Here is a 58,344-nt window from a genome sequence, read left to right on the forward strand (position 1 = left end):
TGCACATATACTCCCAGATGGAAGGGATCTGAAATACCACAGGATTCTGAAATACCGAGTTTTCTACCTGCAAAAAAATGTGCTTGAATAACCTGAGAGACAGACAAGAGAGGGATCCCTCTTCTGAGCACACACCCAGGCATGCACTTTGCTCACCCCACTCTCCCGCCACACCCACTACCCTCCTGCAGTCGAACCTTGCCCACTGCTGCCTGCGGGTGCCCTCTGGTGGCGCTTCAGGGTAATAACAGCAGCGCACTGGAGATCTGGGGTAGGCTTTTTATTGGGTGGTTCTCACTGCTCTACAGAGGTCAGCTGAGGTCTGCAGAGCAAGCAGTGTCGGCCTGAGAGATGTGGATCTTCTCTCTCTGTTGGTCACGGTGGGCAGGTTTTCTTCAGAAAAGCCCCCAGGGCTCAGAACTGGAACTGGAAAGCCTCAGTCACATGTTGCTTCCACGCATCCAGGCTGGGCAGCAGAGAGGAGAGGCCCATGACGTGCCAGGTCTCCCCATTTGACACCATCGAGGTCTGGTAAGACAGCAGCTGCACTCCTGCCTCTGCCAGAAGGCCTGGGAAATAGACAGACAAACTCCTGGTTGGCACGGGGCATGGGGGAAGAAGCAAGAGGCAGGGAGCAGGATTGGAAGTCCTGGATTCCTGTGATCAAAGTTGCAATGGGGGGTGATAGTCTCAGAATCAAAGAGCTAAGGGACAGTTCACCAGGGCACCTGCCCAGCTTCCCTCGCTATCCAGAGACTCTTTAGGAACACCCTGACCATCAGGCAAGGCAGAGAAGGGAAGATCCAGGCACAGATTTCGAACCTTCTCCTGACTTGCTTGTTGTCGGTTTTATCTGGACCAACAGCAAAGGAGAAAAGCAGGGGAAAGTGCCTCTGGTCAGCTGGCAAGGACGGTGAAATTAGGCCCTTTGAGGTCTGTGGATGCACTCAGCCAAACCTGGAAGGGCTCCAAAACTCCCAGTGTCCTGGTGCCAGAGGCCTGGGGCAGGTCCAAGACACTCACGACTGCCGGAGCGGATGTCTACACAGGCTTGGTTGCCGTCCGGCCCACAGGCAGGAGAGCCACACTCAAAGGCTCAGAGTTCCTGGGCCCAGAGGCCTGGGACCCAGCTCTCCAGGCATGTCCACGCTGTGTGCTTAATATGGTGAGCAGGCTAGTCAGTAGGGGCTCTGGGGTCCTACTGCCGGCCCACGGCTCTGTGACCTGAGATAAGGCACTTTCTCTCTGAACTCTGTATCCACTTCCCAAATGTTCTGGGAACTGGCAGGACAGACCCCCCACCCCCACCCCCACTGTGTGCTGCAGATCCAGAAATGCCCTGAGGGGCAGAGAGGGGCTACAGGAGGCAAAGGTCCATGGAGCCCAATGACAGGGGAGACCACCGCCCCCCACCCCAGTCCCGTGCCACACACACACTCGCCCCTGCTTCAAGGGCACAGGCCAGCCCTACGAACCCCTCCTCACCAATCATGGTGGGCAGCATCGCAGGATTAGCCGGCTGAGCCCGGAAGATGAGCAGGGGCAGACCCCTGCGGAGAGGCACCTCTGGCCTGAAGACAGCTCCGTTGAGCGCCTGCAGCACTGGCGTGGTGCCCTGGACTAAGCCCACAGTCTGGTAGGGGGCACCTGCCAGGGCCACGGTCAACAGGCTTTCCCCACAGCACTGCTCCCCTGGCCCAGCAGGGTTGTGGGAGGTGGTCACCTGCGGGGAGAAGGCAAGGGGGCTCTGTTATGCCTGCCGGCTGCATTGCAACCCCACTCTGTGTCCACCTCACTGCTGATCTGTAGCGCTCCAGGCCGGTCAACACGCTCAGCGATTCAGGGCCGGAGGAGAGGGCCAATGGGCCCAGTCAGGTGTCCCTGAGCATTAGCTTCCTGGGACAGTCAACGGCCTCCGTCAAGGGAGGGCAAGGAGAGATCTGCCAGGTACAGGCAAAGGCTGGGAGCTGGGAAGGAGGAGAATGGGGGCGGCCTGCCCTGCCCACCACTTCCTGCACAGAGTCCCTGGCCTAGTGGAGGAGGAGCAGAAGAGGGGACACATGGGAGGTCCCGCTGGCTGGGAAATGCAGACTGTGCTCTAAAAAGGGAAGCAGAGGGGAAGACACCAAAGGGGAGGCATGAGGGCCGTGTAGGAAGCTTCCAGAATTTGCAAGCTAATCAAGAAGCTGGGTGCTATGGGGACGCCTGGGTGGCTCAGTCAGTTAAGCGTCCGACTTCGGCCCATGTCATGATCTCACAGTTGGTGGGTTTGAGCCCCGCATCAGGCTCTGTGCTGACAGCTTGCAGCCTGGAGCCTGCTTGGAATTCTGTCTCCCTCTCTCTCTGCCCCTCCCCCACTCACACTCTGTCTCTTGAAAATAAACAAGTGTTAAAAAAAAAAAAAGAAAAAAGAAAGAAAGAAAGAAACTGGGTGCTATGGTAAGAGGAGTCTGAGACTGCTGGTCTACCTCCCAGCCTCCGGCCAGATGCAGCCTGGCCCCTCATCTTCCTCAGCTGTAAAATAGGGGTGCTGCTCCGGCCTCCCATTCTCATGGGGCACTTATACACAAAGCACTATCAGGAGTGCTGGGTTCACTCAGCAACACTCCAGAGGCAGGCGGACAGAGAAACGATGGCTGCCTATCACAGACGGTCAGTGTCAACTACGGGGCCTATACTCGGGGCTCCCACTCAATGAGCGGGGCTGTAAGCATATTCTGGAAAGGTAGGGAGAGAAGGGCAGGGCCCAGAGGGAAAGGAAAGGGGGGGCGAGGGGCACACACATTGAGGCCAGCCTCTTTCACCAGCAGCTTGGCGTTCACCAAGTTCACATCCGCCTGATTGGAAGTGTCTTTGAGGAGGCCAACAATGACCGCGGGGCTCAGGCAGTTCCCAGCATTCTTCAGGGAGGTTCCTGGGGACGGAGAAGTTATCATAAGATCACCGTTTGGTGAACAACACAGGAGCCGCGGGCCGGAGACCACTGGCGCCTAGCTTTGGGTCGCGGCCTCCTCGCTGCCCTGTCCCCCCCACCCCCCAACCCTGCCCCGGGCAGTTCTGTTTCCCTCTGGAGGGCAGAGAGCCAGTAACTGCCACCCAGTTCCCTGCATTGTTTCCTCCGGGGATCCCCTGGCTCTGACCTTGCCTATTACTGGCAATGCTCAGGGTCTAACCACCCCCGAGCTCTCCCCAAGTGAGCAGATGCATAGCAGGCCATAGTGGGGGGCAAGCCTCGGCTGGGTTTGGAGAGCTAGACTCCTCCCCCATCTCTCACCACATCTGCACAGGCTGGACCCACTGCAAAAGTGGGTGGAGCCTGAGGGCAGACCTCAAGTACTGTCCTCATTCCCACTCCCCAGCTGATCAACTGCTCCCCAGGACCATCGGCTTGCCCAAGGACCCACCTTACTATGTCACAGAGCCCGAACTGTCCCACCGCCTCGTCTAGCACGCCCACCCCAACTCTCACTTTTCAAGAACCCAAGGCTCAGAGAAAGGAAAGTCACACAGCAGGTAAGCGACATGGCCAAACCCAGAATCAAAGGTCCTGTCGCTTAATCTGGGACTCCCTCCACCAATCCTGTGGCCTCTCATGTGAAACTCTGTCTCTTGTGGAGGTTTCTCTGGCACCCAGAACACCCACATCTTAAAAATACTATATAAACGTGACTTGTGAAAATCACATGTATTTCCCAGTGATTTTTCTGTGCCCCTCCCCTCTGTCCCCACTGGGTAGCAAGTGAGCCATATGCGGACATAACATGGGACATGGGGTCACAAGACCAGGTCAAGTTGCTTCCCAGTCCCTCACTGTCGCTGAACTGCTGCACACACAACCCTCTTCCCCTGCCTCTGCAGTGTCCCCAGCTCACCCTGTGTTACCACCTGGATGGTCCCTTTGGGGGATCCAGCCCAGGCTCGCATCAGTGCCCCCAGAGCTTCTGCCAGACCAATCCAAGGCTTGGTGTGTGGAGAGAAGGCACTGGTAAGGGCCTGGGCGTTCACCTGCACAGAAAGGGGAGCAGAGCTAAGGTCAGGAAAAGGAGGGGCAAACGTCTGCCCATCTCGGCTACCAACCACAGCTCCACGTAGACAGCAAAAGGCACAGACCCATCCTTGCTTCGTGTGCCTGAGGGGCTGGGAGGGAAGGCAACTTCCATCAGCCACCAACAAGACAATAACTTGCTGGGGATTGCTGTAAAGCCAGAAAAGCGCACAAAAGGCTAAGACCATTCCAAATCTCCAGAAGGGGGATAATGGAATGTCTCCCTCCCTGAACAGTGCCAGCCTCACCCCCCCGCCGTGGGAGACTGGTCTTTCCTGTGCTGGGGAAGGGTCCGGACAGCACAGTAGGAAGGTGGGTCTTTGATGTAAGCTGTATGGCAAGTCACAGATCACTTGGACCTAGAGTGGTAGGTCATTCCAGGATGCCTTCCTGTTTACTTTATACCTCAATTAAAAAACAGTGAGTGTGTGTGTACATGGTCATTAATCACTTTGATCAAATATCACAATTTGTGAAGTTGGATTCACATACTCTTGATGATCCTATCACCTTTCAAACGTTGGCCCACCACAAGGCAACCTGGGCAGCTAAAGGGGGCAAAAGCCACGTGTCCTTCTAAAGGTAGAAGTCTAGGGGCACCTGGGTGGCTCAGGCGGTTAAGCATCTGACTTCGGCTCAGGTCATGATCTCGTGGTTCATGAGTTCGAGCCCCATGCCTGGCTCTGTGCTGACAGCTCAGAGCCTGGAGCCTGCTTCAGATTCTCTGTCTCCCTCTCTCTCTGCCCCTCCCCTGCTGTGCACTCTCTCTCTCTCTCTCTCTCAAAAATAAATAAGTGTTAAAAAAAATTTTTTTTAAAGGTAGAAGTCTAGGGCAGGTCTGGTCTGGACCCCCAACCAGGAACTTGATAACAAAGCCAGCTTGTCCTGGGTCAGAATTTTGATTCCATTTTGTGGCTCAAGATGGTCTGGCTCTGTAAATAAACTCTACCCAGAAAAAAGGGTGAGGCACCTGGGTGGCTCAGTTGGATAAGCATTTGACTCTTAATTTCAGCTCAGGTCCTGATCTCATGGTTTGTGAGTTTGAGCCCTGTGTAGGGCTTTGTGCTGACAACACAGAGCCTACTTGGGATGCTCTCTCTCCCTCTCTCTCTGTCCTTTCCCTGCATGTGCACTCTCTCTCAAAATAAATAAATAAACTTAAAAGAAGAAAAGAAAAAAGAAAAAAGATGGTCTGGCTCTGAAATTAAGCATTGGCCACTTTGGTGACTCAACGTGTAAAAAGAACCAAAGAATTGAAGGATTTAATTTGAAACCTGGGGTTCAATCCAAATCAAACAGGCTGCTGATGTTGGAAATAGCCAGGGGGCAGAGCTTCCCACCAGACCCTTCTGCGCGGGTGGCATCCTGGCTCGAGGGCTCCTGTGGCAGGGTTCCCCTGCTCCTCTCCAAGGGGACACAGAAAAGAGCAGCAGTGAACCAGGAGGTGGGACGAGGCAGGCCCAGTGGCCAGGAGCAGAGTGGAAGTGCCACCCGCCAGCGGGCTGGGCTGAGCTTGCAGGACGTGGAAGAAAGTGTCCTCTGGGCAGCCCCTGTGGAACTCAACCTGGGGGTGCTCCTTGCAGGGTCACAGAACAAGCAGGAGGGGTCCAAGAGTCAGGCGCCTGACCCTACTGTTAGTCTGTGTCTAAGGTTAGGACAGAACGAAACTGAAGTGGACGCACGGGGAGAGATCTCCCATGTGACACAAATGTCTTTCTTCCCAAAAGCCTACCGCAGGACAACCAGCCGCTTTACGTGAGACTTAAATTTTCCCAAGTCTAGGGGCACCCGGGTGATTCATTTGGTTAAGCCTCAGACTTCGGCTCAGGTCACATCTCACAGTTCGTGGGTTTGAGCCCCACATCGGGCTCTGTGCTGACAGCTCAGAGCCTGGAACCTGCTTCGGACTCTGTGTCTTTTTCTCTTTCGGTCCCTTCCAGCCTTGCGCTCTGTCTCTCTCAAAAATAAATAAACATTGGGGCGCCTGGGTGGCGCAGTCGGTTAAGCGTCCGACTTCAGCCAGGTCACGATCTCGCGGTCCGTGAGTTCGAGCCCCGCGTCGGGCTCTGGGCTGATGGCTCGGAGCCTGGAGCCTGTTTCCGATTCTGTGTCTCCCTCTCTCTGTGCCCCTCCCCCGTTCATGCTCTGTCTCTCTCTGTCCCAAAAATAAATAAAAAACGTTGAAAAAAAAAAAAATTTAAAAAAAAAAAAAAATAAACATTAAAAATAATTAAAAAAATTTTTTTGCCCAAGTTTACTTTGACCAAGAGAGTTTACCTCTGATATAAGATGGGAATAGCTTGTGGTTCCATTTGATGGAGCTGGTGGTAAGGAGCCCCCAGCATGAAAAGGCCTGGAATGCCACCATAACCTAATGACACCATGGGAACTCCCAAGGGCTGTGACAGGTGGGCAGACGCATGCCTGGCAAAGGGCTACAAAGGGAAAAGCCCAGCCCCAGTTGGTGGATACTGGCCACTGCCCAGGCCTCAGCCCAGGTCCCAGCGCATCACCTGGGGGGACCTGCTCAGAAACTAGATGTGCAAAGGGAGAAAGTGCCCCCCACTCTGGGGAGCCAAGTGACGCAGAATACATAGGGGAGAGGCACACAGATGGGCTGGCCAAGTGTGGTCGCTGACCACCAGGCTGGCCCTGGGGGCGGGGGATGGAGTCGGTCCTTCAGGGGAGCAGCTGGCTCCCTTACTCCCTCAGGGTGTAGACGGCAGGGTGGCCCGGAAAGCTGGGCTATCAAACCAGGGCTGGCGGGCTGAACAAAGCATCCTGTGTCTTTCCTGCTATGGTTCCGTCCTCAGCTGTGAAAATCCCCAGGCTGAGGCTCAGCCAGGAAGGTCGGGGACCAGCCTTGGCTCCCTTCTGGAGTAGTGATTCAGAACTTAAAGATATAAACTCGTGAGATCTTAACAAGGGAGAATATGGTCCATTGCCAATGGGTTGAAACTGGACTGGAAAGGTCAAGCAAGTCTTTGTGAAGGGGTGGCAAGCCCCCCTGAAAGAGAGCTATGCCTTCCTTAGTCATCGGTGTCCCCAGAGGGTTAGGACAGATTCTGGTACCCACTGGAGCTTAAGGGACATCCAAAGACTGAATGATTGAGACGGGACCGGAAGTAAGTTAAGTAAGTTAAGCTTGGAGGCAAAATGTGCCAGGAAGGGCTGAGTACGAGCTAAGAGAGGAAGTAGGGATACCAGGCCATCATTTGGGGAAAGAGAGGGGGCTTGGGGAGGTTCATTCTGGGACTGGGGACTCGCCCCACCCAGGGTTCTAAGGTGGACATGGGACAAGGAACACTCAGGCCTCGGAGGTGAGAGAGGACTCTGACAAGCTTCTCCACCGGCTGGTCCCCCAGCTGCCACTCCCCACAGCATCCAGCATCATCCAGCATCACCCAGGCCACACTCCTTCATTCCCGAGGCTTGTGGAGAACAAAGGAGCGTTTCTCCGGAGCCCAGACCCTGGGAAGAGCAGCAATCTCAGCAGCAAGGCTACAATATAGCAGTGCCGAGCCGGCTCCCCACGGCCCGGCTGTAGCTACCAAGGCTGGGACAGGGCGGCTCCTGCCACCCCACCCACAGGCCTGGCTCAGGGGACTCCTTGTCTTCTGCTCCCAGAGCAGAATCAGATCGGCACACTACTGCTCACAGGAGCTATCACCACTCCCCAAAACCAGATGCCCTGCTCCTGCTCCTCCCCCTGAACCCTGGGTTCCAGCCCCACTTGGCCATACTTACCACCCCCGCCAGGGACTTCCCCTTAACCATGTCCACGAACTGGATGGCAATCTCCTCCCCGCAGCGGCTCTGGGCCTCCTTGGTGCTGGCACCCAGGTGGGGGCAGCTGATGACGCTCTCGTGGTCCACCAAGGCGCGGTCCCTCGGTGGCTCCTACCCAGAAAGAGACACCTCTTGGTTGGCTGCCCAGGAAAACCGGAGAGAAGGGCAGGGGTGACGATGCCTTCTACTTCAGTCTTGCCAGGTCACTGGTCTCCAGGCCCGGCTTCCTCATTAATGTCCCACCACGGCAGAGTAGACAGAAGGATGGATGGGATTTGCATCTCAGCTCCACCGTTTATGCGCCTTCGGGTAAATCTCCGCCTACTTCTCTGAGCCTTGGTTTCATCATCTATAAAATGGGCTAATACCAGCCATCCGGTAACACTGCTGTGCAGATTATGTGCCAGTAACTCAGGAGGCTGTCAGCCAGTGTTGCTGTTACTGGTTTTTCCCCTGAATCCGTGCAGCACGGACTGTCAGCTCTTCACACAGTAGGCTCTCTGCACAGGTGTCACATCCTGGCTGTCACCAAAACAGGTGGTCCACCCAAGCCCCTCTGCCCACCCTCCAGTGTCCCTCCCACCCTTCGGCTCACTGAGCACAACGCACTGCCTTTGGGAACATCACTCAGGTTTCTTGTCTGGCCGCTTGGGCCTGTGAGTGCTGTCCACATATTAGCAAGTGCCATGAGGAGGCCAAAGACAGCAAGAGGAAGGTGCTGGGCTGGGGGATGGCCAGGCGTGAGTCTGCCTTCGAGAAGCTTACCGTCTGGTTAAGATGACCGGGAGTACCAACCCAAGGCACTGTGTCCCTGGGCAGGGAAGACACAATGAGTGCTCCAGGGCTCAGAGAGGGCTGGGGACCCGCCGAGGCCCCACCGCAAGTAACCAGCAACCCCCAGCTGCCTAATCCCAAATCCCTGCTCTTTCTCCCGGATCTCTGATGCTGGTGGCAGGGCTTTTGAGAGAGGCCAACAGCATCCGAGTGGAAATGCCCTATCCATCATTCCAGCTGTCCCGTGGAGAGACAGAAAAAGCAACCCATGCTCAGGACCGGGGGGACACTTTCAGCCATTATTCTCGGGCTTCGTTTCCTTCCCTGAAGAGAGGATAAGCCAACGGACACTGGGTAGAACGTCTTCTTGGCAATGGGATTCATTTCATCAGAGACCTGCACCAATACATTACACCCTGCCCCAAGTGACCTCTCTCTGCCCCAGGTCCTCAACCTCAGAACTCATTTGTGGCACCGTCTCCCCAGAAATTATCCACATGGCAGCAGTGGAGGGCGCCTGCGACCAGGAATTGGGTCCTATTTAACATCTGAGTGTTGCAAAAAACAACATGGCTGTCTCTGTAGTAAGCTCTGCAAGGGCTCCTCAGATCACAAGGGCGTGATCTGTGGCAACACGATTTGTCCCGTTTACCACAGGTGCTAGAGACCCTAAGCCAAAGGCCTCTGTGCCTGCCGGGCTCTCTGCCCGGGGCCCCTCTGCTCACTGCTCCTGTCCTCTGCCAGGCACTCACCTCCGTAAACACGTCCAGTGCAGCGCCAGCACACTGACCCGACTGCAGGGCACGGAGCAGGGCGCCCTCGTCCACGATCCCTCCCCGAGCGCAGTTCACCACACGCACCCCCTTCTTGCACTGGGCAAAGGTGCTGTCATTCAGCAAACCTGCGAGGAGGGAGGAGATTTACTGCAGCGCCGGTGCTTGGCATCCGGGCACCAGTACCAGGCCCCCCCTTGCCCACACCAGCTCCTTCCCCGCTGGCCTCCTTCCAGCAGGGCGACAGCCTCTCTGGTCTCACCTCTCCCTTCTCGGACACTCTGGAACAAAAGTCTCTGTTCCAGACTTAGGCCTAACTCAGTTTAGAAACATCCTAGTACTATCGCTTCTCGGCCTTTTGGCTAAGATCAAGTGTAGAAACATCCTAGTACTGCCTGAGGTATTCGTGCACCGAGCAGGCCCCAGAACCAGAAAGGCCAGCAGTGGCCCCAGGAAAACACTGTGGGATCACTGGTCGGACATGTTGACCCAGTTCATACCGTGCATTTTCAGCCAGCTCACCCCTCCTCCGTGTGATGCAGGGCCGGCTAACAAAGCATCACCGTACGCCATGCCCGAGGGACCTGGTCACCAGCGTCTGCAGAAGGGCCAGACGGAGGGCCCACCCTGATCCGGTCTGTGGCTTCTGAGGCCAACCCATCAGCAGGGACACACGTACCCGTGGTGGAGGGCAGGAGAGGTGTGTGCACAGTGATAAAATCACAGAGAGGCCAGATCTCCTCCAGGGGCAGCTGCTGAACACCAAAGGAGGCCGAGACTTCTGGCGAAATGATGGGGTCGTACCCTATAGTCTGGTCAGAAGTGAGAGAGAGACAGAGAGAGGAGCTGATGTCACTATTAATTTTAGTTAGTATTGGTATTATTAATAACGGTGGCCGTTTAGTGAGCCACTACTGCTAAACCTTTCCAAACGCCGGTTTACCTCTCACACTAATACAGTAAAGGCTAGCACTATTCTATTTTAGAGCTGGAGAAAGTGGGGCTCACGCATTAGGAGGAGCGGGCCCCCGAGTGCAAAGGGAGGCCCAGGCCCTTAACCATCAACAGATGCAAAAGCAGCGTAGGGGGGTGCGGAGGGAAGGTGGAGCTCAGAAACTCATGGCAAGCAGGGAGCCCCGGAGAGGCAGGACGACCACTTGGGGAGCAGTGACGCACTCGTGGGGTACAACCAGGCAAGAGAGGACAGGCTGGCCGTGGCCCAGGACCCACGGGGTCAGAGCGCAGGCAGGGGCACTGACAACTTCAGCAGAGTGAGGAAGCAGGGGGTGGGGGCAGTGTGATCAAGGAGACCAAGAATGGACACTGGGGAGTGGTGTAGACACATCAGCGAGGAAAGTTTGGTTCCTTCTTGAAGTTTCTTAAAATGCATCTTGTCTTGGAAGGCACAACTTGGTGACTAATCACACAGAGGTCTAAAGGATGGGAGACGGATTCTTTCAACAAGACAGGTTTGATGGGGGTGCGGAACAAGGATGTCAAGAGGGGGGAAAGGGAGACATAAAGGAACCGTGGATGGGGAGGGATCCAGAAGAACGTTCTGGGCTGACAGGGGAGGAGGGGATTCCCCAGGCGGAGTGACCTCTCCGAGGCTGCTGAGAAGGAAGGGAGGCCGACTCCTGGCAGACAAGGGGCAGGCAGGAAACTCCGGGGGTACAGACTCCATCAGCCTCATGGTATTTACCAAAGGCCATCAGATACCGGTGAGGGAAGGACAGTTGGAGAAGACAAAGCTCAGAAGAAAGAAGAAAGGAGGAGTAGTCATCGCTCATAATGGCGAACACTCCTTTTGCATTTACTATGTCATATCCAATGGATTAAGCACGATGATTTCCCCCACTTTACAGATGAGGAAAGTAAGGCAGCGAGGTGAAATGATTTAGTCATGGTCACACAGGGGGCAAATGGTGGCGTGGGGACAAGAACCAGTGTTTGGATTTTGGGGCCTGTGCCCACAGTGCCCATCCTTCTACATCAGGTAGGGAGGCTCACAGCCCCTCCTGAGAAGAACAGGGGTGGAGGAAATAGACACTTCTTTCCTGCATCAGAACCAGTGTTGGGTGCCAGTCGCACATGTCTCAGCAAGGGCAACGCTCTGAAGGTTACCAAGCCAGCACAAGAAGCTGGGAAGAACCCGCAACCAGACATGAAGCATCACACCTCTTTCAACAGCAAAGACTTAATCCACTTTCTGTCGGGTCTACCCAGGAGGTCGACCCCGAACTCTCTCCTTCAGCTTGGTCCATGTCAGCAGCATTGACTGGGGGAAAGAGATGTAGCAGCCATAAAAATCTCAAAGGCATCAATGTCCTCAAGAAGGCAGGACAGCCAATTGACCTGGGCACACCGGCAGAAGCCAAGGGGTGGACACCGAACCAGGAGGCCTGGACCTGGGTCCCCAGTCCTAAGTAGAGGAATTAGGTGGATGATTTCAAAGTCCTCCCCTGCTCCAACATTCAATAATTCAATATTCCTTGAAAAGAAAAGTTCCCTTAACCCGGAAACGTTACAGGTGAACCCTACAATGTTTAGAGATGGCCCAGGATTAAACAAAAACAAACAAACAGAACAGAACGCATAATACTTGAACACTTTAGTGGTGGTCACCTCTATGTGGTGGAATTTTTTGCTCCTGTATGTTTTCCTGTGCTTTGCACTGTTTCCCCCACTGATCACCAATTCTTTGGGGGAAACATACAAGTTATCTTAGAAAATCACAGCAAAGAAGCTTTCTATATAAAATTCAGCCCTTCCAGAGAAGGAACTGAAAATGGTTGGTTATGAATAAGGTACAGATTTCAGATCACGTTTTTCATCATCAGCCTCGTGGAACCAGGAAAGCCAAGGTGGAGGTTTGCGGGGAGAGGCTGTAGGTCACAAGGTCATGACCACCCCAGCCCAAATGGTCATTCCCTTCAGATAGAACCTATTTGTTTCGTGGGGACAATGAGGTGTCCGGGGGAGGAGAGAGGATCTCTGCCCATGTCCTTACAAGTCCTCTTTGTCTGCCGGCTCAGAGGCTGTCCAGAACAATGGCCCTGTTCATGTCTAATCCAGATGTACTTTGTTCATGTGAGTGGGGACAGGTCGGGAACACCAGCAGAGGTCACAAAGCCAAGCCTCATGGAGGCAAGTTCACGCAACGCTAGGGCTTCTGGGCTCTCAGGAGCCAAGAAACAGCGGGGGGATGCTGGGAGGAAGGGTCCCGCGGGCCGAGCCTGGCTCAGCGTCCCCACAGGAGGGGCCTATAGCTAAAGGGGGAGATGGGGAAGGAGGAGATGGGCATCTTCCACAGTGGTCAACGGGCCCTGACTCAGCTTTCTTTCTCTTGTTCAGCTGTAGACAACTGCAGGGAAGAATTCGGCTGAGAAAACCCGTTTGCATTTTTCACTCGAGATCCTCAGGGCAGACAGGAGCTGAACTCAGCCAGGAGTTGGGGTTCTCACATCAGGAGACCATTAGGGGAAGAGTGGGGAGTAGGAAGAGTGACACTGGGCCCAGGAAACCAATGTCTGAGTAGGGTCCTGACGGGTCCTGGAAAGGGTCAGATGTCCTGATGGACAGAAGTTGGAACAATTCCAGGTACATACCATCCGATGACTATTCCTAGAGGAGCCTTAGGGACACCCGCAGAGGGGCTCCACGCCTGAACCCCGGCCTCACCAGCCTCCTGTTGCTGGGCAGCAGTGGAAGCCTAGCTTTTCATGCAGAGCCACCTCCCCGCTGGTGACACAGAAGGCAGGAGAGGCTGCCTACGCCTACTCTGGGCCCTCTGGCTTAGCAATGGATGCCAGAGAGCAAGGGGGCCTTCAAAGGAAAGGCGCCTCCCCGTCATACCCCCTTTCTACCCGACAGCCAATTCTTTTGCCTTAGAACTCTCTCCCCTTTGGACAATGAAATCTTACCAGAAACCCAATATAAAAACTGACCAAGGCTGCAGAGGTGAAGGCCCAGAGCCCCACCACCTACTGTCTCCCGAGGGTCCCCCTCCCTGTGTCCCTAAGGCACCTTTCTGGAACTTGAGGCTCTGGGAAGAACTTGAAAATCAGTACTCTAGGGCAGCAGGAACTGCAGTTACCAGACTGAGATAGGAGCTGCCTGCCTCGGGAGGCTTTGTCCTGAGAAAGGAGGAGCACAGAGACACGGCATGGATCATGCACCATGCAGCCGGTGCAGATCGGGACCGAAGACCGTGCTGGCGCACGACAAAGGGCACCAGACTGGAAGTCAGGAAACCTGGAGTTTCAGCTGGACTCCACCATTTACTAGTCCTATTATCTGGAACATTATCATACAGCCTTCCTGGGCCTCAGTTTCCTTATCTGTAAAACTGGGATGATAATATTGACCCCGAGGGGTCATCGTGAGCACAGTATCTGACCAGGCAGACCTCAGTAAACATTAGCTGGGTCTGAAAGAAATCAGTGAGAGCTGGCGCCTTGGGTTCAATGTCCACCCCTCTGGGCCAACTTCAGATTCATCACGACACTGGCTGCACAGTAACTGTCAAGAGATGCTTGTCTGCTCCTCAGGAAAAAACCTTGGTAAGAGAGTGCAAGGCTCAGCTCCTGGCGGGCTTGGGTCTGATCACACCATTCTAGGGGACACGCCAGCGTGAATGTCTCCGAAGCGTACAACCTGTGATCCGGCACGAGGTTGGAAAAAATCTTCAGGCAGAAAGAATGCCATGGAGCCTGACTCAGATGACCCAGACCACCAGCAGGCTACCGGCTGCCAGAATTATCCCGAAACACACATCTGTGCCATGAGGCCCAGAGCTAGTCAGCAGCTGCTCTCGGCGGGCCTGGGAAGGTTCCTTCCAGGCCTGTGCTCGTTGGGAACGACAGCATAGAAGGGCTCTCCCCCAACACACACACTCAACCAGATGCTGCTGGGAAGCCCCCTAGCAGAGCTAAGGTCCAGGATATCCCCCCTTCCCTGAGTGACCAGATAGCGACAAAGAAAGGACAGGAAAGAAAGGGGGGGCAGCCCCCACATCTGAGCACAAAAGGGTCTCTGCCAACCCTCCTGTGACATGAAGGGGTCAACTCTTAAATCATGATACTGTGGAAGGGTCTGGATGTTAGTCATCCATTAACAGCCTCATTAGTGATTAACAGCCTGGGTGACAGATTAAAGCCCGGGGTAAGACCCGAGGGGAGGGGGTGATAAAGATAATCTGCACATGCTCAGCCGCGTTGCCTGAGCCGCCCAACCAGGACTCCTCGGAGTCTCCTCCGCCTCCTGGTCCACTCTGTCTTCAACCACAGTGTTCGCCCAAGTTACTGTAACAAACCACAGCCCTTAATAGTTTTATTCTATTTCCAACAACCACACAGTGAACTCCCTGCTAAGGACCACTCCACAGATAAAGAAACCTGTAGCCCATGGGTAAGGGGTGCCTGGAGACACCAGAGTTTTAAAGGCCGTCTGCTTCTACATCTGCCAATGCATACACTTCGTCCACACATGCTGGCCAAGTACTCAACCAGTCTCACAGGTGTGTCTGCAGTAGTGGGAGACTTAGCTCTCTCCCTTCCATCTGGGGCCAGCTCTGGCTGTAGCTCTGTTCCCTCGGGCTTGTACCTCTTGGTCCTCCGTGGGTCCACTGCTTAGACAGCAATACTCTTCTACAGACTGCCCGTTAGCTATTGGGCAGCCTCCCAGGATGCCTCCCAAGTCACGATGGGGCTCAGTGACCCCAGTGCCTTCAACCCTTACTTAGGAAGTATAGACGGGAACCTCACACCATCACCTTCCATCTCCAGAACTTTCAGTCTCGCAGAGCTTGGGTTCACAATACTTTAGAGTCTGACTGGTACAGAGCAAGGAAGAAATCTTCCTTGTTCTGGAAGCCATGCTTCTTTTAATGCTGCCAAAAATCACATGACCTTCCTATCAGCCATGCCACTTTTAACTGTACACTGTATTTCTGTCAACCAAAGGTCTCCCCCCTTACAAAAGCTTTTTAACAGCACCTCTACATCTAATATATGTTTAGTTGCTTTGGGGGACCATGTGTAGGGCACTGATAGGTATTCTAGCTAGACTTCCTGTTAGGATGCCCAACTAGCATTCTAGCCTTCTTATGTTTTTTAGGATCTCATTCCACACCCTTGAGAATTAACCACCTCTCCCTGCTTCCTGTCATCCAGGCCATTGATGAAAAAGGTGGAGAAGGCAGAGAGCCCTTCACCATCCTGGACCATCTCCCTCCAGATGGAGACAGGGCTATGTTCAACCAGTTACTAAAGCCTTAGCACCAAGCTCACATTTTCCATCTTAATCCCAAGGGTATCATGAAAGACCTCACCAACGTCTTACTGACGTCCACATTTCCAAACCATCTAAATGTCCATCCTTGAGGAAGTGGCTAAATAAAAGGCTATTTGTCTACACAACAGAATTCCATGCAATAGTTTAAAAATATGGTAAATGTATTTATTACAAGACATACATTTTTATGTTGGCAGCATGTATAACAGTCTATTCTCAAAGGGCACAGAATCCCTCTGTAGGCAAAGAACTGTATGCATTCCGTGTAAACGCACAGAAAAGAGTCCAAGGTGACACACGCTAAAGTGATGTTACCTGTGAGACCAGGATTGGGGTGGTACCCAAGGAGATAAGGATCTAGATGTCAGTTTTTGTGAGAAGGCATTCACCTATTATATAACTAAAATAAAATCTTAAATCCCCCAGGTACAAGACACCTGGGGATTCCCACCACCCATCAGTTTACTGCTGGTTTCCAAAGGCAGAACAAGGCCAATGGAAAACAGCTTGCATCTAGTAAACACTAATCATTGTTTCCTGCCTGGATGCCAGTAAACCCATCCCTTTCACAATTTGTTCAACGATCCTCCCTCCTCGCCCTTTGGAAAATCTTGCCCTTTGCAGCCGCTCACATCAACCTAGCAGATCTGGACCAAGCGGGTCATTAATCTGTCTGCCCTGCGGCAAAACTCACCTGGGCTCGGGAATATGTTGGGAAGCTCCTTCAAAGTGAGCAAAGAGTATAAACAAAGGCCACCTGGGCCACTCCGAAATGACCAGGGCTGCTGGCAAGGGTGGAGGGGTGGGGGGAATGACCATTCCAAGGGATGTTTCAGGGGTTTCCAAAGATCATGTCCCAAAGCAAGACAGCCGACAGTGACCCTCCAGAGACATCCGGACAGAAGAACCCCCAAGTGAAGCACCTACGTGAAGCCCTGACCCCTGCTTTTAGAGCAGAGCCCTTATGTTAATCCCTCACAAAAGAGAGGAGGAGAAAGTACACCTTTCAGCGCATGGCACCTCGCTGCCCCTGCACCAAAGGGATGGCTTTGGTTTGTTCTCATGACCAGTGGATCCTGCTGGGCCAGGGATCTCGAAAAACGTGTCGCGGCTTAGGGAAGATGTCTGGCTGGCATAAATAAATGTGGTGGGGAAGAGAGGCAGGAGGGAGAGGAAGATGTTCAATGCGGTATGATGGGGCACCCACCTGGGTTCTTGTCTACCTTCCGTTTGCGGGAGGTCTTAGCAAATACATACAAACTCCAGACATCAGTATAAAAGTAAGGGTTAATCTATAAGGTTCCTTCTAACTCTGTGAAGTGGGGAGGCGGGGGGAAGGACACAAGAAAGGGAGGAAGAAGAGGAGAAAGGGAGAATGCCATAGCAGGTCTATGAAAATTTTTCTAGAAATGATCTGCTTGTCAAAACTGTTTTCCTTTATGTTTAACGAAAGCCTTCCTGGCTGCAGTTCGAACACACGATCCCCCCTGACAGCCCCGGTGAATAATGAGATGTCAGCTAGCACTCCGAGCTGCCTAGTCCCTGGCCCCTGCAGGTGCTCTCCTATGTGTGGCTCAGCGGCCTCCCCCTTTGCGAGGCCTCCGGACCGGCCTCAGGGGGTGGCACTGCTCTTAATGACAGCCCCTCGCTCAGCCAGAACCACTGAGTTCCCAGAGTGCGATAAAGCAGGTCCTGGAGGGAGACGGGGGTCAGGGAAGAGTTCTGAGAAATATGTCGTGCCTCAGCCACCACAGGCTTTAACATCGTATCACGGCGTACACGGAAGCACGTTGCTGTCTCTTCTGCACTACGGAGTGGAGCCAGCCAGTGGATGGACAGCTGCTTTGCTAGAAGGCTCCAAATTTGCTCCTGTTTTTCTAAATTATCACAGGGAACAGACATGGCAAAACAACGAGCCCTCGTGGCAGGGGAGGAAAAGGGCAGGACACTAGACCCCTCTGCTCCACGGGACTCAGGGCAATTACTCCCCCTAGAGCTGAGTGGCCTGCACCAAGTTATTCCCAGATTTTGAGGCCAGGTATCCAGAATGGCAGGCCAACGTTCCTCCCCTCCCCGGCTACACTGCCTACTTAGTCAGGGGCTCTACCAGAGGGTCAGAGCCTCCTAGGAAAAAACCTTTACCTTCTCTCGAGCAAGGCTGCCTTTCCCAAAACTGCTACAGAGAGCCCCACGTCCAAGGGGTTTGCCAGCCTCTTACCTTCATCCCAAAGGACTGCATTCGGGTGGCCACCTCTCTTCCAATCCTGCCCAGGCCAAGAATTCCCAGGATCTTTCCATTTAGCTCTGTTCCCATGAACTGCAAACAAACAAGCAAAAGGCAAGGAAGCCAAAGTGAGCAGCAGAGTGGACCCCAGGCACCGAGCCAGGCGGGGCGGGGCAAGACCGGCTACTCACCTTCTTCCGTTCCCATTTGCCGTCCTTCATGGAAGCCGTGGCCTGGGGAATCTGCCTGCAAGGACAGACACAGGCTCAGCTGGGGCCCACGCAGGAGGCAGGGCTTGAGGTCTGACCGGCCGCCTCTGACAGTCATTCCCCTGGGGGCCAGGCTCAGTCTGGGTCTGGAGCTCAGGTACAGAGACACCGAGGGGGGTCAAGGGAGTGGAGCAGAGGGAAACCGCCCAGCGAGGCCTGACAGGGGAGCCCTGGGATTTCTGTCTCCAGCCAGGACTCCGGGTCAAGGTTCTGATTCCACCTCAACCACCAAGTGACTCTAGGCATGTAAGAAGTCAGAGCCAATCCTCCAGGGTTCCCAGGGATAACGAATGGGGTATTGAGCGACTCTGAAGACATCAGGTTCATTAAGGAAGTTCAAGGATTTTCATTTTGTTTTTCCATCAAAGGCTGCCACCTGCATTTTCTACTGTATCAACAGACAGCTGGTTATTTAATTCTTCCTTACAGTTTCTTAAGCCGCAGCAGTCTCAGGCTACCCTAGGACGGGTGGGTGCCACGGTGCATACCAACTCCTACCCCAACACCCAGCCTATTTCCTCCTATTGGTTAAAACAAAGGTCTGAGTCTCCACCTGTTTTCTGGAGGGGACAAAGGAAGTTAGGGCAGAGTCAGAGGTGAGAGGGTAAGATTATGTCATCCAGGATTCTCTGGAAGTGCAAAAGGGAGACAGGAAACAATGTTTAAAATGTTTAAGGAGTGGGGTGCTGGGTGGCTCAGTCAGTTAAACATCCAACTTCAGCTCAGGTCATGATCTCACAGTTCATGAGTTCGAGCCCAACGTCAGGCTCTACGAGGACAACCCAGTGCCTGGAGCCTTGCTTCGGATTCTGTGTCTCCCTCTCTCTCTGCCCCTTCCCCACTCACACTCTGTCTCTCTCTCAAAAATAAATAAAAATTAAAAAAATGTTTAAGGAGTACCTTCTCTATTTTAGATACTCCATAAGAAATGCATAGACAAGGGGCACCTGGGTGGCTCAGTTGGTTAAGCATCTGACTCTTGGTTTTGGCTCAGGTCATGATCTCACGATTTGTGGGTTTGAGCCCTACATCGGGCTCCAAGCTAACAGCACGGAGCCTGCTTGGGATTCTCTCTCTCCTTCTCTTTCTGTCCCTCCCCCGCCTCCCCCGCCGCCGCCACTGCCGCCATGCAAGAGTGCTCTCGCTCTCTCTCTCAAAATAAAAAAATAAATTTAAAAAAATGCTTAGACACATCTTAGCACCTGTAATGCTCACAACATCTGCATGGAGAGAGACAAGGCGGGGACTAAACACCCCGAGCAGGCATCACCCATTGGAAGTAGCTGAATTGACTCAAAGCCAAGGAGGACATCACCCTCACAGTTAAACTCCAAAGTATTTAAATGCAGTCTTTCCCGCCAGTCACAAAACTCAGGGCGGTGTGTGTGTGTGTGTGTGTGCATGTGCACACCCACACAAGCACAAGTGTGTAAACAGAGAGATTCCAACATGCTGTTCATGTATCTCCATCTCACTGAATTCTTATAAAAAATACACTTCGTGGTCTACACATTGGCCGACACACTTCCATCTGAGGGCCGGCTGAGGGGGGCATCTGTGCCCCCGTGACGTCACGGGTAAGCTCACAAAGCTCAAGTAACACGCTTCACGGGGAGAAGCTCCCATCAGACCCATCAGGCCTCAGTAGTGGGTCCTCATTTCAGGAATGTCCCAAGGACAATGACTTGCCTTGAGGAAGTGCTTGCTTCTCAGCAAAGCTAGCCTGATAACATGCTCTAACCTAGTGAGACAGAGCCCACGGCTTCCTCTCAGGTCTGGCTCACTGCTACCCCCGAGCCCTGCTATTTCCTCCTCTCTGCCCTCCTGAGCCCACAGTACCATCTAAGACAGGTGCATGTGGCACCATGGGGCACAAGACACTCCCAAGCCCCTCCAGCTGCTATACCCAGGCGCTCACGAGTCCTCCTCAGGCTTTAACACTTCGGGGTCCTCACAGGACCAGTCTGGGGAGGACCGTGATGGGGGCAAGGGGTCTCCCGAGAACCAAATGGTAGCCTCCTGACTCACAAAAGGAGAAGGTAAAGCGGGGGAGAGGTTGCATTCCCCTCTGTTTCTTTCTGTGTCACTGTTCTCCTGAACCTCAGGAACTCCTGCCATCTGTTCAAAGTCCCCCACTGTGAGGCCCATTCAGGCCCTCTCTCCACCCACACTGCCCAACGCTCTCAACCTCACATCCATGGCTCCCACTGTGCTGTCGCTACCCTGCTGGAAAAGCAGTCTGACCAGACACACAAGAAGGTATGAGAGACTAGCCGTCTTCCTTCCTTCCTTCCTTCCTTCCTTCCTTCCTTCCTTCCTTTCCTTCCTTCCTTCCTTTCTTTCCTTTTCTTTCTTCCCTTCCTTCCCTTTCTTTCTCTTTCCTTTCTTTCCTTTCTTTCTTTCCTTCCTTTCATTTCTTTTCCTTTCATTCCTTTCTTTCCTTCCTTACTTCCTTTTCTTTCTTTCTTTCTTTCTTTCTTTCTTTCTTTCTTTCTTTCTTTCTTTCTTTCTTTCTTTCTTTCTTTCTTTCTTTCTTTCTTTCTTTCTTCTTTTCTTTCTTTCCCCCTTCCCTTCCCTTCCCTTCCCCTCCCTTCCCTTCCCTTCCCTTCCCTTCTTTCTTCCTTTCAGAAAGGCAGAGAGAGAGGGGGACAGAAGATCCGAAGCAGGCTCTGTGCTGACAGCAGTGAGCCCAATGCCAGGCTCAAACTCACAAAATGGGAGATCATCACCTGAGCCGAAGTTGGACACTCAACCGACTGAGCCACCCAGGCGTCCCACAGGGTGCTCATTTCTTAGTTTTGACGTATCTTTGATGAGTGAGGTTGTTGGATGAGAGGTTGAAAATTTCACTTCCTTGAAATCCTTCTACTTTAGTTGGGTCCTGGAACAGGAGAAAAATGATTCCTGGCTCCCAAGCCTTTCTTTCCACCTCTAGAGAAGAGTAAGAGAATTAATTAGATAGAAAGCTGATAGAGAAGTCCCTCATTCAAAAAACAAAAACACCGCTGAATTTAACTGCACGAGGGAAACCAGGACATCAGGCTACTACAGTTGTCCAAGGGGAAATACACCCAGCCCCAAGGTTCTGGAAGCTGTAGACGGCCAGCTCAGGGACCCCATCCAGACTCTTTTCTCCAGTCTTTCCTCTTCACTGGCCATGAGTATCAGTGAATACCTAAGTGCTCCGGTAGGGGAAGAGTTAGAACAAAGGTCACTCCTCCAGACCCTGACCCAGGAGGGAGAACAGGTTTGAGAGGGAGAGAGAGTTAATTTCTCAGCCCTAGAAGCCTCAGGCCCGAGTAGAGGAGTAAAGAGCCCTGTCTGCCTAGGTCTCCCTGGTTTAAGGATCTAAGGGTGTGAGAAGGGACCCAGTGAACTTTCTGACCTGTCCACTGGCTCCTTGCCCTCCCCACTGACCACAGAAGTGCCTATTCAACAGCAGTGCTCAATACCATCATTTTACTACCGAACACATTATGTGCACCATATCCATGAGTTCCTAGGCCGTCCCCTCTACTGAAGAGGCCTGCACTCCCAGAATTCCTGCTGGAAGAGCAAGACATGTGACCATTTGAGTTCTCTTGTGTTAAGAATCCACAGGTAAGTATAGGGATCCCAGAGCGGCTTTGCTCCATTCTGTTACAATAAAGAGCTGTAAGGACAGTGACAGAGTGAAGTCCTGAAGGCCAGGGGAATCAGTGAGGGACACAGCCTAGCTGGGAGATCCAGAGAGAGCTTCCTAGATGAATTAACACTCCTGCTTCATCTTGAGAATAACAGTTATCCAGAGAAAGATGATGGAGAAGACTAGTTAAAAATTGTGTATCAGAGGCACCTGGGTGGCTCAGTCAGTTAAGCGTTTGACTCTGCCTCAGATCATGATCTCGGGGTTCATGAGTTCGAGCCCCGTGTCAGGCCCTGTACTGACAGCTCGGAGCCTGGAGTGTGCTTTAGATTCTGTCTCTTTCTCTCTCTCTCTCTGCCTCTCCCCTGTGCTCTCTCTCAAAAATAAATAAACGTGAAAAAAATGTTTAGGGGCGCCTGGGTGGCTCAGTCAGTTAAGTGTCCGACTTTGGCTAAGGTCATGATCTCACAGTCTGTGAGTTCGAGCCCCGCGTCGGGCTCTGGGCTGATGGCTCAGAGCCTGGAGCCTGCTTCAGATTCTGTGCCTCCCTCTCTCTCTGCCCCTCCCCTGCTCATGCTCTGTCTCTCTGTCTCAAAAATAAATAAAAACATTAAAAAAATATTTAAAAAAATTTAAATCTCAGCCTTATCATTAAAAAAGATGTATCAGTATTTCAATATTGGCAAATTGGTTATGACCAATCCACCATACTAATGTAAGGTATTAATAATAGGGGAGGCTGAGTATGAAGTATATGGGAACTCTACTATCTTTACAACTTTTCTGTGTATCTAAAACTCTGAAAATAAAAAGTTTATTGGGGCACCTGGGTGGTCCAGTCAGTTAAGCGTTCTGACTCTTGATTTCGGTCCAGGTCATGATCACACGGGTCATGGGATCAAGTCTCAGGTCATGACAGCATGGAGCTTGCTTGGGATTCTCTCTCCCTCTCTCTGCCCCTACACCTCTCTCTCTCTCAAAATAGAGAAATAAACTTAAAAAAAAAGTTTATTTAAAAAATCGCTATGCCAAGTCTCACCCATGCCAATTAAATCAGAATTTTGGGGGGGGAACCCAGGCATTAGTATTATCATCTCAGATGATATCAATGTGCAACAAAGTTTGGGAACCTGTGGTGTTATGAGAAGTCCCTGAGGCATGGAGGCTGTTACATTTTGGCATTAGTTCACTCAAAAATGTTCCCAAGTAGGGGCGCCTGGGTGGCTCAGTCGGTTAAGCATCCGACTTCAGCTCAGGTCACGATCTCGCGGTCCGTGAGTTCGAGCCCCGCGTCAGGCTCTGGGTTGATGGCTCGGAGCCTGGAGCCTGTTTCCGATTCTGTGTCTCCCTCTCTCTGACCCTCCCCCGTTCATGCTCTGTCTCTCTCTGTCTCAAAAATAAATAAACGTTAAAAAAAAAAAAAAATGTTCCCAAGTAAATAAAAATGTTGAGCATTTCTTCTATTTTACATCTATGTGAAATTAAATTAAAAAAAAATTTTTTTTTGTTTAATGTTTATTTATTTTTGAAAGAGAGAGAGAGAGTGTGTGTGAGTGGGGGCGGGGCAGAGAGAGAGGGAGACACAGAATCTGAAGCAGGCTCCCGCCTCTGAGCTGTCAGCACAGAGCCCGACGTGGGGTTCGAACCCCCAAACCGTGAGATCCTGACCTGAGCCAAAGTTGGAGGCTTACCTGACTTAGCCACCCAAGCGCCCCTAGTTGAATTTTTAATAACGAGTGTGATAAAAATAAAGTAATGGAATGACTTGGGGGAAAAAAAAAGAGATAATCGGGAAGGATATTCCAGGGAGCAGAAACCTTATTTTTGAGGCTTAGAGTTCGAAAAGCCAGAGGGTGGCATAGACAGCAGGAAACGACGAAGGAGCGTTCCATAAAGGACTAATGGCCTTGACGCATTTTTAGCAGTCTGCGTGTCACCAAGCGTTTCCGGGTCACTTTGGGGAGGTCATAACAACTGACACACCAGAGAGACTGGCTCCGCTCAGGAGTCAGGGACTTACCTGGCCAGGCACATGATCATCCCGCAGGTGAGCTCCGCAGCACTGAGGCTGTTCCCATTGGGGGTGCTGAAGAGCAAAGGAGAGAGGGGACTTCAGTAGGTCCAGACCCCATATCCCCACTCCTGTCCCAACGGAAAGCCTTGAGTGCGGTGTGCTGGCGCTCCCGCCCTCTCACCTCACCCGCTCTTACAACCTCCAGCCCCATGCCTCCCCGCTGTGTTCTCCGATGGACCCCTCCCCTAATCCCAAGGCTAGAAGACAACCCCCTTGCCCTGACTCTATGTTTTCATGCAGAGGGACGTCCATTAGAGAAACATAGCTGGCCTCTTGACTCAAACTCGCTTCTCTGCAGGCAGAGAAGTGTCTCACTCGATGGGAAGATATAGATGTGGCTCAGTCCTTTTCTTTGTTCTCCTTTCAGGAACTACTTGCCTACAAGAGACCCAGATTCCCGCTGTTCTGTGTCATCTGTCTTACCGGGGCTGCGCCCGAGATGGGTGAGCAAGTCCATCAGATTCAGGTCAGCCCACTGGCCACACACCTTCATCAAGTTGCCCAGCCTGGCTTCTATCAATCACAAAGCTAGTATTTTTACCTCCACCTGACTGACTTCTCCTCCTATCTCTCAACAAGTTCTGAAGTGAGAAAGCTTCCTCACACCTTCACACACACAGCAATGCTGACTCTGCCCATTTCACAGACAGGAGAATAGAGCTGAAACTCACACAGGTATTTTTCTTTTCTCAAAGTCTCTTTGTTTTTTTTTTGTGGGGTTTTTTTTTTGTTTGTTTTTTGTTTTTTGTTTTTGGAATAGTTTATTAAAACACATATAGGGGCGCCTGGGTGGCTCAGTCGGTTAAGCGGCCGACTTCAGCTCGGGTCATGATCTCGCGGTCCGTGAGTTTGAGCCCCGCGTCGGGCTCTGTGCTGACAGCTCAGAGCCTGGAGCCTGTTTCAGATTCTGTGTCTCCCTCTCTCTGACCCTCCCCTGTTCATGCTCTGTCTCTCTCTGTCTCAAAAATAAATAAATGTTAAAAACAAAACAAAACAAAAAAAAAACACATATTCACTGCTTCTTGGCCTTCTGGCTAAGATCAAGTGTAACACACATGTTTAGCCTCCTTTTTCCTTTATTGGATCTTTCCATCTCTGGAAATGAAAGTTACAAGGAGGAAAAAAATTAAGAGATCCTACCAATCCTACAAAAAAAAAAAAAAAAAGTCAAGATAAAAGGATTCTCAGAGCCTGTCTTTCCACCTATCAAAAAGGCTAGACGGGGATGCTAGAGGAGGGGCAGGACTGGGGGCACTGCCTCTGTGTCCAGGGCAAGAACATAGGATGGGCTATGACCAATTAACCCCTCCGCTATAGGAGGAATCGGAGGGAAGGGAGGGCAAGATTTTGAGGACACAGCATCCCAAGGGAAGGGAAGAGGCTGGAGAACAAAGAAGTGGGCTAGAATAACCTTGCCACACTGTCTAAGTGCCAGACAGGAGCCAGAGGCAAGTGTGGCCTAGCCCTGGCACGCAGTCGTGACCTCTGCTCTGAGTTTCTGCAAAAACAGCTCTATCGGGACCCCTTCCCTCTTGGCCCTGGAGTGTGAAAGGGCAGCTGGGCTCCTGCCTGCAGAAGGGTGAAGGGAGGTGAGGAAGGGAAAGAATATAGTCACTCAACAAGCAAAGGCTGTGCTCGGCCAAGCAGAGCCCAGGAAAACCTGACCCCAGATGCAGTGGAGGGGAAGGGGCAACGCTGGAGTAGGGAACGCAGACAGATGCACTAACATTCTTCCGTTTCCTGAACCAGGCTGCTGCTCAAACATCTGTGGGGTGGGTTTGGGAAGTGATTTGCGATTACAAAGAGAGCCTCCTGGTCAAAAACCTGGGGCACCCCTATGCTGTGAGCACGGACCACCTGTCTGGGCTCAGCCTGGACCAGCCATCCTCTTGAAAGCCTCCTACTCTGCCCTGGCCTTCTTGAAGTTTTCCCCTTCCCGCTCGTGGTGAGCCTCCACATGCTCTCCCGGGCTCCTCGACTTACTTCATGACCAGAACGCCCTTCCTGGTGGCAGCCTCCAGGTCGACGTTGTCCACACCCGTGCCGGCCCTGCCCACCACCTGGAGCCTCTCTGCTGCGTTGATGACATCAGCAGTCACCTTGGTGGCTGAGCGGACGATGAGGCCTTCACAATCCTGAGGCAGAAGAAACATCTGGGTCCACAGTCGGTCTTCCAGACCTCCTGGCACCTCTGCCCAAAGTGGGAGTTCTTGCCTGCCAGCTGACTTTGGATATATTCAGAGTAAGGAAGGGTCCGCCATTAGTCAGGCCTGGAGTCAAGTCCCGGCTCCCTCCCCTAAGAGCTCAGAATTTGAGATCTGGCCTCCTCCAGTGCATGAGGAAATGAGCGAGGATAGGTATCGCACCTGGCAGGCTCTCTGGCCCCACTCAACGGACATGACCTCCTCCATCGGACACTGCCCCCCTCTGCAGACATGACCTCTTCCATGGGACACTGCTGCTGAATGGAGAGGTGGGACCAAGTTCTACTTTGTAAGCCCCTATGACTGGCACATGCGAAGCACTCAGTAAGTGCTGGCTGGCTGAGCGACTAAAAAGTGAGGAAAAGACAAACTGTTGAAAGAAAGACATTTCCTAAAATAGAGACCAAAGTAAGAGGACGAAGGGAGAACAGTTCAACCAGTCTATAGCTGTTGAGAAACACAAGCCGTTTTAGACTAAAAAGTATGCATACTTTCTGGATGCATTGAAGCCGCTTTACTTGTGCTAAGTTAGACCTCAAGACAAGCTTTCTTGGGCTCTTCCAGAATCCTGTGATATGTTCTCTGAATAAGGATACTGTTGCCCAAACACTCAGTGAGAGTCCCCAGGAAATGGGCCAGGTGCACGGGGGCCTGCTCTGCCCCAAACTGGCTATCCGGGGCTGCTGAGGAGGCAAGTGCTGTTGCAAAAGCAGGAAGCTGGGGATCGGGAGGCTGGGGTTCCAGTTCCAGGTCTGCCAAAGTTAAGGCAGGTCACGGTGCTAAGCCACCTCCCCCACCCCTGGTCTTCACCTGTAAAGTAAGAGGGACAGAGCAGACGCCCCACGTCTCATCTGACCCCACTGATATAAGCCGCTCCGCCATTTCCCCTGGCAGAGCTCTCACCTGGAAGCCATGAGAACCTTCTCCCTTCCTTGCCCACCACACACACTGGGAGGACAGAGAAAGGCCACTGTATCTGGCTCCCTGGGCTCTGCACGGGGGTCTTCTAAGCACTGGAATGACTGGTCAGTTGTAAAATTATTCCTCGGGAGGTGCTTATGCCTCATGCATGCTCCCTGGTGGGGGGGGGGGGGCTGTGCCTGACCACAGAGAGCCCTTTCACGTCCACAGTTCTGAAATAGAACCTCAAAATGGGAGACTCCAAGGAACACGTGACCAGCCTCTGGTCCAACTGCATTTCACACATGAGAAACAGAAGCCTGACAAAATTCAAGATGCCCGTGTCCCCTCTTCCTGCCCTTTTCATGCCTTCCTTCCACCTATGGGGTGCCTGGTAGGTATGTAGCCGGCATTATGCTAGACTCCGTCAACACAAGAGGAGTAAGTCATAGTCCCACCCCTCAAGGAGCTCACAGTGACAGACATGCCAAAACTCACCATTACGCATGTATGCTGTGACCTCGGAACGTACAAGGCACATGCACACGGAAAACTTAGAGGAACCGAACAGGAACCACCCCATCTGGGCTCACTGCCAACACTGGCCAATGCCAGGGAGAATCTCGAGGGTGCTTGAAATTCCTCCCTATAAAGCAGCCTCGTTGGACATGAGCCAATGCCTGGGCACATGGGGACACTGCTGACTGTCCCACATTCAAGTCCACTGTTCTTGGCTCCAAAGCAAAGGATCCCCATGCCTGGCCACCCACTACCAACTTTTCCAGGTACAGCGAACTTCTCTTCCATGAAACCTTTGCCAACAACCCTGGATTTAACATCACTCCCTCCTCCTATTTTTGTATCATCTGTTTTACAGTCGGGTGTTCTCGGTCTGACCTGCAATTTGGTCTCTTCATCTATATGTTACATCTCTAAAGCAGGTTATTTTAATAGCTGATAACTTACTTTTTAAAATACCTTATTATTTTGATAGCTGGAATACTCCATTGAATAAATGAATTCAGTGATTTGAGAGGCCATGGCAACCTACCCTCACCATTCTCCCCACCACCACCTTCCTTCCCTAAATAATTCAAACATGTCACATGATCAAAAATGCACCACTGTAGGGGTGCTTGTGTGGCTCAGTCGGTTGAGCATCCAACTTCAGCTCAGGTCATGATCTCGCGGTCTGTGAGTTCGAGCCCCACATAGAGCTCTGTGCTGGCAGCTCAGAGCCTGGAGCCTGCTTCATTCAGATTCTGTGTCTCCCTCTCTGCACCTCTCCAGCTCACACTTTTGTCTCTCTCAAAAATAAATAAACATTAAAAAAATTTTTTTAAAAAATCCACCACTGGAAATTCCTTCTCCTGTCTGTGATAAGGAGGCAGAAGACCTATACAACAGCATTCAAGAGTTCTGTGAGCATAAGAGTAAGTCAAGGGGTGCCTGGGTGGCTCAGTTGGTTAAGCGTCCGACCTTTGGTTTCCACTCAGGTCATGATCTCACAGTCTGTGAGTTTGAGTCACGATTGGGCTCTGTGCTGACAGTATGGAGCCTGCTTGGGATTCTCTCTTTCCTCTCTCTCTCGAAAATAAACTAATAAACTTTAAAAAAAAATTAAAAAAAAAAAAAAGAAAGAAAGGATAAGTTAGGAGAGAACCAGGACGAAAATGTTCAGAAACTGACAAATTGCTCAACAGAACCAAATGGGTACCTGGCAAACAGAGCCATATGTGCCTGGAATAGACAAACAGATCTGTGTCTGTCTGGGAATTGAGAAAATGATAAAGGTAGTATTCAAACTGATGGGGATAGGAAGAGCTATGTGATACATGGTATGAGGTAAATTTAGAAAAAATAAATAAATTTCTATCTCACTATAGATTTTTAAAAATCCAGAAGAATTAAAGAATTTTTTTAAAGATAAGCATTAGGGGGCACGTAGGTGGCTCAGTCGGTTAAGAGTTCGACTCCAGCTGAGGTCATGATCTCACGGTTCAGGAGTCCCAGCCTGGCATCGGGCTCTGTGCTGACGGTTCAGAGCCTGGAGCCTGCTTTGGATTCTGTGTCTCCCTCTCTCTCTGTCCCTCCCCGCCCCCCCACCCAAAAATAAGTAAACATTAAAAAAATAATAAATAAATAAATAAATAAATAAATAAAAGCGGATAAGCATTAGAAGAAAATGTAAGGGGATATTTTTATGATCTCAGGATGGGGAAACTTCAGAAGCAAGGCCCAAATCCCAGAAACCATAAAAGAAAACACTGACAAATTTGATAACTTTTCAAATGTAAATTTCTTCCTTTCTTTCATCCTTCCTTTTTTTTTTTTTTTTTTAAAAGTAAGCTCTAAGCCCCAGGACCCCAGAGATCAAGATCAAGAGGCTCAGCCTCTACCATCTTTTAAATGTAAATTTCTTATGGAAAAAATCCCCTAAACAAAGTTAAAGGAAAGTGATGCGTTAACATGCGGAAAAACTCTTTGCACCGTGTATAGCAGAACAAAGACTCAACACCAAAAATAATAAAGGCTTCTTACAAATCTTTCTTTTTTTTAATGTTTATTTATTTATTTATTTATTTTTATTAAAAAAAAATTTTTTTTTAATGTTTATTTATTTTTGAGACAGAGAGAGACAGAGCATGAACGGGGGAGGGGCAGAGAGAGAGGGAGACACAGAATCGGAAGCAGGCTCCAGGCTCCGAGCCATCAGCCCAGAGCCCGACGCGGGGTTCGAACTCACGGACCGTGAGATCGTGACCTGAGCTGAAGTCGGACGCTTAACCGACTGAGCCACCCAGGCGCCCCTAATGTTTATTTATTTTTGAGAGAGAGAGAGAGAGAGAGCGCGAGCGAGCATGAGCGGGGGACAGCAGACAGAGAGGGAGATACAGAATCGGAAGCAGGCTCCAGGCTATGGGCTGTCAGCACAGAGCTCAATGCAGGGCTCGAACCCACAAGCCATGAGGAGATCATGACCTGAGCCAGAGTCGGATGCTTAACCAACTGCACTACCTCGGCACCCCAATCAGCACATATTTCTTGAGAGCTTCCTGGTGGCCCCTCAAAACCCCTGCACTTCTAGGTACCATCCCCTCCTCAGGTCACAGGTCAACCCTCCAAGACCTGGGTCCAAGCTGCCGGCTCCTCTACTTAGGCAAACCGCAGCCCCGTGTCAATCCGCCCACATCCTCCGTGCAGTTTGCTGTGACTACAACTTTCTTCTCCGGTGTCCTGCAGTCCATTTTGGCACCTCTCAATGCTGCACCCACTCTGTCTGCCGTCTAATGCTCTCTGCAGCTGCCTTAGAGCTGGAAAACAGCCAGTGTTCTGCTGGATTTATAGCTGTTCCGGACAAAACTATGCTAACTCAGCAGTGGAAAGCTGTTCACATTTCTCAAGTTCAAACCTGCTTCCTTTCCCAAAGAGGACAGGTTTGGCCTTGAGGGTGATGCTAGCTAGCATTGCTGGTGCCTCTGACTTAAATCTCGAGGGAAGCGGAACTCTCCAGGTCATGTTCCCCAGCTACAGGGAATGCAGGGAGATGCTGTTTAGCACAATGTGTGCCATCCTGATTAAGTACATGGCTACCTTAACTGTTGCAAATTGCATCCCTGTGCAAAGGCTGGGAACTTGCTATTTTAACGGAGCCTTTCAAAGGATGGAATCTTGCAAGGAAGTTTTTCCCCTTATCTTTCTTAAAATTCTGAGATAAAGATGTAAATGTGCTCAGTAAGTTAAATGCATTACTACTAGCATGTGATTTAGTGGTTTCTGACCGGCACTGCTATTCAATAGAGCAGAAGAAAAATCTATGTATCACTAAGTTTATTATTCCAAGACAGTGTTTTCCAAACTGTTTTGACTAAGACTTACAGTAAGAAATATCTATTTAAGTTGTGATTTTACGCTCACTAACCACATAGGCACAAGTGCCCACATCATTGAAACAAATTTCATGACATAATACTCAGCCTATCTGCCCTGTTCCCTGCTACTTACTTTGTTTTTTTAAAATGCTAATCATGACCCACAAAACCAGCTACCCGCTACCCACAGCGTGCGGGGATCTGCTTTGAGTCTGAAAAGCACCATTCTCAGGGGTCATTGTACTTTCTCACCACGGAGCCAGTGAGAGCAAACTGTGCCCGCCCTGAACAGCGAAGAGTGGGTACAGAGGCCAGGCCTGGGCCGGCAATGCGCTCCAGCTTCCCTCCACGTTAAGAAGATTTAAATGGGAGAGGGCAGGAGGCACTAACACAGATCCCTCTCCACCCAGAGTAAAAAAGACACTGTGGATACGAGGCCCCTCCAGGGGGCTGCCTAGATCGACTAATTGATGTTCTGAAGTGAATGTTTTACAAAGACAGTCACGAAGGCTTGGGGGGCTCCAACAGCCCAGCAAGACAGATGCCGGCCAGTAGCTTACAAAACACCCCTCCTCTCCTGCCAGGATCTGTCAGTGCCTTTAAGATGTCCTTCCAAGTTGTAGCTCCAGACTCCAGCAACCCACCCAGCCAACTTCTCAACTTCATGGAACCCCTCCAGTACTGGTGAGGCCTGGATTCTGCTCAGTTCTGCCTGTATCCCCGCACCCTGCCCTCCCTGGAAATCCTAGAAATTAGGACTTCTAATTTCCACAGGAAAGCTGCAAAGCCCAAGGGAGGCCACTCTTCCCAACCTGGTGCTCTGGCGGAGGGGAGGGTCAGAAGCTGGTCTAGAGGCCACAGCACTACCTTCTGGCCACTGCCGAGTCAAGGCCACTGACAGCACCCATACAAAAGAGAAGGAGAAGGAGACAAGCTGAGGTGCCTGCCTCCCATCCGTCCCTACCTTGGATCAGGTCCTGAGCGCCTGTCCCCCACCCCCATTCAGACCGATCAGCCCCCTTGTCTCCACTTTTGCAGCAGCAGAACAGGCAGAAGGTAGGTTGCCGGGTGGTCTCACTTGGCACTCAAGTACTGTGTCATCTGGTCAATACTCTCGGGAGTGATGGCCAGGCTCCCTAACTAGTCCACACACCTCTTGAAGGCAGGGACCAGGCAGACACTTCTCTAAGAACAAGACGGGGTCTGGATACCCAGATACACCACCGTGGCGGTGCAGGGCTGGGGCGGACGGGGAGGGACACGCAGATACGAGGGCAGACAGGGAGCACAGGCAGCTTCCAGGACATGTGGTTCCGGCACAGCGAAAGCAACTGCTGCCGCCTCTGTGGTTTGCTTCAAGGGGCCCTCCGAGGAGAAAATGGAGGGGGTGGATGTGCGCCGGGGTTGAGCGAGGTTGGTAGGAGGCGGCACTGCGGGGCTGTGGGAGTTGGGGGTGGGAGAGAATACAGTGGGGCGCGGACGGGGCGGGGGGGGGGGGGGAGCGGAACTAGTGAAGAGCTCACAAAGTAAGTGCCCTAAGGTTGCACGAGGTCACCAAACCTCACCGGACCAAGGCAGAGGAAGACTTGAAGCAGATTGCGCTAACTGTGCAGCACGGCAAACTGATACATGTCTGAGAAAGATTTGCTAAGAAACAGAAATGTCCTGGGGGCGTTTGGGATCGGATTCGAACCCAGGCTGGTCATTCGTGACCAGCGATAAGGCCAACCATAAGGCAGGCGGGCATGGGCTTTAAAGCCTGGAGCCCGGGGGCCGTGGCGGCAGCTGCGGGGGCGGCCCGGGGACCTCTGGCGCCCCCCGCCCGCCCCCCTTCCCTCCGAGAGCTTTCTGGAGGCCGAGGGGCGGGGAAAACTCGCGGCAGTCTTGCATCAGACGAAAGGCGGGTACGGCGTTTGCTGCCCCAGCCAGGCCGCCTTCCCTGCAGCCTCTCCGGCGGCCACGAGACTGGCTGGGACTCCGCCAACGCCCCGGCCGCCCCCCAAGGAAGGCTGTACTTGCCGGGCGAGCCAGGACCTGGCCCGGGAAGGATCGCCGGTCCCTGGGCTCCCCGCGGCGAAGCTACTTTGGCGCCCCTTCCCCCAGTGCCCCGGCGCCCGGGTAGGGGGCGGCGAAGGGCTGCCAGGGCCACAGCGCGCGAAGGCTCAGGGGAGCCGCGCTGGCATCCTTCGGGCAGCCCGCAGGACCAGTCCGGGCAGCCTGCACTTTGCAATGCCGGCGGGAAGCGAGCCAGCGCGAAACACGCGGTTGCAAACTGAACGCAAAGTTTGCATCCTGCAGCTCGCGGCTGTTTCTTCTCCTTCTCCTCCCTCCCCCACTCTCCAATCTCAGGAGGCCCCAAGACTGACTGGTACCGGGGACGGGGAGTGGGGGGTGGGGCGCGCTGGCCCCGGCCGGTCTCGGCAGAGGATGCCACCGAGCCCCCGTCTTTCTCCCGCTCGCCTTACCTGCAGCTCGGCTATCAGCTCCTCTTTGCTCAGGTTCTGCTTCTCCACCACCTGCAGCCCTCCATCTTGCAGGATCTTCCGGCAGCAAGGGTCCAGGCTGTCACTGATGAGCACTTTCCGCAGATTTGCAAAGGCCATTGCTGGAGTCTGCCTCGGAATCGGCCGCTCGCGCGGGGCAGGAGCACCTAAGCCTAGGAGCTGTGGTTCCTGCTGGCGGGCTGGTGTAACTGGGCAGGATTCGCGAGCTCCCGCGCCCCTTTTATCTCCCCCTTCTGCTTATACGGCCTCCTTCTGATTGGACAAAAATACTCAAACTCTCGGTGACTCCGCCTCCTCCTCGAGGCTCTGAGCCTTTAGTTCCCCGCCCCCTTTATTATGCTCCCGAGGTGAATTTCTCAATCTCAGCCAAAGCCCTTCCCTACACCTGGTGAGCATATAGAAGCACAATTTGCGCTGACTAGCTGATTCGTATCTGAAACAGAAATATTTGTTCTCACCGTGAGAGAAATGTTTCATGTTCACTTCTTTCTGCCTCAGAACATATTCAATAATTCCTTAACAAGAATTCATTGAAATGTGCAAGGCACCGCGCTGGATGTTGAAGGGGCAAAGACATCCTGTGGTGGGCTAACACCGAGGGTACCAAAGGCAGACACGGAAAGCTAAAAAGTAAGAAGCAATAGGAAACTTTCTGAGACCTCACAAAGCAGTGCTTAATTACAGATGGATGACGTAATGAGAATTACCAGTATGAAAGAGAACAAGGACAAGATGCATTTAGAGCAGGCAGGATTTTTGTTAGAGCTCCCCATTTTCCTCTTCCCCTACTTCCTCTCTGATTATGAAAAAGACAAAAAGAATGTGAGATGTCAGTCTGGTCTAATTTCTATGCTGACCAAGGAGGCACTTTCCATCTCTTAACTCCTTTATGTTTAAACCCCACAACAAATATACTATTCCATGCCTCTCTTTACAGAAATATTGGGAAAATCCGTTTTGGATTATTTAAAGCCATCTAGGATCAAAAGCAGCATCAGGCATGCTCCCAGGTTAATTAGAATTCAGTTCTGTTAACCTGTCCAGACATTAGCTGTTGTGTGCCCTGGTCCTGAAAACCATCCAGCACACCCTAGGGGCACCGGGAAGGCTTTCCAGCAAGGTTGCCTTTCAGCTGACGCTACTGCTCTCTGAAGTCAACTATTCTGCCAGGCCTGAGGATAAGGAAATAAGTAAGACATTATCTGCCTTCAAGCTGCTCCTAGTCAATTGCCTTGAGGGCTGAATAGGAAATAACCAGGTAGAAAAGAAGTGACATTTACAAAGGCCCAGGGTATGTGCCTAGGGGTGCAGGAGGCCAAACTAAGGAAGGGTCAGGGTTGCTCAGGAGGGTCTTTGCCCTGAGGAGGAGTTTGAACTGCTCTCCAAAGCAGGGCAGGGGTGAGGAGTGATTTTCTGCTGTGTGATACCATTACCTTAGCTGAGCGGAGCCCTGACACCAAGAATGTAGATAATATCCCTCTGCACCCACCCTACTCCCACCCTTCACCATCCAACATCCACCCTCCAACATCAACTGCAAGTTGAGGATTTTTCTTTTACGATCAGCGACCAGTCTCCCCCGACCCCGTGTTATTGCTTCCATCCATAAAGCAGGAACTCTGGCCTTCTTTTTTTTTTTTTTAATTTTTAAAATTTTTTATTTTCTAATGTTTATTTATTTTTGAAACAGAGAGAGACAGAGCATGAATGGGGGAGGGGCAGAGAGAGAGGGAGACACAGAATCCTAAGGAGGCTCCAGGCTCTGAGCTGTCAGCACGGAGCCAGAAGCCGGGCTCAACCTCGTGGACCGTGAGATCATGACCTGAGCCGAAGTTAGACACCCAACCGACTGAGCCACCCAGGTGCCCCAGGAACTTTGGCCTTCTAGGAAAATAGTTCTGCAATTCTCTCCAGAACGCCCACTCCGTCCCCTCCCTGAGCCCCCAAGCCCCTTGAGAAGAGTCACAGTCTGCTTAGTGAGTTTAGGGGAAAGGTCCTAGTGCCGGCCCAGGCCAGCCTCTGCTTAGCTGCCTCTTTTGGAGATGAAGCCCACAAATAATGTGCCCTCCCTGCTTCCTGGTGTATGGTGAGCCCTCCAAGGGCAAGCCCAACCAACCCTATGCACCTAAGGGTGCAGGAGCCACAGCTGTCCAGCACCTCTGCCTATAGAGGATGAGGTTAAAGGGGGAGAGTAGAGGGGGAGAGGTAGGAATCTTATTTTTCTACTTGGAGCCCAGCTGTGATCGCCAAAGTCACATTATGAGTAATAAAAACAGACAATTTGAGCAGGAGATGATGAACTGTCATCTGCAAAATAGGCACATCTGAATTTGAGTTCCAGCTTCTGAAATTACTGATAACGTGACCTTGGGGAGGTGACATTGCTTCTCTTAGACTTAGTTTTTCTTCTCTGCAATATGGGGCTCATAGGGCAGTGCTTATTCACAAGGTTGTCATGAGGATTAACTAACACGAAGCACTGAAATGAGTGCAATCTGTAGTGCTTGGCTTTCATTTGTTCATTCATTCATTCATTCATTCAATCAGGCAGCCAATACATATTTATTGAGAGCCTATAACATGCCAAACATGGCTGAGGGTGCTGGGAATGAAGGTTCAAACAAGACAAACATGGTCCCTGCTCTCACGGAGCTTATATTCTCTTTGGGGCCAGAAAATAACCAAATAAATGAAGAATGGAACAAGACAATCTCAGGCTGCGAAAGCATGATGAAGAATACAAAACTGAGTAACGTGCTAGAGAGGATGGAGGGGGTGGGGGGGAGGGAGGGGATCTATTTTAGACTTTAGAGCCAGGGAAGGCCTTGCCAAGAAGATGATAGTCGAGGTGACACTGAAATAAGAAGTTAATTTGCGAAGAATGGAGGAAAGAGAATTCTGGGCAGAGGGCACATTTAAGCCTGGCACATTTAAGGAACTTGCCCCCGGATATTCCTGTAGCCCGTACTGTGTGCCAGGCACATGACCATGCACTGGGATAACAATGTTGAGCGTGTCACACGTGGTCCATGCCCTGAGACGAATCACAGTCCAGTGTTGGCGTGTGTGGCCTGTGGTGAATGGTCAGGAAAATCTCTGAGAAAGCAGCACTTCAGCTGAGATCTGAAGGGGGAAGAAGAGAGTGGGGAACATCTGGAGGAACATTCGAGAGAAACTAAGAACAAGGTCACTTGGGTAGGAAACAGCACCTGTCATATAGACAATAAGGGGGAACGTGGCACAACGTGAGGTGGAGAGGTTGACGGGGGACAGACCACTCAGGCCATGTGAACAGTCTGGACTTTTATGGATGCAAATAATAAAAACTCGATTTCAGCTGGCTCAAGGTGTCCAAAAGGATCAAACGTGGGCAGGAATGGGCTCAAATCAGTGTCATTGGCAACCCGTCTCCCTCCTGTCTCTGTTTTCTCTGGATTCATTTCATTTCCAGAAAGGCAAGATGTGGCAAGAATGTCACCAGCTAGTGGAGAATATAAAATTCAGTCGTATATTCTAAGAAGTTTAGTAACCCCAGAAGGTTGTATTCATCTTCTAAGAATTGCAGCAATATTTTCATACCTGATCCTCATTGGGCCAACTGGGGTCACACATCCATGAACCTAACACTGTGGCCAAGGGAATGAATATGCTGACTGGTCAGTCCCGAAGAAAGCACTCACTTCAGATCTGAGGAAAGGATTAGTCCCATCTGGAATAGACACTAAGAGTATGAGGAAACTTCACGGTGTTAAGACAAGAGAAGGAGTGGAGGGTAGACTGGCAACCCCAACAGCTGACCAGTCCAACACGCTAAGGAGTTCAGATTTTATTCTAAGTAGGATGGGAGACGATTGAAGGTGTAAGGCGGGGAACGTATTATCTTGGATTTAAAATGACCATTCTATACTGAACCCCCAAAAAGCTCCTCTTTAGGTATTGTTTTGATTATCATTATGATGATGATGACAATGAATGCCATGATGATTATGACTGACAGAGAGGTGGGTTCTTGTTTGGCACCTGGAATCACTCGGTAAGGTACAGTCAGGACTTGAAAAGGCAAATCTCTGACAGTGAAACTGGTAAGAACCAATGAATAATGGGTGAAGTTAACCACCAGAGAAAGTAACTCATCTTGAAAGAAGGTAAGTGTCTGAAAAAGGACTTTTGGGAGCCACCAGGTCAAATTAAGAGAAGAATACTGTTTCATCCAACTACCACTAAATGTTGAAAAGAAAAAGAAGACCCTCTTAATATGATCAATTGTATTATAATTTTTCTGCTTGAAGAATATATTAATAGAAAGGTTGGTCTGCATGTTCAAAAAGATGATCCAAGCTGTGTGTTGGTGTTTACCCAGTGCTGTTCCAGAAGAAAGAGAGGAAGACTGAATGGACAGACAGGAGTGCCGTGGCCAGTAGCAAGGTATACTTCGATGTGGTACAGAGAGAATTCACCAGATTTTGTCACAGTCTGTATAAAAATATCCCTCTAGGGGTGCCTGGGTGGCTCAGTCGGTTGGGTGTCTGACTTCTGTTCAGGTCATGATCTCGCAATCTGTGAGTTCAAGCCCCGCGTCGGGCTCTGTGTTGACAGCTCAGAGCCTGGAGCCTGTTTCAGATTCTGTGTCTCCCTCTCTCTGACCTTCCCCCATTCATTCTCTGTCTCTCTCTGTCTCAAAAATAAATAAACGTTAAAAAAAAAAAAAAAAAAAAAAAAAATATATATATATATATATATCCCTCTGGGGGCACCTGGGTGGCTCAGTTGGTTAAGCATCTGACTTCAGCTCAGGTCATGATCTCACAGCTGGTGGGTCCGAGCCCCGCGTTGGGCTCTGTGCTGACAGTTCGGATCCTGGAGCCTGCTTTGGATTCTGTGTCTCCCCCTCTCTCTGCCCCTTTCCTTCTCGTGCTCTGTCTTGTTCCCTCTCAAAAATAAATAAACATTTTTTTTAATTGAAAAGAAAATATCCCTTCTGATTGTGCAACTCCCTTCCTTTGCCATTCTTCCGAATAACTATTTTATTTTCCAGATACCCTGATGGGGTAAGGGGTCACTGAGATCTGTTTTTCACCAGATCCCATTGCCAAGTCCTTAACTAAAAGAAGTAGGCTTGGCCCAGAAAAAGAGCTATTACCAAAGACAACTTTTTATTTGAAAGTCCTATCCACATGGCAAGGCTTACATCTAATTACTAGCCATTTGCTCTCCTTATAGTACTTTAAATTACCCTCTTGCCCTTGGAAGCCCAGGCCTCTATCCTAGTCCTTAGCTCAGGATGGCATATAATCTTCTATTGCCTGGTTTGACCTTGGGTCTTATATTCTAATGGGGCTTTGGTATATATGTGTTTAAATTTGTTTTTGTCCTATTAATCTGTCTTGTGTTAATTCGATGACTAGATCAGTCAAAAGAATCTAGAATAATAGAGGAAAAATTTTCCTCCCCAGTAGGAGGATGCAAATTTTTACTCTTGTCTCTTGTGAGGTAGGCTACTAGTAGTCTCTGAAACTCTGATCACTACTAGCTTCCCTCTGAGGTCTCAGGCTCTCCTCTCCTTACCTTCAACTACAGGCTCTCAAAACCCCTTTAGGTCACTGAACTCTAGAAGAATCTGAAAGAAGCTACAAAACTGTGCAGTTTGGGGAATTCATGCACCTTTTAAGGCTTCTTCGTGGGCCTCTTAGGATCCCCTCTTGTTAGAATCCCATATTTCCACGGATTAGACATGGTAACAAATGCAAAATAATCATAATAATAATACAAAATTAATTGATCATTTTATTTATTTTTTATTTTTTTATTTTTTTATTTATTTTTGGGACAGAGAGAGACAGAGCATGAACGGGGGAGGGGCAGAGAGAGAGGGAGACACAGAATCGGAAACAGGCTCCAGGCTCCGAGCCATCAGCCCAGAGCCTGACGCGGGGCTCGAACTCACGGACCGCGAGATCGTGACCTGGCTGAAGTCGGACGCTTAACCGACTGCGCCACCCAGGCGCCCCTAATTGATCATTTTAAAAGCGCTAAGTGTAATGCAGTAAAGCCTCACAATAATTCTAAGGAATAGGTGCCACTATTATTTGTGTTTTATAAATGATAGATTTGCTACACATATTTATCCCAGCTTTACAATTGAGAGAGGTAAAATGACTTACCAAAAGTTACATGACAATAGGTTGTAAAGTTATGGTTACAGCATTTCCTTAAATCTCTAGTCAAACTTCTTTTTTAAGTTTATTTATTTATTGAGAGAGAGAGAGAGAGAGAGAGAGAAAGCACAAGCAGGGAAGAGGCAGAGAGAGAGAGAGAAAGAATCCCAAGCAAGCTCCACGGTCTCAGCTTGGAGCCCAACCTGGGGCTTGAACTCACAAACTGTGAGATGGTAACCTGAGCGGAAACCAAGAGTCAGACACTTAACCAACAGAGCCACCCAGGTAACTCTCTAGTCAAACTTCTAATTGTGCTGTCCTTGCATCTTTCAAAATAAAATCAAAAGTCCTTCCTTCTCTAAAACATTACACTCAACTTAGAAACAATACGACAGGCTTTCATGTTATAGCTATTTTTTTTTTTTTAAAGTAAACTCTACATCCAACGTGGGGTTCAAACTCATGACTCCAAAATCAAGAGTTGCATGCTCGGGGCGCCTGGGTGGCGCAGTCGGTTAAGCGTCCGACTTCAGCCAGGTCACGATCTCGCGGTCCGTGAGTTCGAGCCCCGCGTCAGGCTCTGGGCTGATGGCTCGGAGCCTGGAGCCTGTTTCCGATTCTGTGTCTCCCTCTCTCTCTGCCCCTCTCTCTGCCCCTCCCCCGTTCATGCTATGTCTCTCTCTGTCCCAAAAAAAAAAAAAAGAGTTGCATGCTCTATGGACAGATATATGGAGCACTCTGATTGGATGGGGGGCCACCAAATGTGGGATGTCCCAATTGGGGTAGGAGGTTGGTGGTGCAGGCAGTGATCACCCAAGGTAGAACAAAAGAGATAGAAGTTTTCTGAATACACTGCAAGGGCGGGGTGGGCAGGATTGCAAAGAGAGACCAGGTGGTGATGAAGAGCCACAGTTATAGGGTGGAGTGAGGGAGTATAGGGACCTATGGAAGTTCCCTTTCTTTGGTTATCTTAGGAACTGTGCCTGGTTGTAACTGGTCAGTTAGGGCCCATGGCTATTTCAAAATGGGTCGCTTAATGAGCCTATTTGTATTCAGCTCGGTGGGGTGGTTGCTATGGGCCTTTTGGCCTTGCTCAGGTTTCCATGGCTCAAGCCTGTTGCCTAAAAGCAGCCTCTACAAGGCGCCCCTTGAATGTGTTGTGACTGTTGAGGACAGGCAGAAATCAGGATTCTATGTTGCCTGAGAAATTGTCCAAGGTATTGGTATTTACTGAGAAATGTGAATCTTGGTCTGAGAGGCAGAATTATGGCTCCCCAGACGTGTCCACATCCTAATGCCCACAACCTGGGACTACCTTCTGTGGCAAAAGAGGCTTTGCAGATGTGAATATGCTACAGAATTTGTGGTGGTGAGACGATCCTGGACTGTCTGGGTGGTATGATTTAATCCTGAGGGTCCTCACTGAGGGATGCAAGGGGGAGCCAAAGGAGAGAGAGGCCATGTGGAGGGAATCAGAGGCTGGAATGATGTGCTTTGAAAATGGGGGAGGGCCACAAGCCAGAAGTACAGGTAGCCTCTAGAAACTGGAAAAGGCAAGGACCCGGGTTCTGCCCTAAGAGCTTCTGAGAGCGACCAGCCCTGCTGACACCTTGACCTTAGGCCTGTGAAACTGATTTCTGTCTTTGGAGCTCCAGAACTCCAAGAGAATAAATGTGCGTCCCTTTAAGCCACGGATTTTGTGATGATTTGGTAAGCAGCAGTAGAAATCTAATACACTTGGAAATCATGCTAAATGAAAAGAACAAATTTTCATCCAGAGAGAGAGATTAAGCAGCGGCGAAGCAAAAAGAAATTTGAGAAGACAAGAAGGGTAAAAGGAACATTAATGGACCCCTCCCTACCTTGCCTCTTATTAGCCAAGGAATTTACACTAAAACAAACAAAAAAACAAAAATCCTGGGTAGCCCTTACTTAGTTAAGCCTAAAATGAGACAGCATGGATGGGGTGGGAGGACTCTCTCCCCTTCTCCTCCATACTCCTCCTTGAGCATCTATTTCCAGGATGGCTGGTGGATAAAGGACGCCTGAGGGCAGAGATGAAAGAGACAGGAAATGAAGGACAAGGTGCTGTCCATCCCCAACCAGTTCAAGGGTTGGATTGTGAGCCATTGGAGAGCAGGGCGTGCCGAGCATCACTCTAATGCCTCGGGGACCTTTGGCTGCATCACTGGCAGAGATGCCGTCCCTGGAGCACCAGCGGAAGGAGGCAAGCACAGACAGTAGTGTAGACGAGGGGGCAAGAACCAGAGAATTCAGCCTCTCCACGTTAGTGTAGTGTAAGAACATGGAAGCTACATCTAAATCAAAGAATCTTCTGTGGCTTCAGGTGCAGTCCTCCGATGCGCCTTTGAAGATGCAAGCACAGTGACCAATTTCTAGAGAAGGTGCGGTTTGATCCTTCAAGGGTCTTAGGGACTGGGTAGGGAGGGCACCCAGGCACTGTCACTCCTTTAATGATTGCCATGAAGGTAGGCGTGGGCACCGAAGACAAAATGGGCATCTCTGAGTAGGCACCAGACAGCAAGCTTCATCCCATTTCGTCTCCTGTCATTACCAAAATGAATCAGAGACCCAGGGAGGACAGAGCTGCTTTCCTGTAAATGCCATAGTCAACCTGGGCTGCTATAGCAAAATACTCCAGACTGGGTGGCTGACACAGTATTTATTTCTTACAGTGCTGGAAGGTGAAAGTCCAAGATCAGGCTGTCAGTGTGGCTGGGTTCTGAAAGTCCTATTCCTGGTTTACAGGTGGCTACTTCCTTGCTAGTCCTCCCCTGGCAAAGAGAGAGAGCTCTGATCCCCTTAACCCCTTGTAAGCATACTGATCCAAGCATGAACGCTCTGTCTCCATGACATCATTAAAATCAAATTATCCCCCTCAAAGGCCTTATCTCCAAATGCCATCACTTTGGGGACTAGGGCTTCTATATATGGATTTTAGGAGGCCATAAACATTCAGTCTGTAGCACTCTCTAACACCTTAGCCTTTCCCCCCCTACAAACACGAGCTCCAAGGTCAGGCTTCCTCAACATCTATCAAGCCCAATGGTCCATACTCCTATAGCACAGTGCACAGGAGATTCCAGAACACAAATATAGAGGAGGAGATAAGTTACAAATTCTAAGTGATTACACACCTATTACAAAGTGCTATGCAGGGTTGGCAATCTGAAGAAATGCAGGCGTAAATGAAATACAAGCTCTGTTCCCAAAGAAGTTTGTATTCTATTTGAGGAATCTGACATGGGGGGAAAAGGGGGCTAAATTTAGAGAAGGGCAGGGCAAGCTCAGCATCTGAACAGAGAGTGGAGCTCCACCATCAAAACTGCACATTTGGACACTGGTATCATGGGTCTACTTTGAAATCAGGAGCAAGGTCTCTTCATCCATTAGGCACTCCAGACTCAGGGCCCAGGACCTGCGATGGCCCTAAAACAGTTCTCAGTGATAGTTCAAATGGAGTCTGCCATTTGAAGGCTTAAACAAAATCATAACACTAGTCTTTCCTTTGACAAGCATTTATTGAGGGCTTCCTTATGAGTTATGGGAAACGTTGAGGATATGAAAACTAGTAAGGCATTATGTTATTATTATTGTTATTATTAAGTACCAAGAAAATGGAATGGCCCATATGTTTGGTGGTTTGCTCAGAGGTGGGCTAGTATTTCTGGAATATTTCATGGAATGGGTGGGCTGGGCCTTTAAAAAGGGATAGGATAGGATAGGATAGGATAGGATAGGATAGGCAGTAAAGAAGAGTGAACCTTTCCAAAGGGTTCTAAGCACAGGTGTGGAAGCAGCAATGCGTATTAGCGATTAGTGAAGGTGAAGGCAGGGAGAGTAGGGGACATTGGTCTGCCTGTAGTGGATGCCTTTTGTTGGAGAAGAAAGGAGATCAATTTGGAAAAGGAGGTTATGGAAAAACCTTTCATGTCGCAGAGGGGTTTTTAATTTAGAGATTGGCACAGGACTCAGGCTGTTGATAGGGAGGAAAAACAGACAAGCTAACTGGCAAATTCTAGAGTCAAGTCCATGATTATATCCTCATTAGCAATTTTCTCCAGCCATCTATATAACAAGTTATTAGACCGTGTATAATATATACACATAAGCACTTGTGTTTCTGTATTCTCCAGAAGGCAAACAGAGACTCTTAGGACATGAGACAGGCAGAGAAGGTATAACTGGCAATCCAATAATTAAAGTTGATAGACATTCAGGTTGGCCATATAGTGGCTATCGGATCTTTGATAAATCACTTCTCTGTAGCTCATTGTCCGCGTCTGAAAACAGTTGTTGTGCACCTGTGCACGTGTCCTGAAAAAATAAAGTGAATGTGTTTTGAAAATAAGCATCCTTAACAACTGTTACTTGTTTTTATTGCTCAGTGATGAGAAAAAAGAGCCACTACTGTTCTGGGGGTGTTTGAAGGCTACCTACTTGATAAGAAAAAAGGCAAATATGTTCAAAGGTGACTGTTCATTTTCTGTCATTCTACAACCATTTTCATTGAACGTGTTTTCCTTATAGCCATTTTTTTTTGATTGGCCTTTACACCAGTGTCTCTTCTTGACTTGCCCATCTGTACAAAGTTATAAGAATCACCTCAAATACAAGTCAAACGAACCAAAGAGTGAAGCATATTGTGTAAATATTCAGTTATTCCTCGGTGTTTTATGGTTCAATGAAAATATGCCACGAGCTATGCAAATAAGAGAGAATCTGGGGCGCCTGGGTGGCGCAGTCGGTTAAGCGTCCGACTTCAGCCAGGTCACGATCTCGCGGTCCGTGAGTTCGAGCCCCGCGTCAGGCTCTGGGCTGATGGCTCGGAGCCTGGAGCCTGTTTCCGATTCTGTGTCTCCCTCTCTCTGCCCCTCCCCCGTTCATGCTCTGTCTCTCTCTGTCCCAAAAATAAAAAATAAAAAAAAATAAAAAAAAAAAAATAAGAGAGAATCTGCATCTTTTGGAGCTCACAGTGAGTGGCTCACGCAGTCACACAAATCAGCGACACTAATACAGAGCAATGTGGAAAGTGCTCTGGTAAAGGTGGTCTCAGATGCGCTAGTAGAAACCAGATCAGCTGCGGCACAGTTACGGCACCGGGCTGAGGAAGTCCCAGCACCGGGGACACTGAGCTGAATATCGAAAGCCTACAGGAGCAATCCAGTAACTGTATCACACTTTGTACAGAGGAAATGGGATACCTAAAAGTTCCAGTGGGTGAGAAACAATGGCATGTTCTGGAAACTGCAAATCGGTCAATAATATCAGAGCGTAGGATATGAGGAGGTGGTGATGTGAAACGAGGCAGGTGGATGGATACTGGCCAGGTCGGGAATAGCCCTGCAGTCAAGGAGGGTGCATATTATCCAAAAAGAAATAGGGACGGCGTAAAGGGATGGGGAGTTGATTAGACGGTGGGCTTTTATCTGGAATACGTCAAAGGGGTGCTAGGTATGGATGTGTGGACGGCATTCGGTTATGAACAACTGTGGAGCCTTAGATCCTGTTTGTCTTGTCTGGTCCTTTTACTTCTCTTATTGGCTACCGCTGCTGAATGTCACTGGACCACTTCCATGTGGCAATCTTGTAACAAGAGCCTAGGGTGAGGAAAAAGAGAAATGAAGCCTGTGAATAAGTGAGGGAGCTCTACCACTGTCATCCAAGTGACTCATGTGAAGGGGGTGGGCTGGATAGACTAAAATGGAAGCAGTTTGTGGGCAGCAGCATCTGCCAAGTACCTGTTATTATTATTATACATATTTTGTGGCTAGAGCCTCTGGACAGAGAGATGATAACAGGCAGCATTTCTAGTCCATTTGAAAACTCAAAGGGCTATTATAAGTAAATCTGGCAAAACCATGTAGGGAGGCAGGACGTTCTCTGCAACATCAGATACAGGTCTGTGAATCCTCTAGAATGGAGGGTTAGGTGCAGTCCTGAGTTTGATAGCGATGCATAGCAGAGACCTAAGAGACAGCCTATAAATCGGACTATTACCCAACCCCCTGAGGGTCAACAGAAGCCTACAAATAATTAATTCCAGAGAGTGGAAAAACTGGCTTGTGGAAGTGTGGGGGGGACATTAATAATGCTCTGTTTCTCCAGTGATCCTTTCCCTCAGGGGGAACAGGAGGGCTTGGCAAGCAGCCTCATCGCTCACAAACCCTGCTTCCGCTGGGGATGGCGAGATTGGGAGACATCATTAGATATACCATCATACAGCAGTAGCAGTGAAAGGTGTAGACGGTCTTCCTCAGCCCACCTTAGGAAGTTAGGTCCATTCAACAATCAAGAAACATTGATAGAGTCTATACATGTCTGGCCCTTGGTAAGGGCTCAATAATGTCTCTGTTATTATAGCCCAGTGTCTAGTAAACGGTAAGTATCATGCAATGATTTATTGTTGGAGGGATCTAGAAATAATCTTACCACGCTCCCAGGCTAGAACTCCTGCTACTACATGTTCCTCCTCCGTCCCCCACAGCAGATACTGCTAGCTGATCATCAATCCTGTTCTCCAGGGCACACAATTCTATAGGTACACAGACCAAAATTTTCCAGCCCTGTTGGATTTAGGTGTTGTCCCGCGACTGAAGTCTAGCAACAGAAAGCCAGCAGAATCGATGAGCGCCCATTCCAGTCCTGGCCCTTAAAACCAACCTCCTTCATGGTTCCACCTCTTGTAATGAGAGAGGAAGATGCTACAGAACGTCCCCCTCCGTGAAAACAAGGATCAAGTCTGAACATAAGGCAAAAAGCAGCTATCTAAAGACATTAGAAAGGACTGGATAATGAAGAGTACACTCTTTGCTTATATCCAAAATATATAAAGAACTCATACAACTCAAAAATAAGGAGACAACTCAATTTTTTTCTTAATGGGCAAAAGATTTGAACTGGTAGTTCACAAAATAAAACATCCAGATAGTCAAAAGGCAGATGAAAAGACGCTCAGCCAGTAGTTGCTAGGGCCATGCAAACAAAAACCAAGATTCTACTGCACACCTGCTAGAATGGCTAAAGTTGGAAACACTCACAGTTCCAAGTATTGGTAAGGACATGGGGCAGCTAGAAATCTCAGGACTTATTGGTGAGAATGCAAGATGGCGCCACCATTTTAGTAAACAGTATAGCCATATTTTATAAACATACCCTTCCCCTATGACCCAGTGATCCCTCCCCAAGGTATTTCCACAGGAGAAGTGTAAATATGTGTACACACAAAGACATATATGCAAATCAGAGCAACATTATTCATAATAACTAAAACCTGGAACTCATTCTGATGTCCATCAACTGGCGAATGGATTAGCGAGTCACGGTGTGTCCATACAACGAAACACTGCTCAGCAGTAGAAAGAAATGATCTGCTAATACAATCATCAACATGGAGTGTGCTGAATAAAGGAAGCATGCCACAAAATAATACATAATGTATTCCATTTAAATGGAATTGAAGGGGCGCCTGGGTGGCGCAGTCGGTTAAGCGTCCGACTTCAGCCAGGTCACGATCTCGCGGTCCGTGAGTTCGAGCCCCGCGTCAGGCTCTGGGCTGATGGCTCGGAGCCTGGAGCCTGTTTCCGATTCTGTGTCTCCCTCTCTCTCTGCCCCTCCCCCGTTCATGCTCTGTCTCTCTCTGTCCCAAAAATAAATAAAAAATGTTGAAAAAAAAAATTAAAAAAAAAAAAAAATAAATGGAATTGAAGAACAGGCAAAATTTATCTTTACTGGCAGAAAGTCACCTGGGGCTAAGGGTTGGGAGGAGGGACCAGATATAAAGGGGCACCAGGAACTTTTTTGGGTGTTGGAAATGTCTATACTTTTATTGTCACCGTGGTTATACATCGGTACACAATTACCAAAAGCTCATCAAACTGTATCATTAAAATGGGTGAATTTGATTTTATGACACCTTCACATGAGCTTCTCTTTCCGACTTATTTGCTAGCTGAGGTCAGACAGGCTTGGGAAGCCATGTGCGGACAATGGTAAAGCCCATCACCCGGGTCCTTTAGTGAATAAGTGAGGCAGTCCCTCCCCTACTCCCCGCTGCTGACCAAGAATCCCACACTGGATAGTTCTATGAGTGAGAAATAAATGGTGGCAGTGTTACGCCTCTGAAATTTGGGGTATTACAGAAGCTAGAATTTCCCTAACTAGTAGATCTCTAAAGCAAAACACAGTCAAGACCATTTAAATTTTCTTGCTGAATTCACCTTATTTATTCATTTATTTATTTTTAATATAATTTATTGTCAAGTTGGCTAACATACAGTATGTACAGTGTGCTCTAGGTTTTGGGGGTAGATTCCCATGATTCATCGCTTACTTATAACACAATTCACCTTATTTAAACTGGAGAAAAAACCAGTAATAACCCAAATGTCCAAAACATGGGAACAATTAGGTAAATTATGGTATATTCATCTTATATAATACTTACTATATAACCACTTACATAATTACTTCAAGAACTATGTAGTAACCTGGATATACTCCCAAAATACTAAAGTGAAAAAAGGCAAAACCCAGGATTTTATCAATGTTATTGTATCAGGAAGCCCAGACACCAAATTATGTTCATCCAAGGCTTTAAACCTATTTAGTCCCGTCTGAAGGGACCCACATGGCTTATATCTATGCACATGGGACTGAGAACCTATTGAGTAAAACTCCATCATAAAGAGAAGAGACACGAGTCAGGTAAGCTCAGCTCGGGCAGAGTTGGCAAAAAGAAAAGGGGATGATCAGAAATCCGTAGGTGTGAAAACAAGCGCAGTTTCACTAAAATCTTGCCATTTGTACTGTCTCAGAGCCTGTGTCGCTGATTCTAACGCAGTGGGTTTGTCCATGGAGCAGAAACAAGCTAAATCACGCACTGAACCGGCCCTCCTTGGCGGCTGGAGGCAGAATGAAAAGGGAGGAGTCAGCCCCTCTCCTGAGGTTCCAGAACTTTCTGCAGCAGTTGCAGCAGCAGCAGCAGCAGCGGGAGACGTTACCAAGGGAGATGCTGAGAACTGGAGGAGAATTGAAGCTGGGTGCAAGATAGCTGGGAGGATTCCCTCCTGAGAACTCCAGAACTGGTGAGGAGGGGGGTTGAAGATTAGAACCGTTGCTGAGGGGCGCCTGGGTGGCTCAGTCGGTTGAGCGTCCAACTTCAGCTTGGGTCATGATCTCACAGTTCGTGAGTTCGAGCCCTGCGTAGGGCTCTGTGCTGACAGCTCAGAGCCTGGAGCCTGCTTCGGATTCTGTGTCTCCCTTTCTCTCTGCCCCTCCCCTGCTCACGCTCTGTCTCTCTCTGTCTCAAAAATAAATAAACATTAAAAAAAAAAAAAAAAAAACCGTTGCTGAATGAAATGGGGTGGAATCTTATTCCCAGTGTGGCCTGATGTTCACCCTCAGGCTGGACTCCCCTGTAGACACAGAAGATTTGTCTGTGTATGTTTGTGTTTGTGAGTATGTACGTTCTTTGTTGCATCTTTGTAAAAAAAAAATAAGCAAACATATGAATAGTGTGACACAGAACGTATAAATTAAAGCATAGTGAAACAGTAAGATTATACATAATTTATCCTTTTTTTTTATTCTGTTCATGTTACTATTGTCTTCATAGAACCTACAATGATACACATTTCCATCCTCCAGTTATTTGTCCTATAATTTCTTATTTTATTTTATTTTATTTTATTTTATTTTATTTTATTTTATTTTATTTTATTTTAGAGAAAGCACGAGCAGGGGAGAGAGGCAGAGGGAGAGAGAGAGACAATCTTAAAGCAGGCTCCATGCTAAGCGTGGAGCCCGACATAGGGCTCAAACCCACGACCTTGGGATCATGACCTAAGCTGAAATCAAGAGTCAGACACTCAACCGACTGAGCCACCCGGGTGCCCCTCTCCTATAATTTCTCAATAAATTATTCCTTCTGTTCTCATAGCATAGACATCAGAAGAACAGAAAGAAGAAGACATCAAGATCTTGGGCCAGCGTATATTCTTTTTTTAAAAAGTTTTAAATGTTTATTTTTGAGAGAGAGAGAGAGAGAGAGAGACACTATGAGTGGGGGAGGGGCAGAGAGAGAAGGAGACAGAATCCAAAGCAGGCTCCAGGCTCCGAGCTGTCAGCACAGAGCCCAACATGGGGCTCGAACTCACCCAACCCACTGAGCCACCCAGGCGCCCCTGACCAGTGTATATTCTAAAACAAACAGATCTAGTACAAAGGATATTTGGGACTTAACAAAAAAACAATTTTTATTTTAATTTTTTGCTTTCTGTTTATCATCTCATAGCAAGATTACTTTCTCCTGGAGTTTAATCATGGTCCTTTCTAACAGAAAGGGATCTTGTGCAGCAAACAAAGGGAGATTTCCCCGGGCCAGCAGCAACATTGTGAGTCAGCAAAGCTTAGAATTTATTACCTGGCATTTCCAGTCAGTTCTGAGGCCCTGGCTGACCAGGGCTCACCTTGATTGGTCACTAACACAAGTCTCATAGCTTAGTAGGAATTAAGGGCTGTCCGGACACCTGGAGATTCCGTGTGCTTTACCAATCCTACGCAGTCCAAGCTGCAGCAGAGAATTTCCTCATCATTCTTTCATGCATGCATGCATGCATTCTTTGAGCATGTATTTATTTATTCACCCAACCTGTATTTCTGGGCCTGGCACTGTGTTAGATGACGGAGATAAACAGCTCAGGTAAGCAAATATTCCTGAGAAAACGGATATATGGAAACAATTAGGTATCAAAAGCATTTGCTGTTAGCGATGTGTACTGTGGCATACGGCTGACAGGCTAGCGCATCCCGGGGGAGAAGAAGGGAGAGTGGGCTGCCTGCCACGAGGCTTACCAACTTTCTGGGCCGGGACAACCGCGCTCGCTATCTACCCCCACTGCTAAGCTGATGCTACGTATTTAAGGTCTCTTCATGACAGCATCCGTCTCCAGGTACCAGTGTTTATATTATTAGGAAAGGCCAAGCTGTAGCAAAGGCCTCAAAACATAGTACTTCAACAAATGAAGTTTCTCTCATACGTGATGGTCCCCCAGTTGAGCAGTCCATGGGTCAGTGCTGTGCTCCACAAGGCCATCCAGGGTCTCCCCTTCCTTCCACCTTGTCGCTGTGCTATTTCCTTCGGTGCTTTCCTTGTTTTCACAATCGAAGGTGCTTTTCACGCAAGAACTCACCCCCAAACGATGTCCAAACTTTTCCACTACGAGTATACTGGTACACTTGTGAAGTATGTGTTAGAACAGAATAGCAGAGGGGCACCTGGGTGGCTCAGTGGGTTGAGCATCTGACTTCAGCTCAGATCATGATCTCACAGTTCCTGGGTTCAAGCCCCCCGTCGGGCTCGGTGCTGACAGCTCAGAGCCCAGAGCCTGCTTTGGATTCTCTGTATCTCTCTCTCTCTCTCTCTCTGCCCCTTCCCTGCTCACACTCTGTGTCTCTTCAAAAATAAATAAACATTTAGGGCGCCTGGGTGGCTCAGTCAGTTGAACATCCAACTTCGGCTCAGGTCATGATCTCGGGGTTTACAAGTTTGAGCCCTGCATCGGGCTCTGTGCTGACAGCTCAGAGCCTGGAGCCTGCCTTGGATTCTCTGTCTCTTTCTCTCTGCCCCTCCCCTGCTCACACTCTGTCTCTCTCTCAAAAATAAATAAACATTTGGGGCGCCTGGGTGGCTCAGTCGGTTAAACGTCCAACTTCCGCTCAGGTCACGATCTCGCGGTCCGTGAGTTCGAGCCCCGCGTCGGGCTCTGGGCTGATGATGGCCCAGAGCCTGGAGCCTGCTTCCGATTCTGTGTCTCCCTCTCTCTCTGCCCCTCCCCCGTTCATGCTCTGTCTCTCTCTGTCTCAAAAATAAATAAAACGTTAAAAAAAATTAAAAAAATAAACATTGAAAATAAGTAAATAAATAAACATTAAAAACTTTCTTAAAAAAGAAAAGGATAATAGAAATGTATTAAATGTGTTATTTCTCTTTCAAAATAAGGGTGTGAGAGCCATAGGTTATTTCTGGTTTCTAAGGGGACCAAGAGCTTGTAATAGATGTGTCGCCCTGGAGGGTGTTTGGGGATGAGGTTAACATTTAAATTGGTGAATCTTGACTGCTCAGACTGCCCACCAGAATGTGAGCGAACCTGGTATAATCAGCCTGTTCTTTAGAACGAAGAGACCAGTCTCCCCCAGCAAAAGGGAATCCTCTAGCAGACTGCCTGCAGATTTTACCTCCACCACGGGCTCTCCTGCTAGCTTTTGCACTGGAACTAGCATAGATTGTCCTGTGTCACCAGTCTACCTGCCCACTCTGCTGATTTTGGACTTGTAAGTCTCCCCAATTTCATGAGCCAATTCATCATAATACATCTCTCTCTCTACACACACACACACACACACACACACACACACACATCCAGTTGGTTCTGTTTCTCTGGAGGTCCCCGACTAGACAAATATAGAACCAGTGCTACTCTGTTTAATAACATGCTGTTTAACACAGAATCATTAAATCAGAATCTTTTCATGAGCACTGGGTGTTGTATGGAAACCGATTTGACAATAAATTTCATATATTTTAAAAAATAAAATAAAATAAAATACATAGAAATAAAAATAAATCAGAATTTTTTCCTTCTTGACTCTTTTTTCCTTTTTCTTATTCTTTCTTTCTTCCTCTCCTCTTCCACTCTCCTCTTAGAAGTTATCCCTCTTTCTCCAAGGCAATCCCTACTCCACCCATGGTTAACTAACGCTCAGTCTCCCAAACTTTTTGTTATTATTTTAAAAAATTTTTAGGTTTATTTATTTATTTATTTATTTATTTATTTATTGAGAGCACATGATGTGCGCGTGCGCGCGCACCAGCGGGGGAGGGGCAGAGAGAGAGGGAGACAGACAATCTGAAGCACGCTCCATGCTGACAGCTCCGAGCCCAGCTCAGGGCTCCATCCCAACCGTGAGAGCCTGACGTGAGCTGAAATCAAGAGTCAGACGTTCAACCGACTGAGCCACCAGGTGCCCCAGTCTTGCAAACTTCTTAAATCCTAGACACAAAGTAAGTATCAAACACCTTCGCTTCGTGTTACATACTTCATTCAACAGACACATCTTGAACTCTTACATAGTACAGGACCTCTACCATGAACAGGGGATAAAAACAAGAATTGAACATGGTTCTTGACCTTGAGAAACGCAAACTGGGATTAAGTAATATTTGGATTAGTCAAGCCTTTCTTTTTTACCCCCTTAAAAAGGGTATTCCCTTGGATTTCTATTGTGTGAGGCAAACAGTGTTTTATTCCATTACCTTGTGAATTTTCCCAATTGCTTCTTCCCTTTGGTGTATTGACGCTTCGTCTTCATTCTTAGGCAGACACTTCAGATTCCAGAAACCAAGACCCAAATATATTAGGGACAAATCTCAATGGGTTCCTGGAGTCCTGTGGCTATCACTGCATGCCACCCAGCACTGTCACCATTATAGACCATTTCTTGAGTACCTTCTTGTCCAAGAGATTTCATTTGGGACTCAGGATTCATATTGAGGTGGCCTGAGTCATAAATGTTTTCAGTTTCTTTATTTATATTTTAATACATACAGTGTTTATTATGTGCCAGACATTGTCATCGGCACTTTTATATGCAATCATTCGTTCATTACTCATAACAATGCCATGAGGCGGGTACTAATATTATCTTCTATCACAGATTGGAGATTATATTAACCTCTCTATGAGGAATATAGAGATTTTAACACGTGCCCACGTCTTGCAGCTAACCTCATAGCAGAGTTGAGATTTAAACTCAGGGAGTCTACCTCCAAAGTTTATACTCACATCGAAAACACTACTATCTTTCTGCTAGCTTTGTGGAAAACAAACAAATGCATAAAACAAAACAAAAAAACTTCCCCACACTACAGACTTTCTGGTCTAGAATATGTTCAGTACTGACTTCCCATCCTGATATATATATATATTACCTGATATATATAAATATTACCAACGATGGGCATGCCAGTGACATGGTTTGGGTTTTGCCTGGCTCTCTATCCCCTCAAAATCTCTGAGACGCCTTAGTAGATCCATTTGGTTCCCACTTGCAGACTCAGTTACATCCCTGACTCAGAGATGACTGATACGTAGGAAGAATGTAAGGTACTATAGAACCAAGGTTCACTGACTTAGAATCAAGTCAACCTACTGCTAGTCCTCTTGGGAACTTACACTTTTGTTTGCGGAGTACAAAAAAACCTTGGATTGTTCTGTGAGTGTTCCACAAGATGAGTAAACATTTCTAATAAATTTTAACTTGATAAACGAGCGATGTCTTGCAATACGAGTAGTAGGTGATGCTTAGCATCAGGTGATCACAACTGAGCCAATGGTTTTCTCTCTCTCTCTCTCTATCGCTTGCTGCGGATTGTGGGTGATCATCAGTGCGATGTCACATTTCCGTGAAGTCCTCAAAAGGAGGCAAAAGCAACTGTTGTTGGACAGGTTCCTTGCTAAAGTTGCACGAAAAGAAAAAGATTCCATTGTGCCAATAGACAGCAGTGATTCCATTAGTGATAGTGAAAGTCGCCCTACACAATAATCCTCTTCTCTCTGGTCTCCCTCACACCAGCCACAAAGGTTTTCAAAGGTAAGTGCAGGTTAGTTTTTTTTTTCTTTATATTTTGCATTGTCTTTATTAGTTTGTATTATGTTACAGTACTGTAATGACTTTTACATGAATATTTTTGGGTTGCAGAAAAATCATCTGAGTTTCCATGATTTCTTATGGGGAAATTCGCTTTGATATACAAGTGCTTTGGATTACAGGTGTGTTTCTGGAAGGAACTATGCTCACAAACCAAGGTTTTACTATATGTGCTTTCTCAAAATTGCCACTTCTACCGTAACACTGGTGACTAGGGGTCTGTTTTATTTCCCTGTGTCTAATTTCCTGTCTTGGCTCCTAGCTTGGAATGCTAGTTCCTGTCTTACTTCTCCCAATCCTAGAGATTATAGTCCTGGCCTGACCCTCAGTTCCCTGGCTAGGTTCCTGATGCCACTTGATATCCTGTCAGGCTTCCTTGAGGTACTGCATTGCCCTCCCCCCACCCAACCCCCCCCCCCCCATCCCCTGCCTGGTTACTTTCCTGATACGACTCCCAGGACAGCCTCATGGTACCTATTACTGAAGCCTATCCCAACATGGTAGAACAGTCAAGTTTGGGGGGTCTTAGCCTTCTGGTGAGCCCCTCATCGATGCTAACAGACCCCCAGTTCTGACCCTAACCCAGCCCTAATCCAGCTGAAGGAAGAGAGATACAGATAAATGGAGGAGACAGGACCCAAGCAAAAAGTCAGAAGTACGAATGCTTAGTGGTCAGATATGACCTTAATAGGCTATAACGACACAGGAAATTCTGTATGGTACAGGCCCTGAGTTAATAAGACAGTATAAAGTGTGTCTCGAGTCTTGGTTCAATTCTGTTGGAAGGTGTGATTGATGTATTTTGGGAGTTTATGGTTGACAGGCTACCTTCAAATTAAATTAGATCTATAGGCTCTGTGCGGTTGCCTTACTCCTCGTTCGCATAGCAGGGATTTGTAACCTGGGGTCCATGTATTCCTAGGCATCTATGAGCAGGCATTGGGAAATAGTATGACAGTATGCCTAGGAGTGTTTTCTTGAGGGAAGGCTAAGTTGTTTAGGTCAGATTCTCATAGGAACTTGTGACTGACAACTCTAGAAACTTTCCCACAACTACCAGCAATGCTGAGTGAAAGGGTCAGACATTTTCATTAACTTTTTCTTTCCACACTGAGTTCTCTAGAACTTTCAAGCCATGAATAAAGTGAAAACATGTAGTTTGAGTGAAACACATAGACAATTATATATGCACATTCTATGTAATATAGCCTGTGCATATGGAATATAATATACATATATAATTATACGTATACGTATATAATTGTACGCGCGTGTGTGTGTCGTGGGGTCTACATGCAACCCTGCTCTTTTTAAAGACCAATTGGCAAAGTGATTCACTAGCTTTAGCGCATGGTGCTTGATTGAAATTAATTTGACTAATTTGACAGCATCATAGGCTTCTAAGTTAATGAAAGCAGAAAGTTTGAAAGACCGCACCCCGGGGAAAAGGTCAGAATGCAGAGGCTTGATCTAGTTCAGATGCACAAAACACAACATGCTGCAGAGATCTGTAGCAGAAAGAAACAGAGGAGACAGCTGGGTTTGGGTGGGGTTGGATTAGGGGGCAGGCCTGGGTTGCTCTGGAAGATATTTTACCTGAAGAGAAACACCTTGTTTTTTTTCCTTAAAGCGAAGCTCATTGTCCTGAAACTTCAAAGACAGAGCACTCCTGACCTTGAGGTTCACACTGAGCCAGGATTATCAATTGACCTCATTTAAAAACCAGCCATGCATAGATGTGGGCGGAGGCCAGAGGCAGAAGAGTGAAAAGAAGCAGAGAGATCTTCTAGTTGCTGGGTCACTAACTACTGGCCAAAAACACACTTGGTTTTGGGCCCGCTGAGTGTTTCAAAAGTAACTTGAGCCAATATTGGAAAATTCAGGGATTTCACATGATAGTCAAGATTTCCTTTTCTTTTGAGAAGTCTGGAAACATTGCAGCGCAGGCCCTGTGTTCCCTTGGGGCCCCCTCATTGGCAGCTGTCCCTTCTAGAAAGGGAAGTGCCTGCACTCCCCTGGGGCCCACTGTCTGGAGGCTGGCAGTTGTGTTACTGGGGAATTGTGAGGGCAGAGCTGAAATGGCAGGGGCGAGTGAAATCACACAGGGAGAACTTGCGCCGCTGTGGCTTCTCATCACAGTGGGGGCCCCGTGTCCACTCTGTCAGAAATCACCTGGAGTCCAGAACTCCCAGATTCCTGTGTGTGCCCAGGAGGCTGTCTGGGATCTCAGATGCTCTCTGGCCTGGAGCTGTTTTTTTTTTTTTTTTTTTTTTCCTTAGTGGCAGGCATTGCACTCACCCTTTACAACCAGAGTCCCTTATTCCTGCTTTTCAGCTCCTTCCACTACAGTTTCAGGCTTGACTCCAAATCCACTCCCAGCTCCTCATGGATCAATATTTATTCTTTCAACAATTTCTGGCTGCCTGTACTCTGTCAATTGCACACGGTGCTGAGGAATTGAAGACAAGTCTTAGCGCTACTGCGGAAGCAACTGAAAACGCAGACAAGAAGCTAACGTGACTGAAATCTTTGTGGGGAACACCAGAGCACGTCCGACTTGGTAATAGAAATCTGTCCACCGGATGGCGCTCAAGAGAGCCCAGTGTAACAAAACCACCCCGGGCATGGCGAGGGCGGGGCAAAATTTACCCTGTGGAAGAACATGGCACCATGACTTCCATTTCACGGTACTCTTATGTCCCATCAAGCCTCCAACGTTCCCCAACCCCCAGGATTCCGGGTGTGATGTTGGGACCGGGAGGAGCACCAGCTCCCACACGGCCGGCCCCTGCCCTGCCCACACTAATCTGAAGGCGGAGACCTTTCCCAGTGAGACCAGCAAAGAACTCCCCCGGCAGAGGGCAGGAAACACCTTTGGATAGGAAGGCTGATTGTCACCTGAGTTCATTAACCAGCTCCGCGGTGTCCTTTAGGAACAAGCCCAGTCTCTCCTCTCATAGCTGCTCTGGTCTTGGTCCCCATCTGCTCATCTGCTGTTTAATTTGATTAAATATATTGGTTGTTGTTTTTTTTTTTTTTTATGTGTCTATTCCAACCACTTATAGCTTTTCAAAACGTTGGGGTTTTTTTTCTGATTATAATAAGCTCATTAAAAGAAATGCAAAGAGAAATTAATGACTTAGAAAGGGTCTAATACCTCTACATATAATTCAAGTCTTAGAGATACTCACTGTTGACAGTTTGGCACGTATTCCTCTAGAACAGGGTTTCTTACCCTTGGCACTATTTTTTGTTTGGAGGACTGCTGTGTGCCTTGTAGTGCATTTAGCAGCATCCCTGGTCTCTAACCACTGGCTGCCGGTAGTAACCCCACCACCGCCACCCAGTTCTGACAACCAAAAATGTATCCACGCATTGCAAAATGGCTTCCCACGATAACTGATTTTCTGCAACTTGATAAAAAAACAAAAACAAAAACAAAAACAAAAACTTAACGAACACATCTTAGTCAACCTTTCCATTTCAGAATACCTGGATCTACTATATTCTTTGATAATAAGAATAGCTATAACAATAATAGCAATAATAATAGAGTGGGACTTAGTTGATTCTACCTGTGCTTCATACTAGCTTTGTGACCTTGGGCAAGTTTATTTGCCTCCTAAGTCCAGGCTCCCCCTTCTATAAAATGAAGGTAATGATAGTACCTACTTCATAAAAGTTGTTGTGGAATTTCATTCATTAATGGCTGCAGGGTTTTAAAAGATTAAATCAGATTGTGCATGAAAAGCACTTCCACAGTCTACTACATAAGTAACATGCACTTACCTGATATGGGTATTGTTATCGAAAGAAACTATTGAGTTATATTTGCCTTGCATTTGGCCATTGTGCTTTCTGTTCTTACTCATTTTAACTCTTTTTCTTTTTTTTTTTTTAGTTTATTTCTTTGAGTTCTTTAGTGGATGTTATCCTTTGTAAATAGTAATTCTCCGTGTTCTCCTTTCTAAAGGGGATTTATTTTTGTGTCCTGTCTTCATGTATTAGCCAGGATCTTTCAAATGACAGTAATAATACAAGAGATAGTAGATATTACAATGGAATGACTTTTAGGAATTCACCTTGAATACAATGTGGGCTTTTGGTCTGAA

At 48.9% G+C, this 58,344-nt stretch overlaps 1 protein-coding gene across 1 annotated transcript; it reads right to left on the bottom strand.

The window, feature by feature from the left end:
• Nucleotides 1–265: 265 nt before the first annotated feature.
• PHGDH (phosphoglycerate dehydrogenase) lies at nucleotides 266–33,566 on the bottom strand. The gene is made up of 12 exons (XM_058716030.1): nucleotides 33,309–33,566; nucleotides 25,851–26,002; nucleotides 23,814–23,879; nucleotides 18,091–18,145; nucleotides 17,894–17,992; nucleotides 10,061–10,193; nucleotides 9,361–9,509; nucleotides 7,793–7,945; nucleotides 3,873–4,005; nucleotides 2,784–2,914; nucleotides 1,486–1,723; nucleotides 266–569 (listed from the first exon to the last, which is right to left on the bottom strand). The coding sequence occupies exons 1-12, from the start codon at nucleotides 33,444–33,446 to the stop codon at nucleotides 415–417; spliced, it is 1,602 nt and encodes a 533-aa protein (XP_058572013.1). The 5' UTR covers nucleotides 33,447–33,566; the 3' UTR covers nucleotides 266–414.
• Between the last annotated feature and the right edge of the window lie 24,778 nt (nucleotides 33,567–58,344).

Source organism: Neofelis nebulosa, chromosome 2 (assembly GCF_028018385.1).
Source record: "Neofelis nebulosa isolate mNeoNeb1 chromosome 2, mNeoNeb1.pri, whole genome shotgun sequence".
Lineage (NCBI taxonomy): Eukaryota > Metazoa > Chordata > Mammalia > Carnivora > Felidae > Neofelis > Neofelis nebulosa.

Bases quoted from the DNA above. Each gene is read 5' to 3' on its own strand.
- PHGDH (XM_058716030.1), bottom strand. From the start codon at position 33,446: ATGGCCTTTGCAAATCTGCGGAAAGTGCTCATCAGTGACAGCCTGGAC. The intron at 23,880-25,850 runs GTAAGTCGAGGA...TTTGCTCTTCAG, and splicing joins AAGGGCGTTCTGGTCATGAA to CACCCCCAATGGGAACAGCC. The intron at 570-1,485 runs GTGAGGAGGGGT...TCTATTTCCCAG, and splicing joins GATGCTGCCCACCATGATTG to GCCTTCTGGCAGAGGCAGGA.